At 41.3% G+C, this 70,054-nt stretch overlaps 6 protein-coding genes across 7 annotated transcripts in view; 3 read left to right on the plus strand and 3 right to left on the minus strand.

Annotated features, from left to right (window-relative positions):
• Window positions 1-1,823: 1,823 nt before the first annotated feature.
• On the plus strand, window positions 1,824-17,183 carry boka (BCL2 family apoptosis regulator BOK a). Of its 2 annotated transcripts, none has more exons than XM_050054353.1 (5): window positions 1,824-1,995; window positions 2,213-2,553; window positions 6,988-7,116; window positions 12,185-12,348; window positions 14,667-17,183. In XM_050054353.1, the coding sequence occupies exons 2-5, from the start codon at window positions 2,340-2,342 to the stop codon at window positions 14,790-14,792; spliced, it is 633 nt and encodes a 210-aa protein (XP_049910310.1). In that variant the 5' UTR covers window positions 1,824-1,995; window positions 2,213-2,339; the 3' UTR covers window positions 14,793-17,183. The 2 variants fall into 2 exon arrangements, with proteins under 2 accessions (XP_049910310.1, XP_049910311.1); XM_050054354.1 differs by having other exon boundaries at window positions 2,244-2,553.
• A 1,938-nt stretch (window positions 17,184-19,121) lies between these two features.
• atg4b (autophagy related 4B, cysteine peptidase) lies at window positions 19,122-29,590 on the plus strand. Its single transcript, XM_050054351.1, has 13 exons — window positions 19,122-19,200; window positions 22,064-22,165; window positions 22,248-22,319; window positions 22,420-22,518; window positions 22,700-22,801; window positions 22,907-22,979; window positions 24,472-24,551; window positions 24,798-24,994; window positions 27,588-27,666; window positions 27,795-27,940; window positions 28,074-28,130; window positions 29,146-29,239; window positions 29,341-29,590. The coding sequence occupies exons 1-13, from the start codon at window positions 19,191-19,193 to the stop codon at window positions 29,412-29,414; spliced, it is 1,185 nt and encodes a 394-aa protein (XP_049910308.1). The 5' UTR covers window positions 19,122-19,190; the 3' UTR covers window positions 29,415-29,590.
• Window positions 29,591-29,944: 354 nt separating this feature from the next.
• Window positions 29,945-34,364, minus strand: dtymk (deoxythymidylate kinase (thymidylate kinase)). The gene is made up of 5 exons (XM_050054352.1): window positions 34,074-34,364; window positions 32,573-32,681; window positions 31,771-31,861; window positions 31,484-31,681; window positions 29,945-30,311 (listed from the first exon to the last, which is right to left on the minus strand). Exons 1-5 carry the CDS (start codon window positions 34,201-34,203, stop codon window positions 30,201-30,203), a joined length of 639 nt encoding a protein of 212 aa, XP_049910309.1. The 5' UTR covers window positions 34,204-34,364; the 3' UTR covers window positions 29,945-30,200.
• Window positions 34,365-36,267: 1,903 nt separating this feature from the next.
• On the minus strand, window positions 36,268-45,098 carry agxta (alanine--glyoxylate and serine--pyruvate aminotransferase a). Its single transcript, XM_050054544.1, has 10 exons — window positions 44,850-45,098; window positions 42,225-42,417; window positions 41,971-42,035; window positions 40,564-40,664; window positions 40,319-40,474; window positions 40,147-40,245; window positions 39,957-40,026; window positions 38,502-38,597; window positions 37,666-37,794; window positions 36,268-36,456 (listed from the first exon to the last, which is right to left on the minus strand). The coding sequence occupies exons 1-10, from the start codon at window positions 45,006-45,008 to the stop codon at window positions 36,349-36,351; spliced, it is 1,176 nt and encodes a 391-aa protein (XP_049910501.1). The 5' UTR covers window positions 45,009-45,098; the 3' UTR covers window positions 36,268-36,348.
• Window positions 45,099-45,834: 736 nt separating this feature from the next.
• zgc:103559 (Allantoinase, mitochondrial) lies at window positions 45,835-54,802 on the minus strand. The gene is made up of 11 exons (XM_050054543.1): window positions 54,590-54,802; window positions 54,327-54,478; window positions 53,074-53,188; window positions 52,833-52,979; window positions 52,701-52,746; window positions 51,924-52,017; window positions 51,635-51,821; window positions 51,375-51,513; window positions 46,784-46,956; window positions 46,646-46,678; window positions 45,835-46,562 (listed from the first exon to the last, which is right to left on the minus strand). Exons 1-11 carry the CDS (start codon window positions 54,734-54,736, stop codon window positions 46,407-46,409), a joined length of 1,389 nt encoding a protein of 462 aa, XP_049910500.1. The 5' UTR covers window positions 54,737-54,802; the 3' UTR covers window positions 45,835-46,406.
• A 1,974-nt stretch (window positions 54,803-56,776) lies between these two features.
• Window positions 56,777-70,054, plus strand: part of LOC126397029 (tetratricopeptide repeat protein 39C) — a 19,139-nt gene continuing 5,861 nt past the window's right edge. Inside the window, exons 1-10 of the mRNA XM_050055489.1 lie at window positions 56,777-57,933; window positions 58,486-58,534; window positions 63,020-63,148; window positions 63,645-63,759; window positions 64,095-64,455; window positions 66,140-66,308; window positions 68,421-68,514; window positions 68,603-68,710; window positions 69,767-69,876; window positions 69,976-70,054. The exon at window positions 69,976-70,054 is cut by the window's right edge and continues 45 nt beyond it. Coding sequence (XP_049911446.1) covers window positions 57,788-57,933; window positions 58,486-58,534; window positions 63,020-63,148; window positions 63,645-63,759; window positions 64,095-64,455; window positions 66,140-66,308; window positions 68,421-68,514; window positions 68,603-68,710; window positions 69,767-69,876; window positions 69,976-70,054 — 1,360 coding nt within the window. The 5' untranslated portion in view covers window positions 56,777-57,787. The remainder of the gene's footprint in view (window positions 57,934-58,485; window positions 58,535-63,019; window positions 63,149-63,644; window positions 63,760-64,094; window positions 64,456-66,139; window positions 66,309-68,420; window positions 68,515-68,602; window positions 68,711-69,766; window positions 69,877-69,975) is intronic.

Consider the following 70,054-nt stretch of genomic DNA (forward strand, 5'->3'; position numbering starts at 1 on the left):
AATAATATTTCTGTTTTGGATAAATATAGTTTATGGTATCATGGATATGCATTTAATCATAAAAATAATAAAATTTTGATCAAAAAATAAGATTTTTTTGTTGATAATTTACATGCAAATTCCATGTTGGCCATTGCGGACATGGCAAAAATGGCCATGTACTAATACAAAATGATTAAAAATTGTGTATTATTCTTTTAGAATAGCATTGTCTCATATATTATGTGATTAAGAACACTTCAATTAATAACTTTAAACTTTGGAAATACAATTTGACACATTTTTATACTTTATGAATCTCATCAAATGTTGTGGACTCAAATGGCACCCGTTTCATAGAATGACCCATATCTTTTTCCAACCTCTCCAGGTAACGAGTATCATTAATACATGACGTGCCCCAGGCACAACATTTAGCTCCAAATCCACAAAACCAGCCTGAAAATGAAGGAAATCTGAAACGACTGCATTAGCCTGACGCTATGTAATGATTGGCCAGTCTGCATCCGAGGGCGGGACTTAGTGAAGTCAGCCAGTCAGTTCAACCACCACTACACTACTGAGATGAGTGTATGTGGAGAGAAGAACATGGAATCTGTTGGAGGAGAGCTCATTACGTTACCTCTGAGCAGCTGGTGGCTTGCCTAGGGCACCAAACGTGCTAGGGCTGCCACTGCATTTAGGCTTCACTTAAAAGGGGTGTTCATTTGTAAAGATTGTTTGCAGAACATTACAAATGTTTGTTCACCACAGAGCTTATTTTCTGCAAAAATCCAAAATCCAATGGAAACATCCCACTGGCATTTTAACAAAGGAACCAGGGTGATGCTAACTTTGTCGGCCTACAGAAAAATATTGTCCCTGGTGCGCTCTATAGAACAGTTTGTTTTTTCTTCATCCTCTTCTTCTTCTTCTTTTCTGCAACAACAAAGGGTGCTTTTGCACCTACATTGTTTGGTTCGGTTCAATCGAAGTCAAGTCTGTTTGCCCCCTGAGTGCGGTTCATTTGGGCAGGTGTGAACACAGCAATTGCACTCGGGTGTGCACCAAAACAACCGGACCGAGATCTTCTTGAAGAGGTGGTCTCAGTCCGGTTACAAACAAACTCTGGTGCAGTTCGCTTGCGGTGAAAACGTGTTCCGACCTGGATCTGAACCAGCTGCAGTCACATGACACATTGTTTGGGTTAAACGTGAGCATGTTACAGTCCTGGAGGATTATTAATGTGCACTGTACTCCTGTACTGCCTTAATATGCACATTCAGCACATCCAATGCATCAAAACATTGTTTTCTAGTTGGAGCCGCGCCTCGTTTTCAAACTGTATGGTTTGACTAAAATGAACAATGACAGCAATATAGTCCACGATGACCAGCGCTAAAATCAACCTGTGTAGTTGTCCCTCGTCTTTCACGTGCAAGGTATTTTATCTGGTCTGATTGTAAATGCTGAGAACACAAACCAACTCTAGGCCATTATGCAACTTTGCAACAAAATTAGTCCCTGATTCAGACCAAAGAAAGACAACTCTAGGTCTGGAAGCAGCCTGAGACACATTACTGACACAGATGTAGGAGGGTAGGAGTGGATTCAGGTTGACAACATGTGTAGTGAAACAGAAAGACTTGAAGAGTTGAGATGTGGTGATTTTGTCACTCTGGCACACCTTTAATAAATCCGGTTATGATTAACAGCTGAGGTAGGACTGGGTCATGTTTGTGTGTGTGTGTGTGTGTGTGTGTGTGTGTGTGTGTGTGTTGTGGGAAGGGGGTGGGGCGTGTGTCAGTCCTCTTATCTCCGCCTTTGGACTTCACAATAAGTGCCCTTAGAAGGAAAGCCCGTCAGACTGTAAACTGGGGAGCTTTTTTTACGTTTTGAGTGGCAGCAAATCTTCAGTTCATAAAAGTCAGACACCAAAACACAGTTTTCTGCTTAGTGAGCTGCGATGCAGGAGAATATCTGACTGTAGGGGCGCGTTCGCCTGTTGATTGTCGGGTAAGTGTTATTTAATTGTCCTCACCTTCACTGTAAACGACTGTGTGCGCACTTCTGGAACTTTATGGACCCGTGAAGAACTTTTGTGGTGTGAACTTTTCCTCGCCTCAGTGTTCCTGCTCTCCAGCCTGGGGTTTATATAACCTGCAGCTTCACTACACTTTGCTTCGGGGAGGCCATCAAACTAATCTGCGTGTGTGTGTGTGTGTTACTGCAGAATAATCTCCATAAGTCTTTATACGATAAAGGGACGGAGGTGGTGCCGGGGAGAGGTGGCCGCTGCGAGAGGCGGTGGAGGCGGGGAGGTGCGCAGCGCAGTTCGCGGCGGATGACCGGACAGGGGCATGGAGATGTTGCGCCGCTCTTCTGTGTTTGCGGCTGAAGTGTTTGACCGCTCGCCCACCGACAAGGAGCTGGTGTCCCAGGCCAAAGCACTGTGCAGAGACTACATCCACTCCAGGCTGAACCGTGCCGGGATAGGCTGGTCTAAACCTGAGCATGGACTGGCTGCATCAGGTGGGGCTCTGGGAGAGATATCATCGGTGCTGCTGTGGCTGGGTAAGTTTTTGTGGGTGGTCTGCAGACACTAGTAGACATCACACTCATGGGCACCCTCCCATGTGACTTCAATGACATATACAGCATTTAAGGCAAAAATATTCCCATCACATTCCCACAGACGTCTACACTGATTTATATTTATACCAGGACACAGGGGTCATGCTGCAAGTACTTTTCCAAGAAGTTTGGGGACCTGAGCTGCAGTTTACTCTGGATCATTTTAAGTTACACACAGTGGGCTTTTAAAAGACAGACAGTGGTATTATTAGACTCAGTGTGCTTGAATTTGAGCACTTTTATGCAAAGAAAAATGAAGACACAAGTGAGTACACAGAGCGTTTCACAATGATGAGAACAATCATTAAAAAAAATACAGTTTTAGAATGTAATTTAGAGAATTTCTGCAACATACAAGAGTTTTTCATAGAATTGAAAAAAATCGCACTCATAAACAAATAAATAAGTTGAATTTTCAGGTCTGAGGGCGGCATCGGCGGGGCTGCTTGGACCTATGACCTTTATAACCTGTCTCGTCAGCAACCCAGTCGCCAGAAAAAATATTGGCATTGTACGATTCTGCAAACCCAAATGTGTTACATTTGTACCTTATTTGTAGCAGATATGTTGAAGCTATACTTTATTTATGTTTCAACAATGCTGTGGTTAATTTGTGGTTAGGTTTGGGCACAAAAACCTCTTGGCTATGGTTAGGAAAAGATCATTATTTTGGCTTAAAATGCCTGCATTTCATGGCTCTATCCCTGGTGGAAGTGCAGTGATGTCTTTGTAAAAAAAAACAACCACTTTATGTGGCACTACCCTGCTGCAAAAACAGTGACGGGTCACTAAAAAACACACCGTCTTTGGTGCCTTAGAACCTACTAGAAACACAACGACAAGTTGCCGTCTTGCTTAGATGTCATGCTATCCACCATCCCCTCCACCTCCTGATGACAAAGTCAGCTCATGTACATGGATGCATTACTGAAAGGGCCTACCTGGCACAGGCCCAAAGTTACAGGGAGCCCCTGGCTTTTAGCTGCAAAATGTCAAATGTCAAATGTCAAATTAACATGTAGGGACCAGTAAGAGACTCAGAATCACCACAAAGAGACACACAAAGAAGACAAAGAGACACAAAATGACAAAACAGACACAAAATTACTTCAAAGAGACACAAAACAACCACAGAGAGACACAAAACGATTACATTGAGACACAAAATGACTACAAACAACAAAAAATGACCAGAAAGGACACTAATTTGCCTCACAGTGACATAAAATCTATTAAGTAAGACACAAAGTGACTATACTGAAACACACAATGACAAAAAAGACATAAAATTGCTTTAAAGAGACACAAAACAACCATAAAGAGACACATAATGAGTACAGAAAATAAACATAAAAGACGCTAAATAATTCCAAAGAGACACAAAACTGCTACAATGAGACACAAAATGGCTACAAAAAACTCGAAAAAAAGTCCAATGAGGGCACCAAATTGCCTCAAAGAGATACAAAATATACTAAGAAAGACACAAAGTGACTACACTCAAACACGAAATGACAAAAAAAGACACAAAATTACTTCAAAGAGACACGAAACAACCACAAAGAGATACACAAAATGACTCTGTGAGACACAAAATGACTACAAACACCAAGAAATGACCAAAAAGGACACTAATTGGCCTCAAAGTGACACAAAATCTACTTAGTAAGACACAAAGTGACTACACTCAAACACGAAATGACAAAAAAAGACACAAAATTACTTCAAAGAGACACGAAACAACCAAAAAGAGACACAAAATGGCTACAATTAGACAAAAAAATAAAAATAAAACAAAAAATGACCAAAAAGGACACTAGTTTGCCTCAAAGAGACACAAAATCTACTAAGTAAGACACAAAGTGACTACACTGAAACACAAAATGACAAAACTGACACCAAATTACTTTAAAGAGACACAAAACAACAACAAAGAGACGCAAAATGACTACAATGAGACACAAAATGACTACACGCAACAACAAAAATGACCAAAAAGGACACTAATTGGCCTCAAAGTGACACAAAATCTACTAAGTAAGACACAAAGTGACTACACTAAAACACACAATGACAAAAAAAGAAACAAAATTACTTTAAAGAGACACAAAATAATTACAGACAACAAAAAAATGACCAAAAAGGACACTAAATTGCCCCAATGAGACACAAAATGACAAAACAGACACAAAGACAACATTAAGAGACGCAAAACAAGTACAAACAACAAAAAATGAACATAAAAGATGCTAAATAATTCCAAAGAGACACAAAATGACTATAAAAAAACAAAAGAAAACAAAAAAAGACCAATAAGGACACCAAATTGCGTCAAAGAGACACAAAATATACTCAGTAAGACACAAAATGACAACACTGAAACACAAAATATCAAAACCGACATTACTTCAAAGAGACACAAAGCAACCACAAAGAGACTCAAACTACTACAATGAGACACAAAATGACTACAAACATGTAGGAAAGGTGGTGAGGCCCTTTGCATATCTGTGTCGATTGTCTCATAATCCACCCGTGCTCCTATACCACATCAGTTTAGATGATACAGATGAAACAAATGTAGCATGACTTGTCAGTAACATGACTTGCAGAAGCACACATTGTCAGCATTGTCTTCTGGTGACTGGGCTGCTCATCATTCAGAAAAGTGCTGTGGGATCACCTTCCGTTTTCACTGGAAGGCCTTGAAGTGATTCTGAGGAATAACCAGCTCAAATGAGTGACACAGTCTCGTGAGGAATATTTGGATGTTTGCTTGGTACGACAACCCATAGACTCCAGATTTCTCTTCCTGTCTGAGCTTTGACTTCACTCTGTGGTTATCACCCCACCTCCAGTTTAAGGAGCTGTGCAATTCATTGGAAACTCAGATCGAACAAAGACTGTGGTTATAAGGAAAAGACAAAGGGGAGGAAGTTTGGGAACACTTTCCAGAAGAGTTTCAAAAACTGTGGTCAAAACAGAGCTGGCAAACCTCTGGGCCAGAATCAGCTGAAGAGATTAGATTGATTACTTTTGGACTTTGTTTCCTTTAAAGGCGACTGAATATGAAGTCACTTCAGGTTACAGCAAAAACATCCACTGCTCATAAATCAAGGAAAAAATTCAGGCTAAATCAGATTTTAAAGGAATAGTTCAACATTTTGGAAACTATCCTTACTCACTTCTGGGTGGCGTCTGGGTAGAGGTCACAGGAGGCAGGGCATGACACAAAAAGTGGGCTGCAGAAATTAAAGTGTTTAGTTTACGTAGCTGGAGGGTAATTTGGTCATTAACAACCGAGTCTCCTGCTGTCCCTTGAATTTGTCTAATGTTTTCGAACAGAAGTTCCCAATTGTCATCGTCTCTACAGTTTATTCAGTCCTGGATGTTTGTATTCTTCTGGTTTTGCACCAGTTGCATGTTAGAAATGTCATCAACATGCCCACTTGCTCGCTGTGAATTCTCCAGACAAATTACCGGGGGTGCGTAGTTTTGGGTTGAACTACATGTTTCCTCTAAACGGTGTAAAACGGTTTGCAAACGGTTGTTAAACGCACCACGGTTTTCGTTGAAATCAACATTTTGCTATGTGTGTCAGGGCTGAACACGCTCCTGCTGTATTCCAACATGGGCTGAACTGGACGTTACAGGGATTTTGTACGACAGAGCTGGCAGGGTGAAGTCTGTTTATTGTTTGGTCCAACTGATTCGGACACTTGCGTTCTCACATACAGTATAGCTCCTCTGGGTCTACATAAGTCCAGGGTTGCAGTGCATGTGTAAAGGGGCTTTAGATGAGTGGATAGATGCCACAGCATTGGAGGCGGGGCCTCGTTCATTCCTTTGAAGTTACTCGCTGCCGCATAAAGCTGAAAAGTTCGACCTCTTGGCTATAAAAGTATCCAGATCTTTGTAATCATTGGGCCAACAGAGTGAACGCACCAAAAACTTTGTGGGGGATGTGATGCTCAAAAAATGTATCCACTGATTTACTGATCTCTCTCACAATGTAAGTCTATGGTAAAGTATTTTTGGGCCCCATGGCGTCTTGTAATGCAGTGGTTCCCAACTGGTCCAGATTTCTTCTTAGTCAAAAAAACAAGGGAAGACAACTAGCCTGACTTTAGCTACTACAAACCACTCATCACACCAGACAAAGTGAGGCAATAGAAGCAAAATCCCCGAGAATATTGAGTCAAACATGGGTGTGTTTTCTTTTTAATGAATCAACAACTGATGCGTAAGAGGAATATTGTGTTCTTGCTTCTTCCTGTATTAAGTGTTTGTTCAGTCTAAAGGAAAAGTCTAAGACACTACAAACCTTCAACAGAAACATTTTTGATTGAGTTTAGTCTCTTGTGTTTTGGCCAGGTGACGAGCTGGAGTACCTTCGACCCAACGTTTACCGCAACGTAGCGCGACAGCTCAACATCACCGTGGCGTCAGAGAGCATTGTGTCTGATGCTTTCCTGGCTGTGGCTGCAGACATTTTCTCCACAGGTAGGTCCGCATCTGTGTTGTAAATCAGGCCATGTGTGCAGGCCTGCATCATGGGAACTAACTGTAGGGCTTTGTTATCAGGTACACAGAAAACAAAGGGAGATTACACAGCATTTGTCCTTTTAGGGAAGTTCTTCATATCTTTGTCAGTAGGGAGGGGAACTTCAGAGCTTGAGGCAAACACAATAAAGATATTGAAATGTTTGGAGAACTTCTGTTACTAAAATAAGAGCAGTTTTTCAACTAAGTCCAGCTTACTTTGTCATGTAAACACCTCTCCTGCAGGGTTGCCACAGAATTCTCCAGTTACTCAGAGGCATTTTCTAGCGGTCATTATCCTCTTACGGGAAAGGAACCGTGGGGAAAACATTCTGTCCATATTAGGTTAACATGTTGCTGGAGCGAGTGATTGTTACAGACAGTTTGGACCCCACCCAGGGAGCGCAGTCAAAGGCTTCAGCTGGTTTCTACCTCAGGGACTGTAACTAAACAAACTGCTGCAAAGTTAATTAGGAGTTAGCTGCAATCTGAACAAAATCAGGTTAGTGTGGTCCCTAGTATGTGCAGAGCTGCTTAGAAAAATCACTGACTACTTCAAGGATATTGGCATTAAATTAAACCTTAATCCAAACATGCTGTTATGGTTATGACCACGAGTGTGGTGTAATTCAAGTAAGTTGCTTTAGTTTCAGTCACAGGTTTGAGGATGATAGTGTAAATGTTGACACATACAGTGAAGCTGACAGTCTAGATGTGTCACTGCGTCAAGAGGAAGTTATGGACAGCAGAAGATTATGACTACAGACTTATCTAATGTGGATGAGCTCAGTCACAACTGTCAGCAAGACACAGACAATAAAAACATCCTCCCACAGTTTGCACCATCCAGCAGCGTAGGATGCCCCTTTATTTAAAGCTGTTCTGTATGGAAGTTTGTATTGGACGTTATTATTTGTAACCCACACAAGACACTCTACAGCATAACCTACTCTGTATACACATGCTTTAATTTCTCATAAAAATGTTACAGGATTTATGTGCGGTCATATTTACGCAGTTGCGGATCCATTTTTACACGTGAGACTTGTTTCGCACATTTGTGGATCACTTCCTGTACATTTGCGGATCTTGTGACAATTGTGACTTCCCATCTGTGTATTTGCATAATTTTGGAGGATCTATAAAAGAATATATAATATAAGTGTGAGGTGCAGTTACTCGCCACATCAGCATGTTGCGGCATTCCCTCACACAGAGCCTATCTAGCATTAGCATCCTTAAAGGGATAGTGCACCCAAAAATGAAAATTCAGCCATTATCTACTCACCCATATGCCGAGGGAGGCTCAAGTGAAGTTTTAGAGTCCTCACATCCCTTGCGGAGATCCCAGGGGGGAGTGGGTAGCAACACAACTCCACCTAATGCAGGCTGACGCCCCAGATTAAAACGACAAAAAAACCACATAATTGACACCACAAAATATCTCCATACTGCTCGAGCTTCAGGACACTTGGATCACTACGGATGAGCAGTATGGAGATATTTTGTGGTTTCAATTATGTGTTTTTTTGGACGTTTTAATCTTGGGCACTGTCAGCCTGCATTAGGTGGAGTTGTGCTGCTACCCACACCCCCCTGGGATCTCCGCAAGGGATGTGAGGACTCTAAAACTTCACCTGAGCCTCCCTCGGCATATGGGTGAGTAGATAATGGCTGAATTTTCATTTTTGGGTGCACTATCCCTTTAACAATAACAACTGGACACAGGGATAGAGGTCAGCCGCTATTAGTTCCTTTCCAGGGAGCATGGGGAATTTATGCCTTTCAGTATGAGCACATATTTCTATTCATGTTAAGCAATTGAAATAAAAATGGATCATTTGTAAGGATAATAATTTTGCGATGCTAATTTTCAGTAGCGCACTAATGTTTATTCCCATTATGTGTTAGCATCGAGCTAACGGACTAATTTGACACAGGGTTGCAGTGGTGGAAGAAGTACTTAGATCTTTTACTCAGGTGAAAGTACAAGAGAAAAGTCAAGTGGGAGTCAGTCAGTCAAGTCTTGCTTATCCATCATAATATTTTTTACTTAAAGTCTCAATTTGCAGTTTAACTGATATTTAAATGTCTCAAATAAATGTAGGGTAGTGAAAAGTAAAACATGTCCTTCTCAGATGTAATGGAGTAGAAGAATTTAGTAGCAGAACATGAAAATATTCAAGTAAAGTACAAGTACATCAGAATTATACTCAAGTACAGTACTTGAAAGTAAATGTACTTTGTTACCTTCCAGCATCACTGTAAACTGCAGATGCTAACGCTAGATAGGCTCTGTTTTTTAGCTTACTAGGTACACTTATCTCATGTGAGAGAATGTCGCCATCAGCAGATCCTGCTGTGGTAGGAATTGGACAAAATTATGCAAATACACAGGTGCGAAGTCACAAATGTCACATGACTCGTGAACTTACAGGAAGCGATCCAGAAATGTGCAAAACCAGTCTCACGTTTAAAAATGGATTCACAAATGTGTAAATATGAAAGTACGTGTTTACAGACTATACACTGTTCTGTTCATAGTTGTGATCAATATCTTTACACTAACAGTATGTCAAATTAATGTGTGTAAAGTGGAAGTTGTCGTTTGTGAAACCCACAGAGAATTATGACCCAACTCTCAGTTCTCCTCGGCTCTTTTAGTTTCTTTTAGCTCATTGTTTTGGTTTTAAAGCTCTCGTGTGTAGGATTTAAGGGGATATATCAGCAGAGATGGAACATAATATAATAAGTATGTTTTCTTTTGTGTATAATCACCTTAAAATAAGAACTGTTATGTTTTTTTTAACCTTAGAATGAGCTGTTTACATCTACATAGGGAGCAGGTGGAGACATTTAAGGAGATCTTCATGTTGCACCACATTTTGCAAATTCCAGATTTCACAGTGAGAGAAACATGATGTCCATTATGAGATACTAGGAATGAATCAGACGACAGGAACAGAAGATGGATGAGGCTGAGACTCATTTGTGTGTGTTGGACATGTAAACACTGCAAGAATAGTCTGAAGTTTTGACTGTAAATGGTGTGGCGGCAGAAAGCTTCACTTAACATGTGAACTAAGTTGGAAAAATGACCTGCTCACTAATCTGGTGAGGCGTACAGCCTGTCTGCTGCCCGGAGCCTCCTGTTTGGGTTCTCTGTGGGACAGGCAGGCAGGCATGGACGCCTCATGCCTGGCTGCTGCTGAGGTTTTATAATTTGTTTATCCGTCTTTGGAGAGAGCTGTTGAGAGACGTTTGCTGCACTAAAAACTACAACTCCTCAAAAACAGCAATTTAAAGACCCAGACAAACACAAACAGATATCAAAAAACAAGTGGTGACCAAAGTCGCCTGTTGGCTCACGTCACCAGTGCTTCAGCCAAAAAAGTTGCTCATGAACACACTGCAACGACTACAGCTGACGACCAACCAGCATGAATGTTCTGGACCTGCACGAGAGGAAATAACTCTCTATACAAGCAGGCAGCGGTGGTCTGTAATCATTATTCGATAGCGGAAAGATTGACAGGACGGATTCAAGATTGTAGTTAGCCAGTTAGCACATAAACAGCACAACCTAATGTTGAAAGAACAAAAGACCAAGGGCGTAAATATATAAAGTGAAGGCAGTATAGTTGCACAGGGGCCTGTGGGGTGGGATTGGGGGCCTTTAGAGCTGAGGACACTGTCATCAGACAGCCTGTCACTCAAAGAGGCCCGCCTTTATTTATGTGTAACACTTACTAAAATCTAAACGTGTAATATATGTGGAAAAACTCGTACAGTCATCACAAACAGGGCTATTGAGACCAAAACAGTTTTTGTACCAGGCTGTACATATCTTTATTTCTGCTGTAAAGTTGGACATTTTAACATGGAGGTCTATGGGGATTGACTGGCTTCTGGAGCCAGCCTCAAGTGGCCATTAGAGGAACTGCAGTTTTTGGCACATGATATACATGACATGATATACAGTTGCTATTTTAGTGGCAAAATCTGGCACCAGGACCTGTAAAATTATCAAGCACTGGGGCCAGTTGTAGCTACCTAAGCCACTGCAAAGGACATTTACCGCACACTAGCAAACCATAACACAAACAGTTGCGAAGTGTTTCTGCTAAAGGGCTAAAAAATGATCTCAACTAATGTAGCAATCTCACGCCCTCTTTTCTCACTTCCTGTTTCTCTTTTTGTGCACTGAGCTGAACTGCTAATCAGAGGTTTTTTATTCACCGATGGGCTGCGCTGTATCTAACGCCGATTCAACATGCTGAATTAGCTGGAAAAAAGCTGACTAGGGCCAGGAACACTGCAAAAACTAGGGTGAGAGACGCTCACTGAAGACCCAACTTTTGGCTTGGTGTGTCAGGGCCTTAACAAAAACCTGTAAGTCATCCAATAATAATTTGTTTGAAAAGTTTGTGTTCATACATCAGATATCAGGACCAGGCTCGGAATGGCCATCGGGTAATTCTGACACTTGCGAGATGGGCCGGTCTACCTTATGGGCCGCAAATCCAACAGCAGCACTTGTGGGGAAAAGTGTATGTTTAAAAAAGACCTGCTGGCTGCTGCTGCTGACTTGAAGCCCATCTAATTAGGGGTTACAAGGTCTCAAAATTGTCGATAGCCTACCTATTGGCCCACTTAGGTGCAGCGGTAACAGCCATCGTCACTTCCCCCCACCCCTTCAAATGGATCAGTCTATCATGTAATGTTAGAGCTCGAAAAAGAGCAAGAAATAAAAGAAATCCTGGCATAAGGAGTGGAGTAAGTGAAATAAAAATACAAATAACCTGGACAAAGGAGCCAAAAAACAACAAGGTGAAACAGAGAAAAGAACGGTCGACAGCATTGTGACATTAATATTAGCAGCACTGATAATAATCACGACAGTCTGCTGGTAGCACCAGAAGGGGAAAGAGTTACATCGAGGACATAACTGATAGTGTATAAACCATTGAGTGTGGATGCAGTGCATTTTGCTCTAACAGTCCCACGTCTCTTGTGTGTCTCCTGTCAGGTGTGACGTGGGGGAAGGTGGTGTCTTTGTACGCCGTGGCAGGAGCCTTGGCGGTGGACTGTGTTCGCCACGGTCATCCAGCTATGGTCCATACCATTGTCGACTGCATGGGGGAGTTTGTCCGCAAAAGCCTGACCTCCTGGTTGAAGAGGAGAGGTGGCTGGGTAAGGGACACTTCTTTAGAGTATTGATAATGAAATAACTTGCAGGCCTTCATATTCTCTGTCGTAAACTGAAGGTGGTGTGTTTATGCTGTGACAAAGTATTTTTGTTGTTATAATCTTTATTTACACAAGGAAAGCCATTGAGAGCGAACTCTCTTTTACAAGAACGCTCTGAATTCAGTACATATAAACAACAGAAGCAGCTGAAAGTTACAGTATGGGTGACCAAAGTATGTCAAGTGCACTATAAAATCACTAAACTCTCCCACATATGATTGTTCAAACCTAGTATTGATATTATAGGAGTGTTATACGGGGCTTGAAATGATGGCATAGGTGAACTACTGCTCCAATTTTACCTTTAATATTTCTTGGTGACCGAGTGTGTTTGTGACTATTAGGGCTGCAATCCACTGATTATTTATAGAATTCATTTGGGTTACAAACAGAAACAGAAACAAACAGAAACTGTCGCCACAGCTTGAGACGGAGCAGTAGGCATGTCATCTGTAGGATCCCGTTAATGGGAGAAGCCCGTCTGATAAAACCCTGCAGAAACAATAAAGTGTACGAGAAGGAACAAGGCCTGGCAGCGTGCCTCAGTCCCGTTCTGCTCTGCTGGAAAGAGCACAACAAGTGAACAAATGTGCCCATGCACTCGGAGACATGGCACCCAAGTCAGTGTTGTTTTGAAGACAAATGGAGTGTGACAAAATGAAGAGCGCTGCATTGTATAACTGACCTCATGGGCAGAAATGAGGGAGCTGTGGCAGTCTAAACGCAAGCTGTAATGTCTCTACAGCGGGACATGATGTCAGCTGCTAGGAAACCTAAATAACGTTCAGTGATATGAAGGATCTGAAGAGAGGGACAAGTGTTTAGTGTCAGGACTGACACTTAACTGTGCTCTCTGTGGAGTCTCATTGTCTATAAAAGTTCTCCGGTTATATAAGTGGATTTTTGGAGTAAGCATTGCTGAGATTACAGAGTGGGCTCTGGCTTTGAAAGAACATATTTGTGGATAAGTTGCACATCATGTCACTGCACATTCTGAAAATGTTATAAATCAAGAACACATGTGGGATTTATCAGGTATTTTAGGCTATAATCACGCTGCAAGCATCAGAAATAATTTAATAATTTCAGAAATAAGTTCCATCCATGCTTACCTGCCAGAAAAGTAAGACCATAGATTTCATGGATTTGATCGTTTTAAAGCTGTCTTATGTTAGTTTGGGTCAGTGGTGAGGTTTTGTTCACCCCAAGGGTAGAGCGTAACAAGGGCAAAGTCAGAAGTTTCCCACAACAACAAATGAGATGGTGGAGGAGGTTGTAATATTGACAGCAGTGGCCTGTGACACCATATAATGTTACATCCTGTCATAATTACTGATTCATTCCTTTCTGCCACCATTTGAATTTCTTTGTCGTCTCCTACGGTCGGAAATTGCTTGAAGTACGCCACAGTGCCTCCGCCATCTCTGGTGGTATTGCTGCATTTCATCCGTATGTGAGCTGTCAGAAAACATGCACAAATGAGGCATTCAGCCACAAGGTGGTGATTCTAGTTTCAGTCATATGTATCCATTGGTTTGTGGACTCTCGTTTTGAAGTCTTAAAGGGATAGTGCACCCAAAAATGAAAATTCAGCCATTATCTACTCACCCTCATGCGGAGGAAGGCTCTGGTGAAGTTTCAGAGTCCTCACAACACTTGCGGAGATCAGAGGGGGGAGTGGGTAGCAGCACAACTGCACACCTAATGGCTGACGGTGCCCCAGATTAAAACGTCCAAGAACACATAATTGAAACCACAAAATATCTCCATACTGCTCGTCCGTAGTGATCCAAGTGTCCTGAAGCTCCGACATAAAAAGTTGTTTGGAAAAACGTCATTTGAACTCTGTTTTTAGCCTCATTGTAGCCTGTAGCCTTCACCAGAGCCTCCCTCGGCATATGGGTGAGTAGATAATGGCTGCATTTTCATTTTTGGGTGCACTATCCCTTTAATTTCAGCATTTTTTTTTCGGCCAGAAGTGACCATATTTGGGTGAGAGGGTGGCGCTGTGGAGGAGCGAACATGGGTGTCTGCCTCAAGTATAAAAGTGGCCCAAATCAGAATAAAAAAAGATCAGATTCAATGTGATTTTTGCTGTTAAAAAAAACTAAATCTGGGTAACATATGAGCAAAAAAAAAAAATCTGATTTGGGCCTTTTTGTTCCCTGCCTGAATGTTGTCGAGTGTCTGCATCAGATGCAACCGTTTTTGTTTTATTCTGAATTGATTCAATGAGCTCTGTGTCTTCTCTGCTGTTACAGGTGGATGTAACAAAGTGCGTGGTGAACACTGATCCCAGCTTCCGCTCTCACTGGCTGGTGTGTGCCGTCTGTGCCTTTGGACACTACGTGAAGGCCATTGTGTTATACCTCTTCAGGGAGAAGTGAGAGACAGAGTCATACACTGGATTCTGAGCAGAGTGACCAGCACTGTCCACCACCACCACCACCATGTCTTTACGAAAGCATCTCCTGCTTTGGATCATGTTTACACTCATTTGCACTGAACCTTCATGGACGAACACATTCTCCCATCACAGAAAACAGACTCTCTGTGCTTCTTCTGCTTCCTGTGCTAGATTTTCTATTTATTGTTCATGTTTATTTTAAGGCACACATTTGACGTAAATGTATAAAATCACCCTCTGTTTGTAGCGCTTAATTTTTCCACAAACAGCAGAACTGGTCCTTTTGTTGTCTGTTTGGGAGATGCTTGGCTCCCCCTAGTGGTTAAAAATTTTTAACTACTTTAAAGGGTAACCAGTATTTTTCAACCTGGACTCTTTTTCCATGTTTTGTGTCTGGGCACTCTTGGTCAAAATTCAGTTTACTGTAAATATTTAAGGAAAAGGTGATCTCCAAAAGGCTTGAAGTTAAAGATGACACATGCTTCTCAACATTTTAAGCAAGATCAGTGTATTATTTTGGTTTTGTACAATTTTAGAGTGAAAAAAAAGGAAAGCAACACCTTAAAAAATGTGGTCACCCCAACACATTTAAGCTCTCAGACAACTTTTACCACAGTCTCAGACCTTAATTAGCTTGTTAGAGCTCTGGCTTGTTCACAGTCATCGTTAGGAAAATTCAAAGCTTTCTAAATACTCTGACTCCTGAAACCTTGTCCCAGCAGTCAGCAGCCATGGGCTCCTCTAAACTAGCACTCTGAAAACTAAAATAACTGATGCCCACAAAGCAGGAGAAGACTATAAACTTTTGCATGCCACTGTAAATGGAGTCCGGTGGGTTTCTGGTTAAACAAAGAGGATCTTACTCTTTAGTAAAAAGGTCTATCACCTGTCGGGATCCTTTCCATAATGCAGTCAGAAGCATACATTGACGGTGTGTGATTGCCCCTTAGTGTTATATTGCAGCCTGTTTTGCCGCTGGTCTTGCTCAATACGGGACCCATTTCAAAAACTGTTGTCTCCATTTTTCTTTCATAGACACAAAAACATGGGAAAATAGGGTCCAGGTTGAAAAAATACAGAAGTTACCCTTTAATTATTTCATATATGTATTGGATCCTGGGAAGTCAGGAATGTCCGTACTTGCAAATCTTTTTTTCCCCTAATGCCGTTATCTTGAGGTCGCAAGTTAATTATTTTTTTTATCTTAAGATAATCAAGATAGTAATGAACAAGATAATGAACCTGTTACGATGAGAAAACAAAAGGTTGTTTCCTCGTATTACTTCTCTTTATCTGAGCTCAGGAGTGCCACGCCAGCATGCGTAGGTGGCGTCTTGACAACCATAGCAACTGATTCAAGATGACAAAGGTCAGATCAAGGAGAAGCCGTTATTGATCAACGCATCAGAGCTGTATAACAGATCAGTCCTCATCATTTAAGGAGAAGACTGGCTGACTGAAATCAGGTGTGATCAAATGAACCAGACACTCATTTTTGAGTTCTTCGTAATTATCCTGCGTTCGAAAAAAATTCATTCTGTTTCAGCTTTTTGTTTTCTTGAGAAGTGACATAAATTAACGCGTTATCTTAAGATAATGTCAAAAGAAAACGAAAGAATACGGCCATTCTTGGCTTCTGTACATTTATTAGGAAGTGGTTTTACAAAAATCTCACATATACAGCCCGACAGACAAGTGCATGCGAGATAAATGTAAAATACGACATGTTTTCCTTTAATTAAGGGACTGTATGAAAAAAAAATGTTGACGGGATGGTCGTCCCATCAAAATGTGTCATAAAAAGTCATCCTGTAATATAACTCGGAATCAGATTCCAACTTGTTTACACGAATTGGTGAAGTGAAATGATTCATTTCAACTGGGTGACTTATTAATGTTTAAAATGGAGGTACGCCATCTTGGTTTGTTTATGTTTATTTTCCTCCCTTAGGTATTAATAGGGAAACAAGTTGTGTGTGTGTGTTGAAAAATTTGGGGGAAAGTGTTACAAATTTTTTTCTGAGTCAAAAGAAGACAAAAGAAAATGTTAATAATTTTAATACAGTCATACAGTTTTTCATACAGTCCCTAACAAGTCTGATGAATTGAGCATTATACATGTAATGCAACTTGTTCCTCTTCTCTTCATTGTTCACTGTGAGGCCGTGTGTGATATAGCTGTACTGCAATTCCAGTAATGCAAGTTACAGTGTATTTTCTTAGAGCACTTTGATAACATTTCATTTTGTGCGTAGAATTTATTCCATGAATAATTTCACTTTTATATGACATGTAGCACTAGGAGTCCTAGAAAGTTTGAGAGTCATCTGCATTTGTGAATATTAAGAATAATAAATGGTTCTTACAACAATAGGTCAAGTCAGCAGCGATTATGTTGATAAATTGTTGATGAACTGATTTTGCTTTGCAGCTGGTTTCTATAAGGTAGGGAGAAGAAAATGTTGGCATGATATGTTTCTGCAAAGCATGAGTATGTTACATTTGTGTGTTTCATACGTGTCATGTCGACGTTTCTAATGTGACATGGTGTCATGATCTGCCCCGATCTCCTCAGTGATCTCAGTTCTGATTGTCTGCCCACCCTGATTAGTTTCACCTGTCCCTCACTAGTCCTGCAGTCAACTTACCTGTTCTCACTTCCTTACCCAGTGTCTTTCTACTCTTACCTGCCCAGGTTATTTGTTCTATTGTGGTTTTCCTTCTTCCTGTGTTCCTGCCCGCCTGGTTTTCATTCCATCTGCCTTTAGGCCTGTTTCATAAATTAGAGTATCTTTTTCACGTGTCACCTAGGTAAGATGTTTGCCAAGCAGTGGACCGCTGCAGACCACTGTTTGAGACCAGGAAACAACAATACTGGTTGTTATTTAGCGAAACATTTCTTGTTTCCAGCAGCTTTTTCAGCACCAAAAGTTTGTGCTTTATAGAACGTCATCGCTGTTTTTCTGGCTGGGGTTGTGCCATGAGAAGCAGTTGTTATTTACCAGGATATCACTGCTTTGGTGAAGGCTGTTTTACTTAGACATCGCCATGTTTCCTGCCGAGATAGTGCCACAAAAAGCAGATGTTTTTTTTAGAGACATCCCTGCCAGGACTCTGCCCCCAAAAGTGGTTATTTTCAGCCAAAACATGATCTACTGTGAACCATAACCAAGTGGTTTTGTGCCTAAATCTAACCACACATTATTCACGGTGTTGTTGAAAGTTTTAACCTATCCACTACATCCTACTGTACAAATAACATCTCTGGTTTGCAGAAACGTACAATGCCAACATTTTTCTGGCGATTGGGTTGACTGAAACTGAAATCCTGCTTGTCGGCCCTAGCACAAAAAGAGAAGTGCTGTTTAATAATCTGGTGAATTTAACTCCCTGGATTAAATCTGAGGTGACAAGTCTTGGCATGATCCTTGATTTGGATCTAAGCCTCAAGTCCCACATTAGCAAGGTGACCGAAACATTTTTTCCACCTCAGAAACGTAGCCAAGGAACGACCATTTCCAAATGAAAAAGATACAGAGAAATTGATTCATGCTTCAATTTCAAGCTGACTCCACGACTGTGATGCACTTTTTACAGGCCTTGTATACAAAGCCCTACATGGGCTGGGACCAAGCTACATGCTAACTCCCTTGTTGACTATTTGCCACCAAGAACACTGTAATCATCAGGTGCTGGTTTATTGGAGGTTTTCAGAAACGGCCGGACGAAGAACGAGGACACAGCCTTTGTCAATTACACCCCAAAGCTATGGAACACACTACGTGTAGATATCAGGAAAGCTAGCTCGCTAAGTATTTTTAAAAGAAAGCTAAAACATATCTGTTCACTTAAGTCTTTAACTAGCTCTGACTTTTCTGATACAGGTCTGACACTCTTTCTTTTTATGCTTCATGCTGCTGCAACTCCTTTAAAAATCTTACTTGATTTTATGATTTATAGTTTTCATACTGCCCTTATTGTAAAGCACTTTGTGCTACATTTCTTGTATGAAAGATGCTATATAAATAGTTTATTATATTATTATTGTTATTATTATATATTATATATAAATATAATATCCCAAGTGCCTCCCCATCCTTTCTGCGTCCCTGATTTGATAAATAACGAACAGTTCCTAAAATAAATTAAGTGATATCAAGCCTCCTTTAATCTGAACCACTGTCAACTGCTTTCAACGGGACGCAACGTCAGCCACTCCTGATTGGTCCGAGCAATTTGACCCCTCCTCTCAAATCTCATTGGACGACGTAAGAAAAGTCCCGCCTCTCCCCGAATTCCACAGCAGGACTCTGCTCCCATTGGTCCACCGGGTCGGAGTCCAGAGAACAACAAACAAGATAGGGTGAAGACCGTCGGGATGGATGCAGGTAAGCGAGATTTAACAGTAAAATAACATTTCTTTCTCCCCCGTAGCGAGATGGTGTTATCACAAAATAACCACAGCAACGCCACGTCACACCTGGCAACAAATTCCCTGCTCTGTCATGACGGGATTTCCAACTCTAGCTGCCAGTCCAACACAGACACATACTGCTTTGTAGCCTCGGTGACGTTAGCCTGCTAAAATGATGACTAAAGCTAACTGCTAACCGCCGTTAGCCTGCTGTTATTGCTAAACGTGGCGCTTTGACAGCTCGCCACACAGCCGTATAACTTCCTGTACGGTCCCCAGATGTTGGCAGTGGTAGTGTCATGTGTTGCGGTGAAGTTTCGCTCCTAATAACGAGCCTTCCGTCCTTGGTTTGACTGTTTATGCTAACAGTACGCTACGCCCAAGATGAACATCACAGCCGATGCACTGTCACCATCACATCAGTTATTAAGCTAACGTTAGCACCGGAATGCTAGTAGCTACGTGAGAGGTTAAGTTATATGATAAGCAACAAAACTCATGTAGTTTAATAACTTAATAGCGTCCAGAAAATAGGAGTTATCATTACATTCCCTTCTTCTTCGACTGCAACCACATCCCTTCATCCTTTATCGATGAGGCTGTAAATCTCAGCTGTCTGTGTCCAAGCTAACTGACTGACAGGTAACGTTAACGTTTTCCTGTCTGCTGTCAGTGATGTCGACATTTAACAACACACCAGACTAAACCCTTAAAAAAACTTTACATACAAGCTTAAATAAACATCTCCAGTGAATAATAACAGGCACAAGTTAGCCAGGGTTTTTCAAGAGGAAGTGTAACTTACTCTTTAACGGTGTCCATTACTGCTTTGCCCAGTTTTACATCTGGCTGTGAGCCCAGTGTTTCCAGCTGCAGTGAAAAGTCTGAAAATACAGACTGTTACTGTGATTGCCTTTTGCCATCACACTTTATTTAGAGCACCCACTTAATTGCTTACATACTTATTTATCACTACCTAACTGCACAAGGGAGAAATATTTGTAGAAACTGGAAAAAAGAAATATGTTTTGTAGGAAAAAAATGTTGGTGTTGATGCATAAATTGGGACAAAATCTTATTTTTTTGGGTTTTGTCATTTTTACACTTGCACCTTCCATGTATGTTGAAATAAAGTGGTTCCCAACTGATCCAGCCACAAGGTCCAGATTTTTCCTGAGTCATTAGTTCAAGGTCCGCACAGTTTAATACATTCACCATCATACTTGTGTTTGACCATGTTATGGAGCCAGTTTGCTGTCAGTGTTAAGCAGCTGTCTGTTATTCACTTACTCTACAGCAGGAAAAGGTACTTTAAAATAAAAGCTGTGTGCCAAAAATTCAGCCTTGACTATTAAACCTTGTAACGGGCCAACCTCCCAATGATTTAATAGTCATACATGATGGATGTCAGAGCTAAGATCTGATGGAGTTGGCAAAAAGTTACATATGTATTAATTTAACAGCAGTTGTAATGTGCAGCCTTTTTGTTTTCCAAAGTCATCAGGAGTTCTCTTGATGCTAATCAAAACACTTAATTTTTAAACTATAATTCTTATTTAGTTTGGATTTAGAAGAGCTATGGAGTTGAGATGTTGTGGTAGAGACACACCTGATGCCAATATTATTGAATGAATATCAAAAATAGAAATCTTACCAGTACTTGAGCAGCATTCAAACCTTTTTTGAAACCAGGAAGTGAGACAGGAGTCTTGTGATACAGCTGACTGCTTTTTATGCCTGATTAAATTATGTTTTTGTATGAATTTGGTGGAGTTGACAAAAATCTGGGAGACATCTTTAACATATTAAACTATTATAATATTTTTAAATCATGTTTATTTCATACATGCAAATACTTAAAAAAATATGTTTCACCTCAGAGATGAAACTAGTGTGTTGATACGTTGTAATTTTAAGATTGTTTTGGGCGTAGGACATGATTTGTTCCAATTCTCAAGAACGGGTGATAAACATGTTAAGAGTAGATGTAAATTACAATAAAATATGAAAAGGTACTGTTAAAATGTACAGTTTATCTGAATACAAATGAAAGACCTGTTCGGTTTTTAGAAGTGTTATTTATTGTACACAAAAGTGCAGATTCAGATACTGATATGTGTGATGTAGTGAGTCTTGTCAGTTTGTCTTGTGTGTTGTTGCCTCTGATATTAAAGGGGTGATTTTACACATCAAGTTCAGTTTGCTCGTCATGAAGAATATTACTCAGCTAGTGAAAAAAAAAGTTGAAAAATGTCGTCTGTGGCTCTGGATGAGGTTTTTGAAGTCTGAGAAAATAACATTAATGATGCCATAGTGATGTTGTCAAGGTTATTCCACCCTTAAGACCAAGAAATCCTGAATTACAAAATGGGGTTGTGAAGCTTGATAGATGAGGACAGGGAGCGTCAGGATACAAATAACACTATCACGTTGCATTATGGGGAATGTAGGAATCAGCGTTTTTTGAGCTGTACATATACTAGTGCTCAAAGTCAGGATATCTGTCTCTCACATTTATCCCAACATCATGAAAATACAACACTAAACAGCTTAGTGTTTTTCCTGACTTTGTGGGGCTTGTTTATACAGTGTGTTTATTTCACTGCCGTATACATTTGGCAGGAACTTGAAACATAATACTTTATTTATCCCACAGGGAGCGTCCGCCTTCACTTGCTCCCTTGCATATAAGATAAGCATAACTAATGGGTGCCATCTTTACTCCCTGACAGATAGCTTCACTTTAATGCAGCAAGCGGACAGTGGTCAACAATATGTGCAGTTTCTCCTCTGTTATTTCCCACACTGACAGTTGTCTCTCTTCTCCTCTTTTGCAGCAACCTTGACGTACGACACACTTCGCTTTGGAGAGTTTGAAGATTTTCCTGAGACCTCGGAGCCCGTGTGGATCTTGGGGAAAGAATACAACGCACTCATAGGTAGTATAATGATGTTTTTTAGCACATATGCACCTTTCTCTGTGGATGTATTCTAACATGTTGATTTCTGGTCTTCAAATAGAAAAAGATGAGATTTTATCAGATGTCACGTCACGACTGTGGTTCACATACAGAAAAAACTTCCCACCAATTGGTAAATGTTTCAGTTGAGCCCCTAAACTACGTTATTACATTTTGTTTTGACATTTAATTACAAAAGTTGATGTGATGCATGGTTCTTGGATGTGTTACAGGTGGGACAGGACCAACATCAGATACAGGATGGGGATGTATGTTACGGTGCGGCCAGATGATCCTGGGCGAGGCCTTGGTGTGTAGACATGTAGGCAGAGGTGAGACAACTTTTTAAATAATACAAAAACAAAGAAAAAAAACTCCTTCGATTGTAGATAGATATAGATATACAATCCAGATTTCATCACTGTGTGGCACTCCCAGCTCTTCTCCAGCGATTAGACTATAGCAAACAGAGCGTGTTTGAATCAGGCTTGATAACTGGCTTGTTGTTCTCAGACTGGAGATGGGCCCGAGGCCAGAAACAAAGAGAAGAGTACATCAGTATTCTCAACGCCTTCATTGACAAAAAAGACAGCTATTATTCCATCCATCAGATTGGTAAGTAGGGAGTGTCAGACATTTCCACTGTTATCGAGGACTCACTCAGGGAGTCCTGAAAGAGTGTGTGCAACATTTTTTGTTTTTTGTTCCTAAATGCTGCAGCTCAAATGGGAGTTGGAGAGGGGAAGCCTATAGGCCAGTGGTATGGACCGAACACAGTCGCCCAGGTTCTAAAGTAAGTACTGAAGAGAAGCTACTGGACTTTCAGTTGTTTCCAGATTTTATATTTTAGTGCTGCAAGTAGGGATTATTTTTATTATCAATCATTCTTGCGATTATTTTTGCAATAAAAAATATTAAAATGCCTGTCACACGTTCCCAGAACCCAGAGTGACGTCTTCAAATACCTATTTGTTACACACTTCACCTGCAAGATGAGCATTTGTATATCACTTACTCACCTCTGGGGTTGCAACAGTATTTCTTTTCAATATCGTAGATAAGCAAATGTTCACAGTATGACAACCATCAGGTTTCATGTTAGGGTATACCTTGGAACCGGTATATTGCTGCAACCCTACTCACCCGTGTTACGCTGAATCCTTGAAGAAAGCTTTGTTTTCTTGCACGGCTCCACAGTGAACCAAGAATCCAAAAAAGGTGGACCTTCTCTATGAATTGGTTGTTGGGAAGCGAATTGAACAACAGCAAAAGTCTATCAAAACATCCGTTGACAAACTCTCACACATCCTGTGCTCGATTATACTGCACGGGATTTGTGAGAGTTTGTAAATGGATGTTTTGATATAGTTTTGTGGTTGTATAAGCTCCAGTGTGCTGGATTTAGGCGGGTATGAGCAGCCTCGGGAAAGCACTGACTTTTAACGTGAAACAAGTTTATTCATGTGTTTTTACCAATTTAAATCAGCTGGTCGGTTTGTTTTGGAGAGGTAGAGACCTGTGGATAATTCAGTTTCGATAAAAACCTCCTCAATTTCTGGAACTTCAGTTATCAGAGAAAAAAGTGAGCACACATTAGCAGGGCCTGGGCTAGTGGACCGTCTGTGATGAGCCGAACAGCGTCAGAGAAACACGTGAAACTGCTTTATTCAGCGTTTTTCCTAGTTTAAATCAGCTGGTCTGTTTGTTTTGGAGAGGAAGAGACCTCTGTGGATAATTTGGCTCCAGGTAGAAACCTCCTGAACAATGAACACTGAAGGAATTCTTACCCGGAAACGTTTTAGCTGGTTGCCACGTGCAGTCCTCACCACTAGTTGCCACTAAATCCTACACACTGCTCTTTTAAACACAGTCCTGTTTTCTCAGTTTTTGGATTCTCTGTTCACCGTGGAGGTATCCAAGAAAAACAAAGTTGTCCTCACAAATTCAAGCCGACACAGGGTGACTAATTGATATATAAATGCTATTTTGCCGGTGAATAAAACAAAACAACAGAAATACAACAATAAAAGACGAAACCTCGAGGCTGACAGAAGGAGTCTCACCTCAGTGAGCATCATAAGCACGAGTTAAGCTTTGTACTTTGCGCAGCAGACATTCGGTCAGTGTGATTGAAACACACACTGTGCACCATTTAGTTGTTTGTATTGCATCATCAGTTTGCCCTTTATTTCTTTTCCACTCATGATGGATTTATTTATCCAAAACAGTTTAGAGATGTCTTTTCAGTTTGGAAAAACACAAATCCCACCTCTGTGTGTTTTCAGGAAGCTGGCAGTGTTTGACACATGGAGCAGATTAGTCGTACACGTGGCGATGGACAACACTGTGGTCATCGAGGAAATCAGTGAGTGCAGTTGTTTCCTGTTATTATTCATTAGTATGTACAGAATATGTGTCACAACTACAGTACTTTGGTGCTTTTCAATGTGCAAATATACAAAGAAGAGATGGGAAAAAAGGCGGAGCTTCCATTAGATAGTTTACTGTTTTAATTAGATTAAAACAAAAAGTAGCTGAGTGGTCAGTGTCAGCATTTACTGTCTGACTTGAGTATCCTGTGTGACCTACAGTAATGCCAATTTCTCTGCAGAGCGTCTCTGTATGCCCTGGCTGGACGTTGCAGGAGCCTGTGGTGGACCAGAAGGCGTGGGGGAGCTCAACGGCTGCCTGGAGGGGGCGTGTGCCCTCACAGAGGAGGAGACGGCTCTCTGGAAACCTCTGGTCCTGCTCATCCCCCTCAGGCTGGGCCTGAGTGATATAAATGAGGCCTACATTGAAACCCTCAAGGTGAAGCACTTGAGCGTTTGTATTCCCACATTGTGTGTGTTAAAACAGTTATGTCCTGAATCTAAGAGGTTTTCTGTGAGATTTATTGAGTGGGTTGTCATTTAAAATTTGATTGACTGAATGAGACAACTGAATTTCCTGCTTGATATTTTAATGTCAGCTAATGTTAGGCTATATATGAACTACACTAGAGTCTATAAAAATAAATAAGGTCCTAGTTATAGACACCCATTAAAAAGCATCTTAATTTTGAGCTGTAAAATCCCTTTTGTATTGTTAACAATGTTAGCACAACTAGCCGTGCTGATGCTGCTAACAGTGATAAAATGAGGCTGCTTACTTGTCGGGGCAACCTCGGGTGGACTGAGGGTGGGCACAGTGTTCTCCCAGCAATGCCACAATGGGTTTGGGTGCCATCAATAGCAGTAATCGCCAAATGAGCAGCGACGTCACTAGCTAACCCCCCCCAGCAACCTGGTGGTGTTCAATGCAGAGCGGCCGCAACTAACTAAACAGTGTAACATGACTACTTTATTATCTCTGTTGTGGTGCAGCATAGTGAGAGTAACGTTACTACAGCTGTACTGATGAGCAGCAAAATTAACCTGTAGACCAACATGTATAACTGGTCAAAAACATATTACATTTCTTATCCTAATGTTCTCTATGATGGATTACCAATCTCAAGGAAGTTACAAACTTCTCTGCATACTTTTTGCGCCAGTATTAGGTTCTCACACATCGCTGCAAACCTCTGCAACTACTGTGGTTGGTGTGTGAATATGCAGGGAACAGAATCTTGGTGTTGCTTTATGTGATTCTCAACAAGTAAACATGTGAAATGCACATCAAGACATATGCTGGTTTAAAGGTGCTCATGCTGTAAGGAGATATTTGTAGCCTACATTTCAAAACAGAGACACTGAAATAAACAAGTTATGTGTTTTTTTTTGGGTGGCTTTCTGGTATGATTGCTGTAGATTTACCAATTCAAGTCCTTTAAGGAGCTAAACTTACACTAGTAATCTAAAGCATGGTTCCCACACCCTCTTAAATATCAGATTCACAGACTTTTCAAGGCCATTTCAAGGACTTTAAACAGCTTTATTCTAGACACAGATCAAGGTTAATCACTGTTAACTCGCGGAGTGCTGTCCTGTGTGATGCTCCAGCAGCATGGCCCATCAAAGCTGCTTCGCCAACGGCGTGGACTTTATTGATTTGCTGCGGGCTCTGCACTGAGACATGGCCAGCGGATGTTTAACAAGCCAGTCTTAATGAATGGCTTTGGTGAGCCTTGGGTCCTCGGAGCATTTTATTGTTTTTCCAGACCACTTTGGCTGAAACCACGACCACGTACGCCCAACGAAAGCAGGCTGCCAGGCGTCAAGGCCCGATGATTGGCTGCCAGCCTATTGCTACAAGTAGTACTCGCTTCTGCACACTGGGTGCCATGTGAAACGAAATGGCGAGAGTTAATCAGTGGCTTTAAATACCACCAAGATGGCTTTTGCCTTTATTTCACAGGACAGATTAAGTGTGAGAAAGAGGGGATGACATGCAGCAAAGGCTGGAATCAAACCTGCGGCAGAGGCAGCAAGGACATTGCCTTTGTACATGGGACACCCACCCTATCCACTGAGCTGCCACAGGACATTGGGTTTTGATGTCCCTTTCCTTCCTTTATGTATCTGTGTTTGTTTACATGTATATGCCTCCCCATTGTTCATGTGTCTTTACGAACACTGCGTTAACACAGAGCTGGTTGAAAATCAGAAAAGTTTCCTTTTAACTACCCAGATCACTGTTTTCCCAAGCTAATGTAGCTGTCATATCTCACAGAGATGGACCTTCAGTGACAGGCCTGCCCCCCTGACTCCCTGCAGGATCAGCAAACTATCTGGGGGGAGTGAATTTGAGGTACCGCGGAATACGTCCATAAATGGGCTCGCTAGCTAGAAGCAGTCTCATCCCTGCCCGATCAGCAAACTTTCCAGCTCTGCGGTCTCCGAGCAGCGGGGAGCTAGCTTGCTAACATACTCTCAGTGGTGCTGGCAGCCAATTATCGAGCCTTGAGGTCTGGCAGCCCGCTTCCGCCACACATTCTGGAATTATATTTTCCGGGCATAGCTGAAGGTTTGCGTAACGTTAGCTTTCTTTCTCTGGTTAACCTGCATCATTTGACTTCGGTCACTCTTGCCCGCCTGTGACTGTCGCACCTTCTCGAGGCGGATGGCGTGTGAAACAGTGACACAACCGTGGGAGACTCGCACACAGACAGCTGAGAAAAAAATAGTGAATGAACTTCAGTTTCTACTCTTGCAGAAAATTCATGAATTGAAGCATTTTCACTGACCCATGTCTGTTTTCTAAAACTTTCAAGGCCTTGATTCCCCCCCTCAAATACAAAAACTTTCAAGGATTTTGAGGGAACCCTAAAAAAACCCCAAACAAATGGTACGCTTTGCAAAATGTCATTTTTCTGTTTGTGCTAAATTGGCTGAAAGATTTCTGAAAACAGGTCATTAAATTAGCACCGAGGCAAAGTCAGGTGCAGCTGGGGTGAGATAAACCCTCTTGTCTCTTTTCACAGCAATGCTTCATGCTGCCTCAGTCCCTGGGTGTTATTGGGGGAAAACCCAACAGTGCCCATTACTTCATTGGTTATGTCGGTATGTCTAGTCTCTGTGTTTGTGAAATAAACACTCAGCTGTGCACTGCACACTCATGCTCACCATATTAATTCTACCAACACCAAGAGAACAGTCTCATTCTAAACATGCTTCTCTTTTTATTTCAGGAGAGGAGCTCATCTATTTAGACCCGCACACCACTCAGCCTGCAGTGGATCCATGTGAAGACGGCCAGGTCCCCGATGAGACGTACCATTGTCAGCACCCTCCCTGCCGCATGCACATCTGTGAACTGGACCCATCCATCGCAGCGGTAGGAATGCTTGCGAGGGTTTTATAGCGCAGCTCAGACTGAGGCTCATTGTTAAACGTGAATGTGAGCAGGCTGAAAACTTTGCACAGTAACTCAGATGTTCCGTGACTTATTGTTTTCTGGTCTCCGCCAGGGTTTCTTCTGCAGAACAGAGGACGAGTTTGATGACTGGTGTATGCGCATAAGAAGGGTATGTTTCTGTGGACACTGCTCTTTTGTTGCTCCCTTGACTTGACTGTAGCAGTTAAAGGGGTAGTTTGGATTTTTTTTGAAGTGGGTTTGTATGAGACACTTACCAGGGATGTGCAGGCTAAGTTGATTGGTAGATTCAATCAACAGACTGCAGTGTTCACAGCTCCACCTTTTAATACCAGATCTGTGTGCTAAGTACCCCAACAGAGGGGGGACAAGAAATGGGGACGGTACAGAACGGTTGCATTGGTACCATCCACAACTTTTCACAGTGGAAACAGAAAACCACATTGAACAAATGGATGGAACTGCATGAACTGCAGCTGCCCGTGGACATTACACGCAGAAAGTATGTCCAAGCCTTCAGCTAAATGTCTTCAATCAATCAATCAATTTTATTTATAAAGCCCAATATCACAAATCACAATTTGTCTCACAGGGCTTTACAGCATACGACATCCCTCTGTCCTTATGACCCTCGCAGCGGATAAGGAAAAACTCCCCAAAAAAATCCTTTAACGGGGGAAAAAAACGGTAGAAACCTCAGGAAGAGCAAATGAGGAGGGATCCCTCTTCCAGGACGGACAGACGTGCAATAGATGTCGTACAGAACAGATCAACATAATAAATTAACAGTAATCCGTATGACACAATGAGACAGAGAGAGACAGAGAGAGAGAGAGAAAGAGAGAGAGATGCAGGACAGACGGTAATGACAGTAGCTTACAACATTAATCAAAGTAATAAGTCTTCTCGCTAGGCTGAATAAGAGAGGTGCTTTAAGTTAAATGTTATTTTGTAGGATAATGTGCAGTGTGTATAATTCAGGGTGCTAAAAAATCTACCCACATTTGGCAGGTGTTAATTTCTGACTGTAGGTAATACAATGACTTTGGATAAGAACCTCATGCAGCCCCACTTCAAAAAATCCCAAACTCTCTTTAAGTGAAGCATCACTCTGCTGTCGGAGGAATTTGTACCTCATAAATTGATTGATGGTCCTTGTCTTCTAGCTGTCCTGCAACAAAGGTGGCCTTCCCATGTTTGAACTAGTAGACAGTCAGCCCTCCCACATGGTCAGCGTGGATGCCCTTAACCTTACTCCTGGTAAATGAACTGCATATTTTCTGCCAAAAATATTCAGAAAATTCTGTTGACGAAAATGGATTTTAATATTTTTCTTTTATGTGTCGACGCTCACTTTGCAGATTTCTCAGACTCGGACAGGTTGGAGCGGTTCTTTGATTCAGAAGATGAAGAGTTTGAGATCCTTTCCCTGTGAGGAACATACGAACAATGATTTGCCGTTCGGGACAGTTGGCGAGATATTCTGTGTCTCTTCTCTGTGTCAGAAGGGAAGCCTGAGGGGATGAACATGAACTGGAGACCTCTTGAGCCAGTCCAGCTCCAATGGTGTAGTCAGTGTGTGTCACACAGCGTTCTTCGCAACAGCCTCTGAATGCTCTCTGTATCCAACATTGAGACTGCCTGGTGGAAGCCGTAGCAGGAGCTCAGGATAAATTCTGTATGCACATCTTCACATACATGTGTTTCCATTGAGTCTTAACACTTTAAATGTTTATTCTGAAGTGATATGGTGCCTTTCCCTGACTCCATAAGTAAAATTGCCATAACAGTTTTATGTTGTATAGAAACACAAAGGTTCATGATGCCCATGGCTTACGCGGTTTGTCACTAATAACTCAAGTCTGTAACAGCCTGTAATGAAACCAAATCGAGTCAAATCTGCAGACAAGTTGCATTAATTGCTCATGCAAAGTATCCTTGCCAAGTCTGAAACATATACACTAGTTCATTTGAAGATTATTTATTTAATCACAGTATTTAGACAGGTGAAAGAACAATACACATGTAAGAGGATTAAAAACAAATAAAGTCAGAATCTGATATTTGACGATGGTACATCTCTCTTCAGTTTCAAGGATAAAATTATATGAAACGCAGTTTAATAAAGATGCTTCAGAGAAGGACGTACAAGAGTCATTAAGCTGCTGCACCAGCAGACTGTTACTCTCAAACCAGCAGGTGCAAGGTCACTGGTTCAGGATCACTTCCACAGCTCTCCAAGCTCCAGGTTTTGAGCTGTGTTGATCGCATTCAAGCTGTGTGTCGTGATGTCCTTGTGCACATCCTCAACACCCTGAGAAGCATCGATTACCTAGAGCAGATCACAAGATGTTTCATATTATTGATTTAAATAAACACATGGGGATAAATGAACAAGACAGTCCAGAAAAGTTGGGATGCTGTGTTGAACGCACATAAAAACAGAATGCTATGATTACTGTTATTCAACTGAACACAGCACAAAGACAAAATATTAGGGATGCATGAACATATCAGCATGTCATCGGTATCAGCTGATACTGGTGCTGAATTTGATGCCTGCAACACGTTTCAAGCAGATGGGACAGGAGCAACAAAAACTGCCCTTGACCTTCGATCCTTCAGGTGGCACTGCGATAAAAACCAACATGACTGTATGAAGGATGTCACTACATGGGCTTAGGTACTAGGCTTGGGCGGTGTCAGTGTACCAGGGTATTTAAAAATCCTGACGGTATGATTTTCAGTACAGTCAAAACTACAGACGCTCACCAACCTCATACTGGAGAAGCTGTACTGAGGATGTTTTGCATGTTGTGCACATCAGGCGCCACTAGAGGTCAGTCTGGTGCAAGAGGCAGCTGAGCTGACTGCGAGTTGTGGAGATAAAGGACTGTAAACAGCTGGCAACAGCAGGGACTGTTATTTTAAGTGTCTGACAACATTATGGAGAGGATCCGTACAAAGACAGACCTTTCTGTTAAAGATCCTTTTTGTTTAATCAGAAACAGCTCTGAAAATCTAACTCAGCGAATTAAAGGTTTATTTCGACCAAACCAGAGTTAGTGATTGTTGGAACAGTGGACTAACTAACTGCAGGACTAACAAGACTAACCAAGATGGTGTTGCCGAGTTCTATTTTGGCTTCGTAGTGACAGTGTACCAGGTGCCAGACTGACCTGCCTGCAGTCCACACCTGTCTCCCCCTGAACATGTGTGGAACATTATGAAGCATAAAACATAACAACGTCGATCCCGGACTGTTGAGACACTGAGCCAGAAAAACTTCAACAGTTAGTGTCCTCAGTTCCCAAACACTTACTGAGTGCTGTTAAAAGAAAAGGTGACATCACACAGTGGTAAACATGCTCCTGTCACCTCTTATTTGTGGACAGAATTTGTAGAAAATAACTCATAAATCATTGCATTCTGTTTTTGTTTACGTTCTACACAGCTCCCCCACATATTGGACTCTGGGCTGTACAGTCCAGAGCCGCCTCATACCTGCCAGTTGACTGAAGGATCCTTCATCAGCTGTTCAAATTTCTGTTGAACCGCTCTTTGGAAAACACTGGTCTCGTATCTCTCTTCTCCAAACTGTCCTCTGAGAGCAGCCTCAGCCGGACTGAGCTGCAGAAACATAACAAGGTCCGGCTTGGGCAGTCCCACGTCAGACTTCATGCACCAGTCCAGAGAGAAACCCTGAAGGAGACGAACACATCAAACTGTCAAACACACAGGATAATTCGGTGTGATGGACGCAGAGTTTGAAAGGCTGACAGAAGACTCACCGGCTTCGCACTGGTGAAAGCAACTCCAGAGAAGGCGTACCTATCTACGACCAGAGTGGTGCCCTGCTCCAGCTTCTTCTTCATTAGAGGCCTGTGGTCACAAGTATTTTATTAGAAGAACATGTCGGCTATTATGTGAACAGTTTAAGGGAACTTCTCACGGCTAAAGACAAAAGAAGAAAAAAGAAGCATTTATTGATAGAGTTAGCATCATTGCTAATACAGGCAACTGGAAAGGGACTAAATGTACTAAAAGCTCTGTACATTTTTAAAAGAATAAAGCTGGGGCCTGATTCAGATAACAGGTTTCACAAACTCTGAGTGTAACAATGAACTCTGAGTCGATGAACCCTGAGATGGAAAAGGATACGAGATATATATATATATATATATATATATATATATATATATATATATATATATATATATATAGTCACAAATGTAAAGTTTGATTTCTAACATAGGCTAAATTATTTCCTTAAACAGCTGGGTGCTGTTTTTTTTAGTAAATATGACTCAAACTATGTACTACTATATTTATTGAGGACTATTTTTAGACAAGGATTAAAACACATTTGGTGCGTAGTAAAGGGCTTCCCAGACTTTTCTCACAGCTCACATCTTGCCTTGTCACAGCAGGAGGCGGCAGTTAGCTATTCCAGTGAGCCAGCAAGCACAACACCTGGACCATCACTGAGTGGAACGCAGCCATTGTTAAGGCTATTCGACACACCTGTGCTTCGTCACAGGGTCGGCTGTGAGTGTAAAATGTAACTTGAACTCAACAAAACCAGGGTCTTACACCAGCTCCCAGCGGTTTGCAGAGAACAGCAGGTGCACCGTGTGGTCCTCCAGATCGCGCTTCTTCTCCAGGTAGGCGCTGATCAGCTGTCCAATTGTTGTGGTCCTGTCTGCACCGAGAAAACACACCACAGCACATTAACGTCACACAGGAGAGTCAGAATCAGCTTTGATGGCCACTGGTGGTGCTGTACAGTGTTCCAGTGTTGTGTAGAGAGGAGTTACAAACATGGGCGAATCATGAGACCCGCCTTACTCTGCCTCTGATTGGCTACATTGTGCTTCTGGATGCGTCTCTCACGTGTCTCGCCCATAGACTGTATATATTTTGTGGATTTGCAGTGGACACCAGAGAAATAGACACAACGAAGGAAGGCTGACAGAGGACAGAGAGCGACACACTGATGTCACGTGTTATCTGCAGGACATACTCATGTTCTAATGAAAGTTTTAATTTAGCTCTGTTAATTTTATTGTTTATATCACTGTCTTTTATTTGACTGACAAATATATTTTGAAATTCAGTTTTTTAATTACTGACAGAGCCAGCCATTGGTACTGTTCAGAAAGCACTGTCCTGGCCATTCTGACCCACAATCCTCTGTCAGTAAGTGATGAACATTGGTGTGGCTTCTTTCAGAAACATGAGGGAAATGCAATGAGAAACTGCAATGAGAAATGTCCCACAAATTGCAAAAACAAATAAAAAAATAAAAAAATAAAATGGATTCAGAAAATTATTTTAAAAAACTGGGGAAAAATTATATTAATAACTATTATTATTATTACGTATTTAAAATTGTGGTACAGAATTATTATAACTTTTGAAGCACTTTTTCCAGGTCATTTCCTTGTTTGTTCGTTTTTAACTTTTTTATTCTATTTTTTTTTTCATAGCTAATTTCCTTGTTTTTATTTATTTATTTTTTAAACAAATTTTTTTTTTGGTAATTTTTTCTTTCATTGCTCACTGCCTTAATCCCATGTTTTTGAATTATCATACTACACAGGTCGCACCCTATGACACCCTCAGCGTCACACACTGACGCAACGACATTACAGCTACAAAAAATAAAGTTGCATTTCTGTAACATTACATGGAAGATTATTTACGGAACATAACTGTAACGTTTCATCACACAAAACTGAATGACTTTTCCGAAGGTTTCTGGTACTTTACAGATTATATAGGACTTTTCCAGACATGGAAAACTAGACTTGAATTCCGTGGCTTTTTCCAGGTTTTCCACGAACTTTAGCGCAATGACGCAGAGTGCAAACAGCAGCCTACATACACTGTACACAGTGCTGCTTATATTTATATTAACAGTGATGATATTATCGCGTTAAAGAGCAGTTAGTAATCGATTCAGTGGACGGTGGTGTTGTAGGTTTATTACAGTGGTGATAGCAGATGTTTAAAGTTATATTCACACGTAGGACCTTCCCGGGGGCTGTAAAGAAACCCCCGTTACGCTACATGAACAAACAACACGTCTCACCGGGGAATCTCATCATCTCTGCGGGTCGGCCGCTCTGCTGCAGCGCCTGTACCAGCCGCCTACACTGCGTCGTCTTCCCGGCCCTGTCCACCCCCTCCAGCACGATGAGAGCTCCTCTTTTACCCGCCATCACTGCCGACTGTCCCTCAGCTCTGTCCTGCGGTCTGTCAGCGAGCTGCTCTCTGGAGCTACACCCCAAAACAAAGCGGTAACAGCGGGCTGCTCACAGCTTCACCACAGTCACCTTTTACCCGCCTTTTTAATGAAGCAAGTTGTCAACAAGGAAGTATATTGACGCACTTCCTGTTCCGGTTGTTTTTTTCTAAACAACTTTATTGAAAAGAAACAAATGCGACTCTAATAATAATAATAATAATAATAATAATTTTGTTTAAAAAAATGTTATTTATTTTTCTCTCATATCGTTTTTTTACCGTAAACTGTAAATAGTATTTTATTCTTATTTATTTACTATGAATAAAAAATTGTAGGATTTTTTCATTTTTAGCAATTTTTTTTATTTCTATTATTTTTTTTCAAACAGGTAAAAAAATTAAATACATAAATAAGATAAATAACTAATAAAATAACTTACTTGTCAATATAATAACTCTTATCAACAACATAAATAAACATCATTAAATATTTACATGTCCAAAAAAACTTTCCTTATTATTTACATTTATCATTTAACTTAGATTTACTATTTACGTAGTAGTAGTAATAATAATAATAATAATAGTAACAATGATAATATTATTGTTAATAATAATAATAATAATAATAATAATAATACTAATATAATAATAACAGTAACAATAATAATAATAATAATAATAATAATAATAATAATTAAAATTTGTACAACATACAAAAGCATACAACATTTTGTAGAGGGTTTTCCTCCTATATAAAAATACGGAGAAAAAAAATAGTCAACCTTGATGAAGATGAGGAAAAAGAGAATAAATAAATTAATAAATTAGTTAAATATAATGAATAAAATAAACTGGGGGAGATTTATAAATAGATAAATAACAATTGAAAAAAAAAAAAAAAAAAAAAAGTAAAGTAAAATAAATTAAAACACCAGACATACAAAATTGGAGCAAAAAACATCAAGAACCAAAAACAAGGATCACACTGCAAAACAAGAACTGAGAAGAGTCGACACTTAATTCTTTGCAGCTTTGCCAGAGTTCATTTTATTCAGTGACAGAGAAACAAGTTAAAGTCTTTTATAAATCAGTTTAGGGAGGGCTCACTAATCCTTCACTTGCTACAATAAATATGGTATTCACCCATAAGTATAATTATATTTATTATGTGGGAGACAGAATAATTCAGATTATCTATATAAAAAAATGTGAGAGAAATCAAATGTGTGAATGTCGTTAATCTTCAGCGATAACCATTTTCACAATCTTTGAGACACAGGGCAAAAAATAAAATAAAAATTAAAAAAAGCATGTGCTCTGAGGTTTCTTCATTCTCACCACAGAGGGTACAGGGCTGACTCGAATTTAAACCTTTAAATCTAAATCTTATGAATGACCTTAAAATGAGTTTCTTTAACATCTGGAGAAACAGACCACTTGATGAATTTAGAATGTGCTCTATCCATAACAGACTCTAGGGCCTGTGTATGTAACCCTCTGGAATAATCATGAAACACCTGAGATGTCAAGATCATAGGAATAAACTTGTTATTACATTTTTTATCATGCAAGTTACACTCTTCAGTAACTAAATTTGGTAATACTGCCTTAACATTAAGGTGTTTTCAACTAGCTGAATCAATGGCAGAGGAGAAAAGGCACTTCTGCACATAACAACTCCAGAATGATGACGTCGGTAACATGATAAAACAGATTCAAATAAATAATCCTAAGAAATAAAATGATTGTATAAGAGGGCAGAATGTGGTCTTTCTATATGTGTGAAATATATCTAATGTACCATTAAGAGTGGAATAATCAAGTCAGTTTTATTTAAATAGCCCAATATAACAAATCAAAAATTTGCCACATGGTGCTATACAATCTGTACATCTTACTCACACCCTCAGTGCAAACGCTATCATGTCAAAGTTCCCATGTGTTTTTTTTATTGGGCTGAAAATCAATGAAGGCTTAGAACACAGACCTGTAGCTGACAAAAGGCATTGCAGCATCATACAGACGAGACAACTATCGAGAATAAGGGTTTATTTATTACTTCCTAATGACAGTAGAGTTGATTCAGGGTTATCTTGACAGCATCCAACAGCAACATGTTACACTTTGCTCCTGTGGCAGTGTTTCAGAGCATCTTTCAGTGCCGCCAGCACCATGTCGACACTGGCCTTGCTGCTGTTACATCCCATCAGTCCCACACGCAGCACCTAAAACGACCAAGAACAAATGGGATTTAGGCTACACAGGACTTACCGTAAAAGTATTATTTGCTTAAATCACTGAACTCAACAGGCCTATATTTGGGGCAGGCCTTAAATTCCTTTCACACAAAGCTGTTGCTCAGCAAAGATTGGATATACAATCAAATTGTTTCTTTAAACCAGTTGTTTAAAAATGAGGCTTCAAATAATATATCAATTATGAATCATTCACTTAATCTAGCTCCGACAGACAGCACATCAGAGAGTGAGTTATAGTACCCAAGGATCACAACCTGGATTAATTTTTATGAAAAACCCTTTTGATTCACCTTTTTTTTCTGTCTCTCTTGTTTACCATTGTGGTAAATCGGAGCGCATTATTCTTTGGTGCTCATGGTTTCTGAACTGAACAATTGAATTATAGAAAATCTAACCGGGCTAACAATGTGTAGCATCTCCATACTGACGAAAGGTTAAACGTTTTTTTTTTGAATGCACAAACTAAACAGCTAGTTAACAGCTAGCCTGGTTTTATACATCCAAAGAACTTCTATAAAAATGAACTGCTTGGCAACCAGACCAGGCCTCTAACTGAGACAGGCCTTTGTCAAAATGTGTAGCTACACCAGGCTAGTAAAAGGGACTGGGCGTTAAATTGGGACTAGACTTTTAATTAAAGTTTTACAGTTAATTGTCTAACTTGGAAGACTCCATCCATCAGGGGTAGGCGATATGGCCCTAAAGTAATATCACAATATTTCAGCGTGTTTTTGCTATAATGATGTTCTTGATCGTCTTTTTTGCCAAACGTTTATGACAAAATCACTTGGCGACACGGCGAGAGAGGAGAGGGAGAGACGCTGTGCTGCTGCCAGGGGAGCCGCTGACTGAGTTCCCTCTGAGCGGTAACTCGCTAAAAGAGTCTGTTCATAAAACATTCAGGACGCCACAGTATATTCCACACTACTGAAGCTGCTCCTCTTTTCGGAACCACCGCGTAGTCAGTAATAATTTCGCTTTCAGACATGCTTGTTGTTGCCATGGGTATGGCGTCACTATGTCACCAAGTCAAAATACTGTGAGTATCACGGTATGAATTTGTCATATCTTATTAAAAATGATAATTGTGTTATCGTGAATAAGATGACATGGCACACCCCTAGAGTCTATATACACAAACTATTATACAAAGTATTTGACAGATTTTTCTCTTACCAAACCAACTGAAGGTCCGAGTCCTCCAGAAATCTCTAGATTATGTGTTTTCATGATGTAGGTCGTGATCTCTTTCCAGTCGTATCCATGTGGAGCAACAATAGTGGTCACTGTCGGGAGTCTTGCTTTCTGTAACAATCATTACATTAAAGTCAGAAAATGGCGCATTTGTAATATGATCATCAGGGCTAATTAGATTAGATTCTCAACCAGGGGCCAGGGAACCCTCAGGAGTCCTTGAGGGAGTTCCAGGACGTCACCACAAACATGGAAGAGTTTATTTTCACAATGGAATTTACTATAGAAGTGAGCCCAGTGTGAGTAAGAGTCATTAGAGTTACTATTTTGATCACAGGTTTTATTTTCTCCTCGGTTATCTGCTAAGCTGTAGCTGACAACTGTTGAATTCTGATCTGAATCAAATCTGAGAACCAAAATCTTATGTGAAATCTTATTAAAGAGGGGCCCGTGACCTAATGTGTTTTGATTTAGGAGACCTTGACACAAGAAAGGTTGAGAACCACTGCTCTGTAAAATGTTGAGCAGTGTGTCCTAGAGCCCAAGATGACGTCCTAAATTGTCGTGTTTTGTCCACAACCCAAAGTTATTCTGTCACAGCAGTAAAGAAACCAGTGAATATTCATATGTTCGAATTTGGAATCAGAGATTTTTAACTTAATCGAATATGAAATTAGTTGGCGACTAATTCAACAGACCTAGCTGACATCTTATCAATGAATCCATGAATCGTTGCAGTTCTAACGATCATTATTCTGTGTATATTCCTCTACAGGTCATAATAGAAACAAATGGTTGTGTTGAAACTTGAAACTCACTTTGTCTTTGACAAAAAGTTTGAGTCCCATGCCCTCCAGACCAGCATGGAAATACTCCGCCACTTTTTGATGTCTGTCCCATGAATTCTCCAGACCCTTTGAATAACACAGAAGAACATTTTTTTTTTTTTTTTCTATTTTGTACACATTCATTCATTCATTCATTCATTCATTCATTCAAACCTTTATTTAAGACTAGGGAGACCATTTGAGGAAGACCCTCATTTTCAATAATGCCGAGCATGAACAAAGACATTAAAAACAATCAATAAGAAAACAAAGAACCATCGTGCATATCAATTAAAACATACAAAATGAAATCATACAAAACTACAAACAACATTAGCAATAAACAACACATTCTCACTCCGACCTCGTCACAGACTGACATTTGGTCATGGACTTTCTATGTCCACATACAACGTGCAAGGTACCCTGGGTGTGTTCTGCCTGTTACATGCACTGTCTTCTTTCAAAATACACTTCTGTTTTCACAGTAAATTCAATGTCTACATGCAATCTCTTTCAAAATAAAAGCACCACGATCTTTCCTACAACAAACACAGGTGGTTAGGTTTAGGAAAAAACAACAGGGTTTGGCTTTAGAATCGTATGGGGTGCAAACAACACTCTCTCCAGTGAAAGTCAGTGTTTGTTGGACCCATCCTCCTGCCCCCCCAGCTGGACTTTAGCCACCTTGACTTTTGTCGTTGTCCCACTGCGTTTCCCCCTGATGCCACAGGGCCCCATCAAACTATAACGGCAACCAGCCGTGTATCATGCTGACGTTAAAGGACTTTTGTTGGTTTCTGACACTGCAGGTTACTGCCCAAGTGCCCAATAAACGATTGCTAAAAGAAGAAATACAGCATGATAAACATGTTATGGTGTAGATGTATAGTTAAAAGCATTTACACTTAATTAAAACCAGATCTGAAATAAGGCATTTAAACAGACATAAGGGTGGCAGGTGTCCAAGTTTAAGGTCTTAAGGGGGTACTTGGTCTGCAACGGTGTTTGAGTGGGTGGAGCATGTCATGTAGTATCCACATGAATGCCAGAACCAAAGGTTTCCCAGCAGAACAATGCATTGGAACAAAATAATCAAAGTTATTCCCTTCACCTGTCAGTGGTTTGAATGTTTTGGCTGATCGGTGTATATTGTACATATCAGTTCTAAGGATGCTAATCAGGGTTTCTATGGTAATACTAAGTGTCTACAGCTGTGCTAGCAACTCTTTGAAACAAAAACAAAACTCATTTTGCTTGCATTTCGGCTCTGTCCCGAAGCAACAGCTAGTTAATGGTTAATTCTTATTGATGCCTTGTTCTGATATTTTGTCTTTGGCACAGAGAATGGTGTATTTCTGTCACTGTGCAACCTGCTCAGTGGTACAGAACTGTTAAAGCTCCAACAGATACAAGATCAAACTATTTCCGTCAAACACGTCCTACCTCTTCAGCGATCACAGCCAGACTCTCCCTTAGAGAGTAAAACGCAGTGACTGGACCTGTGTGGTGATATCTGTCGTGAGGAAATGGAAGACACAAGGCAATTGTCAGACTTTGCACAAGTATGGCTAAAAATGAGAGCACAGTTTGAAATCTAATCAGTTTCTGTCTGCAGTGACAAAAGATGTCTTACACTCTCGACGGCTTGCCATCACATCCCCAATAGTTTGCAAGCCAGCTCAAATCCAAGAAGAATGACACAGGCTTTGTCCTCCGGTTGAATATTTTCTGACTGATGACAGATTAAACTTTAAATACACAAGTAACATATAGTTTGAATTATCACTTGTATATAGATCTCTCACCATGCTCTTTCACTGAAGGAGATGGGCGCTGTGCCTGGAGGAGCATTCAGAACCTTCTGGGAGCCTGTGTACAGGATGTCTATCCCTTGCTGGTCCATGTACAGAGGCGACCCTCCCAACGACGCCACAGAGTCGACGAGGAACAAGCAGTTATACCTGCGTGCACAAGTCATGACACAGCTGTTATCTGCCCTTCCTTTTGTTACAGGTGTGATGATGTCAGAGGGAGGGGCGCTGCATCTTACTTATGGCACAGCTGACCGATGCCATCTAAAGGATGCAGGACTCCTGTAGAAGATTCTCCATGTGCGAGGAAGAAGAGCACGGGCCGGTGTTTTGACAAGGCCTGCAATGACACAACAGTATGATCACACAGAGTACAGCCAGAATTTATTTATTTAATTCAATAGTTCAGTGTCTAAGTTTGAATGCCCATTTCCAGACAAGGAAATATACGCAACATCTCTACACATGGAGAGATAGAGAGATTTGTAGCAATGCTAATACTAATACTAATACTAACACTTATACTTATACTACTACTACTAATAATACTCATATTAATGTTAAAAATACTTATTTGTTTCGGAGAGAAATATTATTTGTAATATAATAGATTTTAGAGGGAAGGTTTTCACCATAAACCCCCTTTGGGTTTCTTACTTCTGCACAATCCCTGCCAATGTTTATTTTTATATACTTGTTTTTAATCACATCTTGTGTGCTGCTAAAATTTAAAATCAAATAATAAATAATTGTGAGTTTTCAGTAAATACTGTAGTTTAAGTAATGGAGAAGGGGACGGACATGTAGATATTAAATTATGTTTATTTATGTTGTTTATGAGAATTTATATATTCATTTTATTCGTTTTTTTTAATTTTTATAAAGATTTTTTTTACATTTTCAAAATAAAAAATCTAATTAAATCTACTACTACTACTGCTACTACTGATATTTATTATTATTATTATTATTAATAATAATAATAATAAGTATTATTATTATTATTATTATTATTATTATTATTATTATTATAAGTATTATTATTATTATTGTTAGTTTATTTTATTTATTTTTTAAATAATAAATATGGGTTAAATAATAGATGTAAGTTTTTTTTGGACATGTAAATATTTAATAATGTTTATTTGTGTTTGTTCATGAGAATTAAAAAAAAGAAAATAATAATATAATACTATTGTTATTATTACATTAATAGTAAATCTAAGTTAAATAATGAATGTAAGTTTTTTGGACATGTAAATACTTAATGATGTTTATTTATGTTTATAAGAATTATTATATTGAGAAGTAACTCTGGGATAACTGCTAATTTTATTAGTTATCTTATTTATGTATTTTAATTTTCTTTTTACCTGTTTGAAAGAAAAATGATTAAAAAAACAAATAAAGATAAAAATGAAATAAAATGGAAGTTAATCGTGATACAAAAAAAATCTAAGAAAATGTTTATTCATAGTAAATAAATAAAAATAAAATACTATTTAAAGTAAAAAACAAAAAGGATATAAGAGAAAATAAATGATGACATATTTTCTCTTAAAGGGAAGGTGTAGTAAATGTATTCCCTGATTTAATTTGACTGAATTCATTTAAGTAACCTGATAACTGGAGAGTCAGAGTGATACCTGCTCAATTTCTGCATTAGTGAGGAAACCACCAGGGGGCGCCACTATGGTGTTTACTCTGGCACCTGTTGGGTTAACACACAAGATATTCTGTTTGTGAATCACCTCAGAATCATGTTTATTATATCAGTTACTGATTTGAAAGGAGAGGAGTGACAATGTGATGTATTTTGATAACAGTCAACAAATCCCATGAAAATGACAGAAAAATGTCATTTCTTGTTGACAGAAAAATACAGAGCACCAAGCCTTACCTATCCTCTCAGCCATATCTGCTGCTCGCTCTCCCCATATGCCGTTTACTGCCATCAGTATGCTCTCCCCGGGCTCCACTGCGTTGAAGATGGCACACTCCATGGCAGTGTGGCCAGTGCCGCTCACCGCTAAAGTCATGTTGTTCTGAGTCTGGAATATGTACTGGATTCCACTTTTGATGTCATTCATTATCTGTAACATAAAATGAGCAAACACTGTTGAAAGAGTTTAAATAGAAATATATTTTCTCTGCAATACCACCATGTTTCCTGTAATGAGGGGCAGACTGAGCGAACCAAACACAGGTCTCAATCTGTCCGGTCATGAGGGAAAATAAATCAGGAACATTTTTGATAATTGAGACTAGAGCTTTTGTTTGGTAGAATTTTTTGAGTTCTCCTTGCTATCTGGGATTAAATATAAAAAGCTAAACATTGTCTTTGAACAGTAATGAAGTAGTTTTGGAATGAGATGTCCTCATATGGGGACAATGGGTTTATTTAATGGTCGCAGGTGTGTAATTAAGAATAATAATGAAGAAAACAGTTTTTTATTATGCCTGAACAAGGCTTTGGGGTCACTGTTCAAGTCTAAAACTGTTCATTTCAATGTCAGGTGATAGTGGTTTAAGGGTGGTTCAAACAATGTTTTCGTCAGTGTCTGACGCCAGAAGTCCCTGACCAAGTGTCGCCTTTCGATGACTTTGGAGTGAGACCGGGTTGTAGAAAATCAATGCTTTTCCTGTTCTGTTTGACATGTGGCAGAGGGCCCACCAAGGAGGTTTTTAACAGGAGCTGAATTATCCACAGAGGTCTCTTCCTCTCCAAAACAAACAGACCAGGTGACCTAAACCGGTAAAACCACTGGATAAAACAGTTTCACATTTTTCCAACACTGTCATTGTGGCGTTGTGGCCGAACCAAAAAAGCATAATGCAAATGTCCCTAACTAGAGCCAGTGTTTGGTTTGTCTGCTCTGGGCCACTGTAGAAACATGGCAGTGAACATGGTGATCTCCATAAACGAGGACCTGCTCCCTGTGTAGATACAAACGGCTCATTCTAAGGTAAAGAAAATACAGTGATTATACACTAAAGAAAACAATATATGCCCCTAAATCCTGCAGTACACAGCACACACATTATTCCTGACATTACACAGACTATATGGTCTGTATTTTAAAAAATAAAAATCCAGGCCTGAACCTGGTGGGTCAGGTCAGTCCGAGAATCAAAGCTCTATAGTGCATTAAAAAGTTCAATATTTCCCTCTGAAATGTGATGAAGTAGAATTATGTAGTGGCATAAAATGGAATAGTGAAGTAAAGTACAATTACATCAGGGGTCCAGTGTGTAGGTGACAGGTGGATTGCACCCTCTGGGTTGGGAGAGAGTTACTCTTGCTCACGAGTGAGGGTAGAATGGAGCGTGAGATGGATCGGCGGTTTGGCACAGTGTCTGCAGAGATGCGGGTGCTGTGCCGGACCATTGTGGTGAAGTGAGAGCTGAGCCAGAAGGCGAAGCTTTTGATTAACTGGTCCAGCTACGTCCCAAGCCTCACCTTTGGTCATGAGCTCTGGGTAGTGACTGAAAGAATGAGATTGCAGATACAAGTGGCCAAAGTGAGACATCCGGAGGGAGCTCGGAGTAGAGATGCTGCTCCTTTGCATCAAAAAGGGTCAGTTGAGGTGGTTGGGGCATCTGATCAGGGTCCACCTGGGTGCCTCCTGTTAGAGGTGTTCTGGGCACGTCCCACTAGTAGGAGGCCCCAGGGCAGACCCAGAACACACTGGAGGGATTACATATCTCATCTGGCTCGGGAACGCCTTGGGGTCCCCCAGGAAGAGCTGGAAAGTGTTGCTGGGGAGAGGGACGTCTGTGATGCTTTGCTTGGCTTGATGCCCCTGCGACCCGGCACCGGACAAGCAGATAAAAATGGAAGGATGTTTTTGTTACTTTAGAATGAGCTGTTTATATCTATGGAGTCTGCCATGTTGCTAAAGAAGCCCAGAACAGACAAATCAAACACTGGCTCTGGACAGAGCCATTGGTGTCTCAGCGTGGGCCACCGTAGTTCACAGCCCCTCTGCGACAAGTGTTGGAAAAACACTGACTGTTTTTTTTAAATGTGAAACTGCTTTAATCTGTGTTTTTACTGGTTTAAATCACCTGGTCCGTTTGTTTTGGAGAGGAGGAGACCTCTCTCGGCTCCCGGTAAAAACTCCTGAACAATGAACATTGAAGGAATACTAGCCAGGAGAAGTTTTAGCTGGTTTCAATCTGCCCACCTCACCGCTGGATGCCACTAAATCCCCCTTAATCTCACACACTGGACCTTTAAAATCACTTAAGCACAGCACATGAGTAAATGTTACTTTCCAGCAGCTTTAATTGCTTTTCTGTGCACAATGTTGCAAACCACTGCAAATGTACAATGTTTATTTTAAATATATGTCAGCTGATTAAAGATTGGGAATGCAACGTGAAACCTTTATAATCATTCCCAAACTCCCCCAGCATAATGGCTAAATAGTTCTAGTCGCTCTTCTTCTTTCTACTGTTTGAGGTGTAAAGAAGTCTGTTATTACCTCCCTCTCTTGTCAGGCTCCATCTTGCACTGATTTACCTCAAATATCTCTGGATGCATGTGTCCAATGACAGGGTTGGCCCCGGCCTCCAAGATCCGTGGAGGAACGTTGGAGGGTCCTGGTCCGAACATGTGACGATGAGGAACCGCCATAGACTTCTGCAGGCATTTTGGTGGAGGTACGGAGACGGACGACATGTTCCCAGCAGATTGACAAACGCAGTAAAACCACAAACAGCTGTGGAAGCAGGTCAAGTAAAGCCTGAGCTGAGCACACCCCTCTGTCTGACCAGTGAGGTCTTTCCAAAGATAAGGAAGTCACCCAACATGTCCTCATATGTTAATCATTGACTGCAGACTCTAGAGTGCCAGGCTTTTGCCCTGGTCACAGCGTTACAGGATGTATTTGCTACAACTCAACGCTCTTGTTTGCCTACGTCATAACTCAGGTTATTGTACGTTCTGATTAGGTACAGTCTATATGATTTATAGATTTCACTTGGGAATATTTGGACAGTGTATTTATATATATATTGTGCCCCTGAAACTGTATATTTTAAGCCAAAACATGATCTTTTCCTAACCATAACCAAGTTGTTTTTGTGCCTCAACCTAACCGAACATTAACCACAGTTTTTGAGATGCAAAGTTTCATTGTATCTGCTACATAATAACGTACATTTGATTTGCAAAAACATACAATACCAACATTTTTTCTGGTGTTTGGGTTGAGAACTGCCCTGCGCATCCAGTCTAACACTACTGATGCTCATATGGGCGAGTGTGATTTGACAAAAATGGAAAGTGAGTCCAATTTCCCATGACATGGTGTGACAAAACCCTGAAATACTCTGATTTACAGATAATCAAAAATGTGTTGTGTGAAAGTGTCTCAAAGGCCCCAAAAAAGAAAGCACTATTTAATTATCATCTATTTATTTGGCCCTTAAATCATATTTTTGACATTATTGTATTGTAATGGTATCAAAACTTTGAAACTAACTTTTCTAGATCTATGATGACTGATAGAAAGACTTATTTGATTGCATGTCCATAAGCATGGATGGATTACTAACCAGGCCCAGGGGCCCAAACTGTAAGAGGGGCCCCCTGACCTTCACCTGCAAAATATCACTCAAATTAACACGTACAGACCAGGGAGAGATTCAAAATGACAACAGAGAGACACACAGGAACAAAAATAGTAGAAACATGGGCAAAAACAACCACAAAAAGACACAAAGTTACCTCAGAGATACAAACCAAGAAAAAGTTGCACTACAACTACAAAGAGATGCATATTTTTGCAGAGGGGCCCATTGTCTCATAATCATTGGTCCGTATGCTGTTCTGATTAGATATTGTGAAGATGCAATCAGCTTATAATGCATTTTATTAATTATCTTCACAGAATATTTATCTCAGGAGGTTATATTGTTTTCTGGAGGTACTTCTGAAATCGAGGATATTTTAAGCAAACTGTGATGTAAAAAAATTTAAGATCATGAAATCTAATAAAAAGCGTTCAGTGCGAGAGAATTGAGGAAAACACCATGGTGCACTGTTACAGATTCACATGACACTCAGGTAAGTTTATCACAGCTTGTTGTCGTTGTGCTTCACAGCTGAGGAGATGAGGAGATGCTTCCCTAGAGGCTCGGGGCAGAAGGAGCCTTCTCTGAACACCAGCCGCCCCCTGACAATGGTGGCACACACCACTCCTTTCAGTGTGACGCCGAGGTAAGGTGTTAGCTGCACACACACACACATCATCATAAGCTCAGTCATATCAAAAAACTTTACATCACATCCTTTGTTCATTTAACATGCTTTACCTTGTTTTTATGATGTATGCTTGCTTCTTTAATCTGTGAAGTGTGACAGAAAATGAAATCAATACATCAATTTTCTTTGTCCTCAATATATCAGCAGATTTAAGGTGTTTGTTGATGTCATATATGACTTTTACTAACTTTAAATTCTCTTTCTGGGTCCCATATCACCAGGTCAGCATCATAGCCGGGGGCGAGGCTGCCCTTCTGGTTGTCCAGCCGACTCAGCTGGGCTGTTTTCTGGCTGAGGAGTCTCACCACGTCAGACAGCTGAAAGCCTCGCTTACTGGCTGAACTCCAAAACAGAGGCAAACCTGGACATGTTAAAGGTGGGTGAAGAGATTGACAGGCTGTGTAGCACCAATAATGTCATAATGTTCTGAACATGTGTAAAATTTGCACTTGACCTGGTCAAAAATGTGATAAAATCCAATAATGTAATTACTTGACCAATAATGCAAACTAAAAAAGTGCACTGAGTAGAGGGCAGATGTTACGCAGCTGCCCGAGACGTCTGCAACCTCGAGGCATTTCCAGCAGACGTGCCACAGAGTGTTGCACAGAGCAGGTCGATTTCTCCAGCTAACAGGCACTGTACATGAGGTGCAGATCAAGCTGCAACCGCTGGGGATGAAAAATGAAGCCAACACAGAAATGCCAAAAACTGCAGTTCCTCTGATGGCCACTTGGGGTTGGCCTCAAGAGGGAGTCAATCCCCATAGACCCTTCTATAGCCAGCATCATCTGGCAAAACCTGCCTCTCCACCACAGGGCTGTAGGCTACATAGGAGTCTTAAAATGTGGTCTTGTTGTGTCATTGGGAGCCAGAATAGAAGAAGTCATGGCTCAAAACCAGCCGCCACTGCCCGTCAACAAAAACAAAGACAGCTATGGTTAAATGTGATAAGACCAAAGGACTGGACGGAGGTGATCATCAAAAATGTTCACATGTGCAGCACACACTTCATATCAGGTTAGGGAACAAGTATTTTCTGTTCTCCATCAGAAACTGGAGAGGTATTAAGAGGAATATTGGATTTCTCTGTGATGCTAACTTTTTAGCTAACGTTAGCTTCGATAGCAAAGCAAACTGGAGGAAATCGTTGAAGTGTCGTCCTCCTTTGTAAGATTGGCTTCCTGTGACATCATCCATCCACTGAGTGAGAGCAAACGGGTCAGCCAGTCTGGTCCCGTTGGTCAGTGTTTACTTATTTAAGTAACACTCACGGTCCCGAAGAGTGAGTGACTTGACATGGTGCGTTGGTAAATTCAGTCTGAAATGAGAGCCCTGTTGGTCGAAGAAACAGAGCGAAAATTCCTTACTGCAGAAACTCCTATCAACAGTTCCATCTTGGCGTTTTTGAAATGTAAATGTTCCATTCACGAGGCCGAGCAGCGTCGTCTTGTCTGCCTCCATCAAGCGACAAAGCCACTGTGGCCTTCAGTGACGCACCATGTCAAAGTGCACCACGGAACGCAATTAATTAGCATTATTTTTTTTTTAACGTGTTCTTTTTTCTGTAGTCTCGCCACCAGACAATCAGAGATCTCCACCTTCTGATAGTCTGGGGACACTCCTTTTTGAAAGTGTTTTTAACACCGGCCGGCAACAAAGCAACGCCTCTTGCATTTTTTAAAAGAACACCCCCTCCCAGAAATGTGCGCTCCCCCTTTTCTCGTCCGCAAGGAAACAAACACACACACAGAGAGCTTGAAAATGGATGCCGAGAGATTTAACTCCGTTTTATCAAACGTGTGCTCAGTCCACAAGATTGTGGAAATGAAGGACTTACAGCGACTTTGTTTAAAACTTTTAACGCAGTCGGACTATGTTTACGAGCACAAGAGTTCAGCGAGCCACCGAAGGACCGCCCTGCGGATGTACTATTGGTTCTGCAACGTAGGGAGTTTTTTTAAACTCTGAAATTGTATCCGCCCATCTAGACACAAAATCAGGGAGAAAGACATCAGTCTTTAGTTAAGCAAAGCGTCTAAAGACTGACTTGTGAGTCTATTTTTTCTGTGATTTAATAAATTGAAATGAAGGCGAGTTATTTGGCAGCCCTAGTTTGAATTTTTTAGAATTTTTAAACACTGACTTTAATGGTTTTTAATCACTATTTTGAGACCAAGACTCACTCAACTAATAAAAATGGACACTGCAAAGACTGTTAGTTTAGAAACATCCTGACAGTTTTAAGTTGAATGAAACATAGCGTGTCCAAAATGTTTGTCTTTTTTATGTTATGCTTTCTCTTAATTGGTGAAATATATATTTTTAGGAGCATAGTTAAAAAAATAGACAATGGACATGAAATGTACCCCCAATTATAGAATGATCCGGGTGCAAATACATTTTTAGGAATTATAACATTAGTGGGTGCTACAAAGCCTACAGAGGACTGAGCTGACACCATCAAATACTGATGAGGTTTTACATAGCTTGTCTCTGGCTGTGGATCAAACTGTTCCTGGTGTCAGACTTTGACCGCTTGCTCTCTCTGTCTGAACAGTAAATGATTGCTCTGTTCTCTAAACTTGTGCTCAGTAGCTGTTTACCTCTCTGTGAACTTTGCCCGCTGTGGGAGACTGTCAGAAGGATTTATGGGTGAGGAGGAGAGAGAAACTAATCCACTTAAAAAGGGAAATTTGCATTTAAATTCCCTGTAACATTGCACAGAGCAGGTTTAAGTTGTGAATTCTAGCCGGTGTCTCCTTCAGCTGAACAGCAGAGAGGATTTGTCATGTCGAGACAGATCCTGGAGCTGCTTCATAGACAGTGAATAATGTGAGAACTGCCATGACTCTGACAGCAGCCTGTGATGCTAGTGCTTTATCCTATTCACAGCTCACAGCCCTATATTCAGATATTAAAACACTCATTAGGATATAAATTCACAAACAAAATCTGTACAGTAAGTGATAGAGGATGTAAGTGTCACCTGATGTCTCTTAAATCACTCCACAGTGAATCTAATTTAGTCAGGATACTGTTGCATTTAGACGCTGATGAGGGAATGACCTTTGACACAATGTTGAGACAGAGAATGTCATGTTACACATATACTCCTGGGGGTGAGGTAAGCTAAAATGTAAAAATACCTGAGATGGGGCCATGTAACAAAGTCAAAGTCAAAAGTCATGTCCCAAATCAAGCCTGACACGTACCAAGCACCAAACTTTAACTTATCCAGATGTAATGCCATTTTAACAGTGGTTGAAATTACATATACATTTTACAAAAAATCGTGAATGCCTTTTTAAAATTTGTATTTAAACATGTTTACTGGAGTTTACTACGTCTCCGTCTGTAATTTTCGACCTGCACGTTTTGCATGCTGCAATTCATTTTTTGTTGACAGCCACATAGTTTTGAACAAAATTATCTTTGGTATCCATTTTTTTTTCCAGTAATGTATCATCAGTTCTTCGTGGTCCCTCCTGCACTTTGACTGATTGGATGCTGATTGGTTCAAACAAAGTGGATCATCTGGGGAATTAAGTGCTGACTCATTATGAGTAGTGTTAATGTTAGCTGATTCAGGAAATGAACTGATTTGTGGAACACTTTTTAAACGACATACTTTTTAATCTTTGGGCTTGAGGAAAGGTTTCAAGTAGAGCTTTCAAACCAAAATAAGATTTATTTGCAACTAATATACAATTATCCCCAGTCTGTTTACCACCCAATTAAAAAAATAAGTAATACACCCACTTTATTTACAGTCCAAATTCCAACCAGTGTTACAAAATGAATATGCCTCCCCAAACACAACCTGTCCTCATCTATATATCTGTCCTTTGATGCACCCTGCTTCCTGCTGCAGTGATGGAAAGTAACGACACCACTGTGCTTTTGAATGTCTCCTCTCACTTTACAAAACTCCCAAATGGCTCAGTTGACAAAACAAAAGTAATCTGCACCTTGTGTCAAATGGAATCAAAATATCACCCAAGTACTTTGAGTTTCCACCAATGAGCTGGGCACACAGGTGCAGCTACTCAGACTGATGTTAGCCGGCAACCACATTGCCATAGTTGGCAAAACAGTATTTTGGAGTGAACAAATCGTGACAGACCTCGGGATGAAACTAAACCGAAGAAGTTAACTACAGCGCTAAATGGGTGGAAACTGACTGCAGACCAGTCAACATCTTGAAAGACCCGGGTCTAAGAGATGACCTCAGGGTGGCATGTAGCCGTGGTTTCAAGGCCACACTGTTGTGGCAGTGCAGTGCAGATTTGAATTAAATTAATATAAAGGTCAAAATCGTAAAGTCACTTTCTTTGCATCCATTTGATTTTCAATCAAAACACTTAGGCTTCACCTTGTTAATATGGACATCAGAACTGTTTTGAAATGCAAAATTACGGAATTTTAAACATTCAATTTGACCACGTGCGTCACATCCACCTCTGGCTGCTGCACAGCTCCACCCTCTTGTCTGAATATGGTCACTTCTGGCTCCAACAATCCAAGAAGGCAATGGCCAAAATGCCAAAGGCTTCAAGACGTGAATCCACAGACCAAATTCATTTTGCATTTCACCAAAATGGTTGAAACAAAGCTATTTATGGATTTAGGGTGTAAAATTACGACCCCAGGTCACTGAAATAAACATGTAATGTTATGTTGCATTGAGTTTTGCACTTATGGAGCTAGGATTACAGTTTAATTGTTGCTCCACTTGATAGAAAATAATAAAAATGTTTGTCACTAGTCTGTAGTTACCAAACTGTAGAGATGAAATTCCTCCCCAAGCCTCAGTGAAGTCTCCGTTCTGCAGTTTCTTCAGATCAGGGGTGCAGGGGGAATGATCGGACACCACCATGTCAATCTGCCCAGCTTTCAGAGCGGACCATAACTGCTCCTGTGGCAACAAAATCAACCATCTACTAGTGATCAAAGAATGATAAAGCAGGTACAGCCCACACTGTTCGGCTCACGCTGGAAATAGTCAGTCCACTGAGCATCGTTCAGCGTCTATTCACCTGGTTAGCAGCTCCTCTGATGGGGGGGCAGCACTTGAATTGTGTGGCCCCTGCAGGTATGTTCTCTGCACACAGGCTGAGGTAGTGGTGGGTGGTCTCCACTGTCAAGGGCGCTCCGGCCTTCCGTGCTTCCTGGATCAGTTGCAGTGGCTTTGCAGAGGATAAGTGAACTATGTGGCACCGCACCCTGGAGGAGAGAGAGTTAGCTCGCTGTGGCATCTACGCTACAATTACAACCAGAACGATCCACTATGATGTTATAGTGATTTGTCACCACGCTGAGTCTCACTGGTACTGGAGGCAGAGTTGTGTGATGGTGCGAATTGCCTCTATCTCCATGACGTCTGGTCTGGACTGCAGGAAGGTGGAGTACTGGCAAGGGTCTAACATAGCAAAGGGTTCAAAAAATACTGCAGAAAATACCAATAATGACAAATTTGTAGTTGATTTTCTTTAAGGATATGTTTGGTTTTTTCCAACCTGGGCCTATTTTCTCATGTTTTTGTGGCTTAGTGACTAATGAGAACAAAAATCTTTAAAACAGGTCTAGTATTGAGAGTGCTGCAGCCAGCAGCAGCGGCCAGGCTGCAATGTAACCACTCTGGGCGTTTTCACACATCAATTTATGTCCACCAAAAGAGCTTGTTTTTGCCACTGAAAGCCTCAGATTGGTATTATAAGTGACTGACAATTTATGGAAAGGATCCCTACAGAGATAGACTTCTTTGTTATAGAGTAAGATCCTTTTTATTAAACCAGAAACAGCCCTGAAACTGCCATCAACCATCCTACCAGACTCCATTTAAATAAACAGTAATTTTATCGTCGTAAAACACATTTAATTCACTGTCAACATAAAACAAAATGAAGCTCACAAAAACCCTCTTGGTTCATCTTTCCACTGTTCCAACAACCACCAGCTCTGGTTTGGTTGAAATAAATCTTTTATTCGCCCAGTAAGATGTGAAAATATGCTGGCTCTGTACACGCTAAAATTATTGTTTGTTTAAATGGAGTCTGGTGGAACAAACAGATGATTTGTTGTACGCTGTAAAATTATTTTTACCTCCATTCTCTTCTGTTGTCGGCTGAACATCCCTCTCTGCATGAAACTAAAGGAGACACAGCAGAGGGTTTTTCAGTTTCACGACTTCAAACTTTTGATGTGTTATCAAAGATGCTGCAGGTGGTGAGTTACCAGCAGGACACTTCCTGTGCCTTGCAGCTGCTTCATGGCTGCGTGTAGATCAACGTCCGTCACATGTGGGAATTCCTCCACACCACTGTGGATAAGGAAACACTTGAAGCCAGCCACTCCTGCCTGGATCATGGGCCGAAGCTCCAGCTGTAAGGAGAACATCCGTTGTTTGTGCTTGCCTATAATTCAGCACCATCCGGCTGAGAATGTTTTCATTTTCATCCAAGCTGTTGCACTGTACCTGATTGCCAGGAATCACACCTCCCCAGAAGGCCGTGTCCACAAAACACTTCCCCGTCGCCTCCTGCAGCTTCTCGTGAAAATTTCCAAGAGTGGTAGTTGGAGGGATGCTATTTCTGTGGGAAGAAAGAACGTCGCTGAGGGTGATTTAAAATCTAATGTCTCCAAAATATTACTTCCCATTTGTCAAAACCACTACCATGTACTGTAAGTGTGAACATAAAAATCCACAAAAACTTAACTCTCAGATCCGTAGTATATCGGCGACTACTGTGTTGATATTACTTAATAACTTTTTGCATAACAACCACTTTCTGTGGCACTATCCCTGGTGGAAACACAGCAGGGGGTCACTTTAAAACAAACGTATGTGCCACCAACACTGCTAGAAATGAGCGATGGGTTGCTAATAATCTTTGTTTGTTGGTCTCAAACAGTGATCTGTAGCTTTTAGTGATGGGATTTCTCGTTCACTTGTGAGAGCCGGTTCTTTGGCTGTCGTTCACTTTGAAGAGCTGGTTCAAAGATGCAGTTCGTTTTTTGTTTTTTTTCCCCCCTGTGTGTGTGTGTGGTGGTGGTGGTGGTGGTGGTGGGTGTTATTGGGTTCAATGACGAATCGCATTGGTGATTTATCGCATCACGGATATTGTAATGTGGACCCAGAATAGACTCCGCAGATATAAAGTTTGGTGTAGCCATAGCAACAGCCTTTATAAACAACATGTAGTGATGTGATGTTCGCGAACGAGCCGAATCTTTGAACCGGCTCTTTGAAGTGAACGAGTGAGCGGCTGCACTGTCTTTCTCCCTCCCAAACTAGTCTCTCTCGACTTGTTCCGGATCAAATAATCTGAAATTAATGGATACGAAGTAAATTAAAGCAAAAAACAAAGAAATTAGGAACTGGCTCGTTCACTCTAAAGAGCCGGTTCACTCGTTCACTTCAAAGAGCCGGTTCAAAGACTCGGCTCGTTCGCGAACGTCACATCACTAGTAGCTTTGCAGCCATCTCACTTGTTACACCATCCACCGTCTCCTCAAAATGACAGTCAGCTCATATATATGTATGAAACATACAAATGCAACATATCCATGGTTTGCAGAAATGTGCATGTCATTTCTTCTGGTGACTGGGCTGGGAGGACAGTTATCTCTCATTCTGTTTACGCTGCAACCTTTACCCTCCACCTGTGACCTTGTGAGGTCAGACAGTTGGTTTTGATTGATTTGGAGAGGGGAAACTCTTCAACTTACAGCGGCATGTCCACGATGGTTGTCACCCCTCCTGCCGCAGCAGCCCTGGTGGCGGTCCAGAAACCCTCCCAGGAGGTGCGGCCTGGTTCATTCACATGAACATGGCAGTCTACAACGCCTGGCATCACCACACTGTTGCCCACATCCAGCACCTGCCATCACAGCCGGGTCACAACACCGTGGTTTAAGTGCACATAGATGATTAGGAGTGTTAAATCAATGCATAAGAGCTCATAAACAGATACTAATGAGTGCCAGCTTACCTCACAGGCAGCAGCTCCAGAAAAGTCTCTGTCTGGGAGTATCTCATGGATCTTTCCATCCTTAATTACGATGACAGCAGGACGGATCTCATCACCAAGCAGTACCCTCGTACTCCTCACTGTACTTACTGCTGATCCAAGCTCCATGTCTGTCTTTACTGATATGAGTGCAGTACAGTCCACCAACTCTGCCTCAGTGAACTTTGCAGGCCAGCGGCCCAGTGTAGTGCTCTGGCACCCCCCCCTGCTAAACAGTCCAAAGGATAAACGTACGCTTGACTCGTGCTGTCTGTGTGACATGGTGAATTTCAGATCCAACCATGCACAGCAGCTCACAAAGAAGTGCATTAGAGTATTGATTAGATGAAGATAGGAATATGATCACATAGCAGAAACTATTGAAATGTGTAAGAACAGTGAGGACAGGGTGATATGGCTGCAGTGTGCAGGAAGTTTACAGAGATACTAACAAATGGCGTCTTTGAGGTTTAATCCTGACTTATCCCAAGTCGTAACATATCGCCGCTTTGTCAGTGGACTTCCACGTCTACATATTATGCGCTAGGTGTCCTCCTGCGTCTGCTGTTGATGTTCGGGGACACTGCAACCAACGCAGAGACGTCTACAAAAGCACATGGTTAGACTGGGAAAAAAACATAATAGTTTGACTCTGCATTCATATGAGAAGTGAACACCTGGAAAGTCTGGCATTGGTTGAACCCCTCCATTGTGACAGGTGCTGTCCAGCCGACTGGTGGCGTATCATAACATCTCAAAAGTTCTGCCCAGCAGCATATTGTACTGCTGTGAAAAGTGGCTTTTGGCGGTTGGTGTCTGACACAGAAATCACTGACAAAGCACCGGTATGTGACGACTTTGGCTGGTTTGTGATGCTGTAATACACAGTGTGTGGACAGCAGTGGAGGAATGTAACTGAGTACATTTATTAAAGTACTGTACTTAAGTACCAACACATTCTCACTCCGACCTTGTCACATATTGACGTTTTGGTCATGGACTTTCCACGTCCACATACGACATGCAAGGTTTGCGTTGGTTGTTGACATTCTGGGACACCGTGTCAAGTTCCGCCTGTTACATGCATTGTCTTCTTTCAAAATACACTTCTATTTTCACAGGAAATTTAATGATTACATGCAGTCTCTTTCAAAATAAACGCACTATTTCATGCCCTTCCTGTCCAGTGAAAACTACGTATCTCCAGATGTGTTCATGTTGAATATTTGTGATAATTTGAAGGATGAAGTGCTCCTTTATTTGTTGCTAAATAAGCTCTTTAAAAACCCTTTTGGATCAGCTGAAAAAGTCCTTGTCACAAAGCTGAAAACAGGGCTGTTATTCTGACTTTTTATTATTCATGCTTTAAGTAGTCTCCATCTTGCTGATGATCCACTTCAACTTCATTAACTAAACTACAAACATATATATATATATTTAATGTCTGCATTTATTTATTTCTGTATATATTTCAGCATTGTTTTATTCTGTTTATTTCCTTATTTATTTAGAATATGTTTATTTATTTACGTATTTATTTATTCATTTCTGTACTTAAAAATATATTTATAAATTGAATTACTGATTTATTCCTGTATTTATTAATATATTCATTTATTTATTCATACATTTATTTGTTTATTTTTGTATTTATTTATTCCTGCATTTTTTAAAATAAATGTATTCACTTCCTTATTGACATATTTATTTATTTATATATATATTAACCTAATTATTTTCATATTTATTTATTAATTTCTATATTTTAAAAATAAAACCATTTATTTATTCCTTTATTTATACATACATGTATTTATTTATTTCCGTATTTTGAAATAATTTCTGTATTTCTTAAAATTAATTAATTTTATTTATATGGTTATTTATTCCTGTGATTATTTCTAAATTTACTTATGTATTTCCGTATTTATTTATTTATTTATTTATTCAGTCATTTATGTATTTTTATACATTTATTTGTTTACCCCTGTATATATTTATACATTTATATATTTATATTTCCGTATTTATATATTTATTCTTGCATTTTTAATACACGTAGGCTATTTATTAATTTATTCCATATTTATCAGAGTTTATTTCAGTATTTATTTTTCACACTTATTTATCTATTTCCATTTATTTATTTACTCCTGTATTATTTATTCCGTATCTATTTGTGTATTCCTGTATTAATTTATATATGATAGGCCTACTTAGTTATCTTTTTGTCCTCCAGTGTTATGTGGGACTTAGGCTATTCATAATAATGCATCAGAATTTTATTTGTTATTAAACTGAGTCTGCTAGCGAGTAATACAAAGTAGTGACATAAATGTAGTGGAGTGAAAAGTACCCCCAGGTGGTGCAGGACAAGTATGAAGTAGCAGAAAATTCAAATACTCAGGTGAAGTACAAGTACCTCAAAATAATAGACTACTTAAGTCCTGCAGTACTTGAGTTAATGTGCTATAGTTGCATGGCAGCCTGCAGACAGATGAACAATGATAACCTATTTCAAACAGTGATGCTGTTCACCGGCGCGTCCTCGGTGTGTCTGCGCTCTGCAGGCGGTCAGGCTGCGCGCTTATTGGCTGCCGGCTGGAAGAGAGGGCGGGTTAACGGCCGGAGCGTGAGCGATGGAAGCTGACAGGATGCAGCTTCGCCTCAGCGGGCCTCATCCCTCCGTCCTCCCGGCGATGCGCTGTGCGTTATGACGCCAGGCCGTTTGACGACTGCATTACGTGGGACTGTCAGAGCAACACAACAGCCTGGATCTCCGTTATGTAATGCATCGGATGCTGCTGCACGGCGGGAAGAAGCAGGGAAAAACTGACGGATGGCTGATTTAGTGACAATTGAACACTGAAGGTGCAGACGTCTGCTGTCGGCAACACCGATGATAAATGTAAATCCGTGCTGAGTGCGGTGTGATTGAGCCCGTCTGGGCATCAGTGGCCTATCCCTGAGGCGCACAGACGTCTGGAGCCTGCGGAACCTGCACAGCCTTGTCTTTCTTTTTCCATCTTTAGCAAACCAGAGGCGATTCTCTGTTTAAATCCGTCTCCTCCATCAGTGGAAATAAACCAATGCGGGTTTGTTTCAGAGGACAAACAGGTTCTGATTTTGTTCTCCGTCGCACCGGTCTCATCCAGCAGCCACTGCGCTGTAGTATAAACAATGGCGGGTCCCGAGCAGTCCCAGCAGCAGCAGCAGGTAGAGGAGAAGGCAGAGCACATAGATGATGCTGAGATGGCCCTGCAAGGGATCAACATGCTGCTCAACAACGGATTCAAAGAGAGCGACGAGCTCTTCAGGAGATACAGGTCATTGCTCTCTGCTTTATCTCCATATCAGTGTGTTGCAGGATGTTGCATGCAGTAGCATTTAAAACACCAAAGTGAAATTCTGGCACAGCCTGTACTGTTACTGCTGCACATATATAACAGCAATAAATTACTCCATCAGTGAGTGAGGATCTGTCACCTGTCATCCTGTAGACCACCTCTGATCTGGTGTTTCTAATAGAGAGATGACATTTAAATCATGGACACAAGCCATGAATCTGTTACCATCAATCCACCAGGTGTCACACAGACTTTTGAAAATATCTTTTTGGCATTTTGCATTTAACATGATGAACACTAACATGATGACTCCTGATGTCAGGACGGTGGCTGCACCTGCTCCTGTGCGTGCTCTGTCTCAGCCTGCTGGAGAATTTACCATCCATAGCTCCATTCAGAGATGCATATGATTCATTCTCTTTGGCTTTCTGGCTGCTGGCTGAGACAGAGGTGTGCCAAAGCTATAGGTAGACAGTGATTAAGATTTTGTGTTTTCCACAAAATATTCAACTGTTTCTGTTCTCTGTGTAGGACCCAGAGCCCACTGATGAGCTTCGGGGCCAGCTTCGTCAGTTTCCTGGTGAGTTTCCTGTCAGTTGGTGTCAAAATGCTCGTTGAAGAAGCCAGAGGAAATAACAGTTAGTGTGAAGAAATAGCAAAACAGTGGTTAGTATAATTTCATAACTGATACAGCAGCAGATCAGCTCAGTCGCCAGAAAAAAATGTTGGCATGTATGTTTCTGCAAACCAAGGTGACATTTGTATGTTTCATATCTGAGTTTCTAAAGTGATGTAGTATATGAGCTGACTTTGTCGTCAGGAGGTGGAGGCGATAGTGGATGAAGTGACACCCAGGCATGATGTCTGAAAAATGGTGTTTTTTTAGCAAGTAATGACAGTGTTTCCATCGCCTTTATGCCCCCCAGTCATGGGTGTTTTTTAGTGACCAGTTGCTGTTTTTCCAGCGGGGATAGTGGCACCGAAAGCAGTTGTTTTTACTGAGACATCACTGCTTTTCCAACCAGGATTGAGCTCCCAAAACTGGGTATTTTAAACCAAAACATGATCTTTTCCTAACCATAACCAAGTTGTTTTTGTGCCTAAACCTAAATACACGTTAACCACAGCATTGCTGAAACGTAAAGTTTTAGTGTATCTGCTGTCAGCCCGTTCTCATTCCCAAGTTGTCTAACACTGCTGCTTTGAGAGGGAGTAAAAAAGACGCACATCTTGGTGTCCAAAGGGTACTAGACCAAAGAAAACACATTGCAAAGTCATACACTTTCTAAAATAGTAGTGGCAGTAGTGGCGGCACAGTGGTAAGCGTTGTTGCCTCACAGCAAGAGGGTTCCAGGTTTGAACCCCAGGGTGGGGGAGCCCCTCTGTGTGGAGTTTGAATGTTTCCTCCCACAGTCCAAAGACATGCAGGTTAATTGGTGACTCTAAATTGTCCGTAGGTGTGAATGTGAGTGTGAATGGTTGTCTGTCTCTATGTGTCAGCCCTGTGATAGTCTGGGGACCTGTCCAGGGTGTACCCTACCACTCACCCAATGTCAAATGGGATAGGCTCCAGCCCCCTCGTCAAATGTAACGGGTTTGCATAAACGTACAATGCCAACATTTTTTTAGCGATTGTGCTGAGCAGAGTGAGATTGAAGCCTATCAGAGTTCATAAAGAAAGCACCCAATATTAATGATGAAAGAAACTATCGATACACTTGCGATATTATGTTTTGTGATACTGTATTGATTTTGAATCAGTAGTTTACATGCAAAGATTTGTGACAGTGGTTCTTTTTGTGTTGTGTTTTAACTCCCGACTGCTTTCTGGTATCTATCCTTAGCTATTTATCTCTGTTTTTCCAGTGTAACATATTGCTAGCGTGCTTTAGAGACTTTGATAAATACAAATCAGATTTTATGTGTATGGTGTTGTTTTTTCTTACACTATGACTGTTTCCCTTGAATTTGATACAAAAAATTGCAGTGCATCCCCTTTGCTTAGAGTATCGTAATACAGTTATCACAATATATTGAATGGTAACTCAATATATTGTTTCTTACCAATACATGTCTCGACCCAGTATCACTTGGAATAACCCAATCTGTTAAACTGGTTTCTATCATTGTCACCACTGGCTTCCTCTCTCCTGCTTTTCCATCCATTAACATAATGGATGCATCGTTCCTCTCAAGAACAGCAATGCTCCTGCAGCGAAGCACATTACTGTAACGCTGCGTCCATCGCTAATGGAGAAGGAGATTTCTCACAGTGTGATGAACACACACACACACACACACACACACACACACACACACACACACACACACACACACACACATCTCATGAAGCCAGAGATGATGTCATCCTTTGTCCCCAGATGCTAAATAGCCCTGAAGGCAGTGGGGGTGGTGACATCTGAGCACCATGGTGGGCATTCCTTCATGCACAGGCACAGTTAAAGGGATACTCGTCCGATTTTCAACCAGCTTTGTATCAGAACAATGTGGGCAGTATGTGTAGATGAACTGTGGTAAACATCCTTCCATCATATCATCTCCCAGATCAAAACCGCTGGATGACACGTTTTGAACTGGCTGTGGGGTTGAACGCTTCTTGACTGTAATACAAGAATTTGTAAACAGGAAGTGGCCGCCATACTGTTTCCTACACAGTGAAAATGGTGAGACATGTATAGCTGCAGACACATTCCGTTTGTGGCGTACGCGACACACCCCTACAAACCATACCCACAACTAGTTCAAGACAAACCCACCAACACAACAGCTATCTGAACCCTGCTACAAAGCTACACTGTAGTGAATAAATGAGACCAAATGTAGCAATAATCCACCTATCCTAACCTTAACCACCTCTCTTTTAACGTAATACTTACGAGCTAGCTAATTGCTAACTTTCATTTGGACCTCTGCTTCCAGGCGAAGGGGTGAAGGGGGCTGATCACGGACTGATGTGTAGGTATGGTGGGCGAGTCATGTAGCTAGAGGGAGGGTCACATAGCTGCTCCAGCTGCAGTTATACCTACTTGAAAATTAAGGATGAAAAAACTGATATCTAAGGACACATTCACACTGGTGCTATTTGGTCTGCTTTAAACGAACCCTGGTCCGCTTCCATGGATAGTTCGGTTCGTTTGTAGTGGTGTGAACGCTCATTCGAACTCTGGTACGGACCAAACAAGTGAGTAGGAAAAATGTAGGAAAAATCAAATCAAATCAAATCAAATCAAATCAAATCAAACAAGCGAACCCTGGTCCGCTTGAAACCTGGGGGTCTCGGTTCACTTGCAAGTGAACCCTGGCGCAAAAGAGAGGAAGTGAACCAAAGAGAGGAAGTGACGTATTGCGCAGTGCATTTTGGGTAGAAAAAAAAAGAAGCCAACAGCACAAACGGGGAGAAGCAGAGGTAAAAAATAGAAAAAGTTGGAACATGTCTCGTGGGCAGACATGGAGTAGTGAGGAGGTGCAGGAGCTTATTCATATATGGTCAGAGGACTATATATCGCAGTTGCTTGGTGGCTACCCACAAAGGATTTCCATTTTTGGTCCTGGCCAATCGATGAGCCGGGTTGTCTTCTTCCTCATGCTTTTTTTCTTCCTGGTCAGTGGTCATTTCGGGCAATAGCGCCCCCAAACGAGCAGCTGTTGTAACTGCATAACGTTGTCTAGGCGGTTTGGCCCGCTTTAAAAAGTGCAGTGTGAAAGTGAACCGAACCAAATGAAGGTGTGAAATTTTTCGGCATTCCCCTCCCAATCTAACCGAGTCCCCGAGACTATCCTGGTGTGAATGTACCCTAACACTACCTCAAACTAAAACTAGGCAGCGCTGATGAAATACAAACCAAGATTCTGTTACTGTGTTGCCTTTCTCTTGCCTCAAATCTGGAAACATATTTTAGCTTACTGTTAAACTGTACACGAGAATGTTTGTTACCAGCTGGCTGCCACTGTGTTATACATTCAAGTGTGCATTATGTACTAGTGGCAGTGTTTATGTGTCCGGTGTGGCACATTGCACCCTGTTCTTTCTACTGCATAGTCAGCCCAGTTTTATGAAAAGATCATCTGTCCAGTGGTGAAATTCTTCTTTAAATGTAACATCAATGGAGAACAAATGCATTGGTTGTATAAGAAAATATCAGAATGTGCAGTTTCATCTCTAAATGTCACTAAAATATCACTACCACTCATTCGAGACAACATCAGATCAGAGACATTCTTAGGACGAAAAATGAGAGACACACGAGTCACAGGCGTTTATCTGAAAATAGCTACTAGCCTCCAGGAGGCTGAGTAGGGAAGACTAACCTGCCTGAGGCTGTGAGTGAATCACAGGTTCGATGACTGCGTTTGTAGTTTTATTTGCAAGAAAAAAAAAACAATAGTTAAACAGGAGTAAGCAAAAAATAAGGCTACCCCATCATACACTCTCCTTCCATTCACAAACTAACTGTTGAACAGGTGATAACCCTGTCACTGTCTCCAACACCACATGACCCAATCACAATGAGTGACCAGACTACACCTGGCTCCTACAGAGGTAAACCAACACATAAAATTATTTACTTACAAAAAAAGAAGCAAAACTAAGCAAACAGAGATGGGACAAATCTGTGAAGTCCGTAGTGTGGCGAGTGGGTGAGAATGTGCTGTAAGGATGTTGAGCTGTAAGAAGAAAAAAAAACAACAGGAGCAAAAACCAAAAGTGCAGAGGTGTGTGTGTTCAGGAGATCATAGACTGGCTGCTGCTGCTGATTTCAGTCTGCAGCCCCGGAGACAAAAAACACAACAGCAAAGGAAACAAGCAGAGGACAGCGAGCTGAGGCGCCGTCACCAGTGTTATGCAGAGAGAGCCCTTTGTCCTTTCTAGGATCATTACATAACACTCCTTCCATCTTGTTACAAGATGTTTCTGTTTGTGTGCTGGCTCAAGGATGGATCTCTGTGAAACACGACAATAAGATATTAGAATATTAAAGCAATTAATTACAGCGTTTTTAAGATATATTATGAACAAAATGTTTTTAATGTTGTTGCATTGCAGAACGCCATGATGACATTTGAGGAGGAGAAGATGCAGACGGCCTGTGATGACCTGAGGACTACTGAGAAGCTGTGTGAGAGCGACAGCGCCGGAGTCATCGAGACAATCAGAAACAAGATTAAAAAAAGTGTGAGTACAAAACTATGGGCGTTTAGAAATTATATATTTCACAGACTGTTGCATAAAAATGGGCCTACTGTCCCATTGTCTCACGATCCAGCGATAAAACACAGTGAAACTAGACTCTGATAACAGTGCCACTGTCAAAGTTGAGCACCGGTTCACAGATTTAGATTTTTTATGCAGTTTGTGTGAACAACCAGGATTCCTGATGTCTGCTAATACCACAGCCAGCACAGGCTGCTGTTCAGATAACAGTGTTTCCACCCTCGGCATCAGGCCTAATGATGCAAGCAGCAGTGAGATCATGCCAAACCCACTCACAGATTTAATTAGTGCTTCTGTGAAATGTAATCAACAAACTGAGTGAGCAGAGTGGGGGCTGTCTCAGCTCTGCATCATTCAGGAAAATCTGGCTGCCAGCCTCTGGGTGAAGTTGCAGGTGATGTTTAATACTGCATACTGAATGTGTGTGTGTTTGTGGTTGTGTGTGTGTGTGTTACAGATGGACTCCCAGAGGTCAGGCGTTGTGGTTGTGGACCGCCTACAGAGACAGATTATTGTTGCCGACTGTCAGGTGTACCTCGCCGTGCTCTCTTTCGTCAAGCAGGAACTTTCAGGTAATCAAATCTAACCCACAGAGTGTGACCTTAAATGTCTGTCTCTCATGGTAACCAGCGCTCGAGGTATTATGTCATCATGGCGGTGTGTGTCTGTCTCATAATTAGTCTGCATGTAGACCACAGACTGATAGATAGATGTAAAAAAAACATGACAGAAATATCAGACTGATTTAATTTAGGAGCAAAATTATCGAAATGAAAAGCAGCAAATCCTCACAACACTAGTGGGGCTAATAAACATAATCAACAGACTAATAGAAAATTATGGTCTGTACTTCCACTGTAGCATTTCAATATGAAACCCCATTAAAAGTATCTTTTTCCACAAACAGCTTACATCAAAGGAGGCTGGATTCTACGCAAGGCGTGGAAAATGTACAATAAGTGCCACAGTGACATCAGCCAGCTGCAGGAGGCCTGTCAGCGCAGGTCCTCTGTCCACCAGGAGTCCCTCTCGACTGACAACGCCAACCACAACGCACCAGTGGAGAACTGCGTGACAGCCGAGGCCCTGGACCGGCTCAAGGGCTCCGTCAGCTTCGGCTACGGCCTCTTCCACCTGTGTATCTCCATGGTACCGCCACACCTGCTAAAGATCATCAACCTGCTGGGTTTCCCTGGTGACCGTATCCAGGGTCTGTCCTCCCTTATGTATGCGAGTGAGAGTAAGGACATGAAGGCACCACTGGCTACGTGAGTAGGGGGGTAGAGTTAATGTTGTGTTGTCAAATGAACTGTACAACTGTGGTAAATTTAAGACTGTAAAGGGGCTCTATTTGATATTCAGGGATTCTGAGTCTGATTCAGATTGTCTGCACGTGGCTCTCAACATGGTGGTGGCTAGCAGCTGACAGAGCTAACAACAGCAACACTGCTGACAGAGCCAGTGGTGTTACGCTGCGTTCAAATGGGGTCGTGTTTACCGTGTTCACGAGAACAGACCATATGAACACCCGCCTGTTGTGGTACGCACAACCTTGTAAGTGGGAATTTTCTGTGAGGTCATCATGTACACGATTTCCCATGTTGTGAACACGAGCTCATGAGTTCCATTTGAACACAGCATTAATTCCTGCTGGAGAAATTTCAACATTTGAAAGGAATTTCCGGGGTCTGTTAGGGTTCAGGTCCGTCATTTTGGGTGCATGAAGACGTCTATACAGCCTCATAGTGAAAGCAGGAGGTTGCCAGACATGATGTTCTGCAGAGGGTTATGGGAGGGGCAGTATCAGCATACTTTACTGGAGTCAAAAGGAATATATTCCCAGTATACACATGTCTGTCTAATTTTAGTGATATTCTAGTAAGCCACATTTTCAAGAAGACTCAAGCTAGCAACAAAGTTCCCAGGATCTAGTGTTAAGGCTTCTTTGTTTTCACCGGTTAGTGAACCTTCAATAACTGGTGCAGAGTTGGGTGATAATTATCTATGGGTTCGTCACTGTGAGCGACACCTTTCACAGCGCACGCACTAGTCATCTGATTGATCATAAATAAAAAAATACCGCTTACAGCAGCTATAACTGAGCTCTATATGATATTCAGAGCGTTACCATAGCAGCAAACAACTGTTTACTGTGTAAAGATATAGTGGAGTAATGACGTCCTGAGCAGAGATGAAGTCACGCTCCATCTGTGTGTTGTAATCTGAGCTTCTCTGTGAGAACCTGTGTGTGTATGCCACTGCTAATCATTGCTGCTCTGCATTTTACTTTACTTATTTATCACTGATATCAGGCTGGCAGTAGCCAAATCATCAAGCAAGTTAGCCACAGTTCTTTTACATTTCTCTTGTGATCAGCACTGGTCACGGTTCTCCTCGGATCCACTTGGGCATTACACATAATAAGAACCAGACCCATGACCTCCAGTAATAGAATAAAACATGGACCAAAACCCGTACAGGTCCTGGGTCAGATCTCAGGCCCTAGGGTCCAGGTAGACCCGTGACAACCTCTGCCTTATAAACTAAAAATTGCAGTATAGAATATATTTCAATTAGGATAGGTCTGTCTTTCACATGTAAAAAGAGGGCATGGATATGTTGGTTCACATATTTATTGTGACCTTTAACCTTCCATCACCTCTTGTTTCCGAGGTCAAGGAAATTTTTAGCTTAGCTTAGGCAATAAAGGTTTTAGGCCTCATCTGGCAAACTGTTAACTAAACTTTTGATGGAATTAATATGTAAACCAACATGTCCATGCCTTTTTTCACATGTGAAACACAAAGATATATTCTGTACTGTCATTATTAGTATATACAGCATAACAGCGGGCTGTTCTGTCACAAATTTTCAGTTGAATACAGATTCTGACTGAGCTTTAGATTTAAAGTTTCAGACTGACTGAGGTGATTCTCCTGTTGTGTTGCTCAGGTTGGCCCTCCTGTGGTACCACACAGTAGTGCTGCCTTTCTTTGCTCTGGATGGCTCTGACACACATGAGGGGTTACTTGAAGCCAAAGCTATTCTGCAGAGGAAGTCAGTGGTTTACCCCAACTCATCCCTCTTCATGTTCTTTAAAGGACGGGTTCACAGGCTAGAGGTATGTACAGCAGGCTCAGCGGTGCTAATAATAAGCCCAATTTTAACAAGCTGAAAGTGGTATTATTATTATTATTATTATTACTATTACACTGCTCAAAAAAATGAAGGGAACCCTTAAATCACACATCAGATCTTGAATGAATTTTTCAAGTTGAAAATCTTTACTGATGTATCTATAAATTATTGAGAACAAAATGACGTAACAACGGTCAATGGAAACCAAAATCATCAACCCACTGAGGGCTGGATTTAAAATCACACCAGAAACCAAAGTAAAACATTGTTATCACAGACTGATTCAGCATGTGTGAAATTTATCACATCAACTTACAATGTGACTAATGTGACTGTGCACAGCCCCCGCCTGCCTGTATACACTCCTGACATCATCTGGGCACGCTCCTGATGACTTGGTGGATGGTGTCCAGGGGGATCTCCTCCCAGACCTGGATCAGGGCATCAATGAGCTCCTGGACAGTCTTTGTCAGTACTTGGCGTCGAATGCACCGATACATATCGTCCCATAGGTGCTCAATTGGATTTAGGTCAGGGGAACGAGAGGGCCACTCAATGGCATCAATGCCTTTGTTATCCAGGAACTGTCTACACAACAACACTACATGAGGCCGGGCATTGTCCTGCACCAGGAGGAACCCAGGGCCCACTGCACCAGGAGGAACCCAGGGCCCACTGCACCAGCTAAAGGTCTGACAGTCGCTCTGAGGAGTTCATCCTGGTACCCAACAGCAGTCAGGGCATCGTTTGCTATCACTGACCCACCGCCAAACCAGTCATGCTGGACGATGTTACAGGCAGCATAACGTTCACCACGGTGCCTCCAGACTCTTTCACGCCTGTCACATGTGCTCATTGTGAACCTGCTCTCATCTGTGAAGAGAACAGAGCGCCAATGACAGACCTGCCAATTCAGGTGTTCTCTGGCGAATGTCAGTCAAGCTGCACGGTGCTGGGCTGTGAGCACAGGTCCCAGTAGAGGATGTCGGACCCTCATGCCACCCTCGTGGAGTCGGTTTCTGACAGTTTGGTCAGAAACATGCACACCAGTAGCCTGCTGGAGGTCATTCTGTAGGGCTCTCAGTGCTCCTCCTGTTCCTCCTCACACAGAGGAGCAGATACCGGTCCTGCTGCTGGGTTGATGCCCCTCTATGGCCCCGTCCAGCTCTCCTCGTGTGACGACTGGTCTCCTGGTATCTCCTCCAAGCTCTTAAAACACAGCAAACCCTCTTGTGACCGCATGTATTGATGTGCCATCCGGGAGGAGTTGGACTACCTGTGCAACCTGATTGGGCTGCAGGTACCACCTCATGCTACCAGTAGTGACAAGGACACCAGCAGAACAAAAACTAGAGAAGAATCAGTCAGGAAGGATAAGGAGAGAGCAACTGTCTGTGGACACCACCTGTAAAACCATTTCCTGTTGGGGGTTGTCTTGCTTTTGCCTCTCTATTGCACCTATTGTCACTTTGATTTGCACTAAAGCAGCTGAAACTGATTCACGATCACTTGTGCTTCCTAAATGGACAGATTGATATCCCTGAAGTTTAACTGACTTGGTGTTAAACTTTGACCATTAAGTGTTCCCTTATTTTTTTGAGCAGTGTATTATTTGTGTTTGTAATGCCGGATAAAGACATGAGGTGGGAAATAGACGTAATTTTTTACAGTAGAATCTGACAAAAATCTTCCATCAGCTGATACAGCAGTCTCTGCTCAAGTACACATATTAAGTAAGGGCGTAGGTTTTGTTTCAACATGGGGGCAGGGGCACACTGGAAAGGCGTTTGAGTCACAGACTTAATATCCAGCATTCTAGTACATTTTTCTGCAGCAATTTGTGGCTTTATCTGCATTAATCTATGGTTGAAAAAAAAATCAAAATGAAAGTCCTCTTGTACTTAAATGTGTTTATATTTGTTCCCTGAAATCTACGCCTATGTTAATAAGAATGCATGTCAGATGGTTCATGAACTCACCACCATCTGATCCACCATCTGTTTATCTAACTCTGTCTTTCAACACATGCATGCAGTGTGTGTCTAACAGATCTACCGTTACCTGTCGGTGTGTGTGCTCTCTCCTCTGTCCCCAGTGCCATATCAACAGTGCTTTGGCCTGTTTCCATGATGCATTAGAGCTTGCATCAGACCAAAGAGAGATCCAGCATGTGTGTCTCTATGAGATTGGTACGTGTTTGCTCATCAGGTTAGTCGGGACATACTGGCACATTGTGTGTGGCACAGGGAGGGATTCATTTTACTCTCTTTGTTTCAGGTTGGTGTAGCATGATAGAGATGAATTTTGAAGATGCATACAGGTCATTTGAAAGGCTGAAGAACGAGTCGCGTTGGTCACAGTGCTACTATGCCTACTTGACCGGAGGTAAGTCTGTCGCACATTAACACATGCTAACTCTGCTGCAGGCTGTTCTCATGCACTGTTTGTATGTTTTCCTACAAAAAAGTAATGCACCATAATTGGTACATATCCCATGTAATGATGAGCTAGTTATTTGTGCATAACCCATGTATTTTGGAAGGCTGCTATTGCGTGACCAATTCACTGACGGGAGTAAAGAGTGAAGCGGTCACGAGCGGCTCAGTTAGGAGGCAGGTTGGGGTGGTGGGTGGGTCACAAAACACAGGACTTTTACCAGGAGACTGGTGCTTGAAACCGATTGAACTTTGAATGAATTGTGAGTCATTCTAAGGTATGTCATCACCATGTTTCTATTCCTAAACCTAACCACATGTAACAGGTGAGTGAAGCAGCACAGTAGTCATGCAGAACAGTTTACATTGAGCTTCAATGCACCACTTAGACAAGTACAGGGGGAGCAGGCTGGTGAAGCAGCTGAGAGAGTCAGTGTCGAAGTTCAGAACTTTCAGGAAAACTGAATCAGTACACAGCTCTCGGCATGGACAGCCAGACGCACACATAGGTAGACACTGTGAGGTAGCAGGCAGAGGGCGATGTCAGACAAGACAGGAACAGACAGGAATTCCAAAACCAGGAGTACTCACAGTAGAAATAGCCTCACCAGTGCCGACCGTAGACAGAGGAAAGCTTGTCAGTGGCGATGACGAGTGGAGCGGCGCACACACAAAAGTGTCAGGAGCAGGAAATGTGTGAGCACGCAGTAGGCTGGCAGGTAGGTATGGTGAGTGGAAAAGTACTGAATAAGCTGAGAAGATGGCATGTATGGCAGGTAAAAAGTGCCCACTGTGACACCACAGTAACTTTACTTGCTTAAACTTTATGTTAATTACGTAACTCTATGCAGACATAATGTCATTCATGGGCAGCTAATTTGTAGGATATCATACGAAATGTTGTGTGTGCATTTTTGTAGCCTATCATACCAACTGTTGTATGAGGATACATTGTCCGCTGAGAACTGTCTACTCTGTTTTCTGTATGGCTTTTGTGTTTTTCCAGTGTGTCAGGGTGCTGCAGGTGACCTGGATGGAGCAAGTGGAGTTTTCAAAGATGTGCAGAAGCTGTTTAAGAGAAAAAACAACCAGATAGAGCAGTTTGCTGTCAAAAGGGTGAGTTTTGCTGCAGATTTTCTCTCTTTTTCTCTCTTTCAAAAGTCATCACAAGAGTGTCACAAAAGTTTCACTCCTCCTTCTGATTCCCGTCTGCAGGCTGAGAGATTGAGAAAGATCTCGCCCACCAGAGAGCTATGCATCCTCGGTGTCATTGAAGTGCTGTATCTGTGGAAAG

The sequence above is a fragment of the Epinephelus moara genome, chromosome 10 (assembly GCF_006386435.1).
Source record: "Epinephelus moara isolate mb chromosome 10, YSFRI_EMoa_1.0, whole genome shotgun sequence".
Taxonomy (NCBI): Eukaryota; Metazoa; Chordata; class Actinopteri; order Perciformes; family Serranidae; genus Epinephelus; species Epinephelus moara.

Excerpts from the sequence above, each read along its gene's own strand:
- boka (XM_050054353.1), top strand. The coding sequence starts at position 2,340 with ATGGAGATGTTGCGCCGCTCTTCTGTGTTTGCGGCTGAAGTGTTTGAC. Across the intron at positions 7,117-12,184 it reads TGCAGACATTTTCTCCACAG|GTGTGACGTGGGGGAAGGTG; the intron begins GTAGGTCCGCAT and ends GTCTCCTGTCAG. Across the intron at positions 12,349-14,666 it reads TGAAGAGGAGAGGTGGCTGG|GTGGATGTAACAAAGTGCGT; the intron begins GTAAGGGACACT and ends CTGCTGTTACAG.
- atg4b (XM_050054351.1), top strand. Across the intron at positions 22,166-22,247 it reads AGAATACAACGCACTCATAG|AAAAAGATGAGATTTTATCA; the intron begins GTAGTATAATGA and ends GTCTTCAAATAG. Across the intron at positions 27,941-28,073 it reads TGGACCCATCCATCGCAGCG|GGTTTCTTCTGCAGAACAGA; the intron begins GTAGGAATGCTT and ends GGTCTCCGCCAG.
- dtymk (XM_050054352.1), bottom strand. The coding sequence starts at position 34,203 with ATGGCGGGTAAAAGAGGAGCTCTCATCGTGCTGGAGGGGGTGGACAGG. Across the intron at positions 31,682-31,770 it reads CTTTCACCAGTGCGAAGCCG|GGTTTCTCTCTGGACTGGTG; the intron begins GTGAGTCTTCTG and ends CGTCTCCTTCAG. Across the intron at positions 30,312-31,483 it reads ATCCTTCAGTCAACTGGCAG|GTAATCGATGCTTCTCAGGG; the intron begins GTATGAGGCGGC and ends GATCTGCTCTAG.
- agxta (XM_050054544.1), bottom strand. The coding sequence starts at position 45,008 with ATGTCGTCCGTCTCCGTACCTCCACCAAAATGCCTGCAGAAGTCTATG. Across the intron at positions 40,665-41,970 it reads CTAATGCAGAAATTGAGCAG|GCCTTGTCAAAACACCGGCC; the intron begins GTATCACTCTGA and ends GTGTCATTGCAG. Across the intron at positions 37,795-38,501 it reads AACTTTTTGTCAAAGACAAA|AAAGCAAGACTCCCGACAGT; the intron begins GTGAGTTTCAAG and ends TGATTGTTACAG.
- zgc:103559 (XM_050054543.1), bottom strand. The coding sequence starts at position 54,736 with ATGGAGCTTGGATCAGCAGTAAGTACAGTGAGGAGTACGAGGGTACTG. Across the intron at positions 54,479-54,589 it reads CTGGAGCTGCTGCCTGTGAG|GTGCTGGATGTGGGCAACAG; the intron begins GTAAGCTGGCAC and ends CTGTGATGGCAG. Across the intron at positions 46,957-51,374 it reads AATTTCATCTCTACAGTTTG|GTTTGCCTCTGTTTTGGAGT; the intron begins GTAACTACAGAC and ends TAACATGTCCAG.